This window comes from Silene latifolia, chromosome 6, assembly GCF_048544455.1.
Source record: "Silene latifolia isolate original U9 population chromosome 6, ASM4854445v1, whole genome shotgun sequence".
NCBI lineage: Eukaryota > Viridiplantae > Streptophyta > Magnoliopsida > Caryophyllales > Caryophyllaceae > Silene > Silene latifolia.
In genome coordinates, this window is record NC_133531.1 from 27,075,832 (window position 1) to 27,147,313 (window position 71,482).

The window sequence follows — 71,482 nt, forward strand, 5'->3', positions numbered from 1 at the left end:
CATTCCAGAGATTTGTCTTTTCAAACACCAGTTCATGAAACTAAAGCACAAAGTTCATTTGTAGGTAAAGGAGGGATATTAAGATCAAAGTGTGATGTATGTGGGAAGCCAACAAGGGGCTACTTATTCCACTGCAGTGCTTGCAGCTACCAGCTGCACCCAAGTTGTGCCATGCTGTCAAACAAGATGAAATTCCCAACACACCCTCACCCTCTACTCATCCTACCAGCATCTACTAATTCTCTCCTAAGTGGTGACCCAGGGGAGCTACCCTGCGCCGAGTGCAAGAGGAAGAGGTCAGGGCAGGTGTACCGGTGCACAGTATGTGACTACTATCTTCATGCTGCCTGTGCCAAGAACATGGTCAATGGGCTCCATGAGAATGGGATCAAGGGTCTTGACAAGCCGAGTGTGCTTGGGGTGGCTGCCAAGATAGCGTCTCATGTAGTCGTTGGGTTCATGGGAGGACTCATTGAAGGTCTAGGTGAAGGGTTGGGTGAAGCTCTTTCTCAGAACTTTGTCAAAGGAAAATGTAATAGTGCTAGAAAATCATTATATCCTGGTAATTAGCTTGGCAAAAGTTGACCGGTCAAGTGACTTAATTATTCTGTTTGAGTACCATTCAATCAAAACGGACCAGGCGAGTTGGGTCTATTTTGCAAGTTCTAGGCGAAAAGATGGAAATCAACTATTGACATGCCTAGATGATAATATACGCCTATGTCAGTTAAGATGACATTTTAGGTTTGCTCAAGCGGTGTCTTGATACATGCTTCTTCTACTAGTCTTATTTGCCTTAACTTGTATAAAAATGTGTATATTGCTGTCCCATGTCCAAATTAATGTAATGTACATTGGTTGTGATTTTGCTACGGATTACTCTCAACCTTTCTTCCTAGAGGAAAGAGTTCAGATTCATTTCAGAAGCAGAAGCAGAAGAGTCATAGTCTGGATTGTTTATCATTTATAAAAATATCCATTTCACGCATATAACACTCTTTAATGAGTTTTTATTTTTATTTTTTTACTTCATGTGTGTTCCAACTATGTTCAACTATCACATAAAGGCTAATGCAGGAAGCTTAACGGACTAGACATTTGGGGAGCTGGCATGTGCCGCGTGTCTTAAAGCTATATTCTGGTTAGCTTTTTAATCATATACTGCAGCATAGATCGAAAAATAGAAGTATAAGAATCTGAATGGGGCCATCAGCCATGGCCTAGTTGCCTTGTTGGGCCATAACTAAGCTACCCTCCATGGCCGTGTCTCAAAGACCCAATGAGAATTGTCGGCCTGATAACATTGACATCTCCTAGATTTTTTTATAGGCATGTGGTGTGGGGGTGTGCTATCAAACATCTTATACTATGAATAATCAATAAATCATGTATTCACCAAAATCATTAAAAAAACTTGAAATGATGCCCAAAATAAAGCTTAACTGTAGGCATCAAGTTCGATTTATTAGGAATGCAACAATTTGAAAACTCAAGAAAAGAACTTAAGAAAAGAGGGATCGAATCAGCTAGTACCTCAGGTCGTTGAGAGTTCAAGAGCAGACATTTTGAGCCGAGCACTTAAATGAAGCTACAAAGAACAGACCATCCATCAAAGTCTCCAGCGAACAATGCAACAAGCTCCAAGGCTGAAATGCCACCTTCCATTGCAACATGCCAAGACTGCCTCGTATGACATGCTCCAATTTTATGTTGTTGTTCTTTTACCGTGTACCCTGTATTGCTAATCCAATATTTGCAATCCACTAGATATACACTAAAATAAGAACATTACTACAATGCCTCGGAAGTATTCATTTGACGAGATAATGGACTTCGAACATAAGTGATTCATAAAACTGATCTGTCCCACATCCAATAAGGAGGAAAAAAAATAACTACTTCATAAGCACAAAGGATGTTTCATTCTTCAATAGTCAATACTTCAATTTGGCAACAAGATACATATCCTAAACTAAGACACAACATGCCCGCTTAAACACTTATTTTACCCAAATCATTAATTAAATTTTACACAAAAATAGTGTCTCACATTGCATCCTACACTTGCACAAGTAAGTCGAAGTAACATGTTTCATCCCAAAACTGATCGGCAAATGAAGGTGATAAAGCCTCTCATCATCTTGGAGTATGACACTCACCTGTGAGTACACATTATAGGAGGTATTTGAACAATATATGCAATATTCCCCAGTGTTTTACCGGATAGAAGCAGTCCACTAGACTTTACAACATCAACAATCAGCTGAAAGGGCAAGGACAGTTATGTGCCCTTTGCTTTCGGGATCAGACAACTCAGGCGAGAAATATACAAGAGTGGAGGGTTGAATGATCAAGGACTACCATGAGTAATAAAGATTAAAGAAAGGGAGGATATGATGGATATACAGCAATAATAACAGATAATCACATAGACTTGATGAGTGACAGCAGGTTGTTGTGCAATGGATCAGAGATGTGGTCGACAAGGTTTTGTATGGGTCCTTTACCGGTCAATGCCGCTTGAATATAAAAACCTAACCAAGCAACCATAGCTAATCGGCCATTCTTCATCTCCTTCACTTTCAGTTCTTCGAAAGCAACAGGATCATTAGCTAGATTCAAGGGGTCAAAAAGAATTCCTCCTGGATAATTAATATCACCAGGTAAGAAAATTCCCAGGGGTTCCAAAGCTTCAATTCCACAGTATCGTGCATACTCTGGTCCCACCTGCTCAAGTTTGGTTAGGTCATAAACTCAATAACTATAAAACAAATGCATAACAATGAAGAGTTGGGCTTGGAGGTTGGAGTTAGGACGGTTGCAGAGCTTACAATGAAAATAAACCTAAATGAAAAGCCTGCTAATCTAACCTAGTTGATGTGGCATAAGCATAACAGTGTTCTAGGAAGTTAATTAGTTCGACCAACAAAGATCAACCTAACTTCCCCAAGACGGCGAAATATATCATTTTTCACTCAAACATTATACTGAAAGAGGAAAAAGGAAGAAACACAACCAAACAAACGTCATGCAAAGAGGAGAAAGTGAGAAACTGGTCTCAAACAAGAATCCAAAAACTAAACAATTTTCATGAAGGGCATTTAACTTGCTCATCTTGAGCACAATGTACATTAATGAAAGCTAGAGCCTAGAGGTGGTAAAATAACAAATAGAAATTGGAGCCTTCAACAGTGTCACCATCCAACGAAATAAGAGTTTCAGCATTTGACGAAACAACATTTCTCAAACTAGATAATTATGAAAAAAAATTATGTTACCATGAGAAGAAATTGGCAAATAGCTATAACAATTATTCCTTGACTTCCTGCGAGGTGGAATCCTGAAATGCCAAGATAGTCAAGTGTATCTCCCTGAAAAGCATCAGAGCAACAAGAACAGATTAATCTAGCATACTCGAGATAAACACATAACAAAATTGATCCAAGCCGAATAACCTGACACAAGACCTGTTTAGGCCTGGAATAACAAAAAAATGACCCCAAGCCAAAATTGAATGCAGATTGTAGCAAGCCTGCTCTGATGGATAAAATATTTATACGATATTGACCAAATCTTTGCAAATTTCCCCCGAAACCACACGATCGGATAATGACCGATCTCAAATGAATCCAACTAACCCATAACAGACCGACTCGAAGTAACAACTGAGATTATCAGCATAACACAAGACAAAGACCTCATGACATTGAATAACTCGACTAACTTAAAACCGACCCTAAATAACTAACCATCCAACCGGAAATGACCTGACATAAATTGATTCATACAGTAAATTTTTCGATAGCAACTAAAACAAACCAATTCCGAAACAACTACATCCTATCTATCAGAGTCGAAGTGCATAAAATAACCGAAAGCTTATGATAGCTACTTAAGAGTGTAAAGGTTCGTGTAACAAGTGAACGTGCTAGATACATATTTCTAGCTTTATGGAGAAGATTGAAGTGGCTCTTTTGGCCATTTACAGTTACGCAAGCCTTAGAGGGGTTTGTCCTCCAATCCACCAATTCAGTCATCCACAATTTGTATTGTGAGGAAGTCCGTAAAAGAGAAAGAGAGAAATATTGTAAATTTTGTAATCCATCTATCTTGGGCGAGGTCATGTAATCCTACTATCATATTATACTGGATGGTTAGACACAACCAAAGTTATTGTGTCTGGTTTGTCCATTTTTATTTGCAAGTTTTAGTCTCTATCATAATTTCACACAAGGGAATACATGTTTTTCCCAACAATGTGAAATGGAAGTGTTTAAAATGCATGTTTCTTCAAATTAGATCACGAGAGAACAAGAGAGAGTACAAATATAAAAAATGATGCAATGTGATATTTGATACAACAGGGTGTACGCGATAGGAGAACACTTGCCTTAAGTTTTGAATAACCTACTCGCCACCAGATAGGTTCAGCAAAGTGAACTGTTCCACTGAGATCTAATATTTCTGGAATTAGAGCACCAAACGCACCAAGCATAGCCCAGCGAGCATGAAGTATCTCAAAGCTGCACATAATTACAATAGATGGTTTATCGATCGAAGAAAGAAACTCCTGTGACAACAAACTACTTTCAAGAATGCTCCAAGAAGAGAACTGCTAAATTCTAGTTAATGTCAAATGATAGGGTTTTCATAGATATAATATTTCAAATCAAATCTGTACCTGCCCACAGATTTCCAGTGACCAAGTTTTTGACAAAAGATATTCATGAGAAAAACAGGAGTGGCTGAGCTAGAATTGTAGAAACTAAGCTTTTTCAAGGTAATACCTTTTAAGTTTCTACAATGCCCACCCCTAAAGTGACAAAAAGATAACTTGAAAATGAGGGAGGAATGAGTGACCTAAGACGCACCATGAGCTGTCTGTAAGCAGGTGGAATGCGCACCCTCATGGCCATGTCAGGTGACTTTGGTTACAAATGTGAGAAAGAATTTTTTTGCCATAGCCTCTACCCTTAACATTCATATCCTTAAGATAAAGAGTAATCTCATTAACAGTATCATCACTACCATGCCCATCCAGTAGTGGGCCCTAAAGTTTTTGTTCCAGAGATATTTTAGAAAACTGTTCCATATTACACAAAAATATAGCCTTTAAATTTCAATGAAATAAACTTGGGTATATACACAAAAATATATTTTGTTCTCTGGTGGTCGAGTGCCCAATAGTACTATAACGTGGATCCGCCAATGTACCAAACCTAAGATTAATTATGGAACAGTTACACTACCTTGAATCCTTGATGTTGATTTAAAAGAAACATGAACAAAAGATGGTAGCCTATGTCCTATCACATTGCATCTTAGAGCAACGACTACAGACACTGTCATTCTTCAGATCCATTATACACCTTGCACTTTCGATACGTACACAAATGAGTTAATATTGACACCCAAATCTGAAGCCATTGTCAAAAAATGTTCTTTTGACAATTGAATGAGCAACATAAAATAGTAACTTGAGATTTAAGCTTTTGCATAGACAGCCTAGTAAGCACATCATAGGGCTTCATACTCGACATCACACTACAATACTACTCCCTCTCGCTCACTGGATTCATACCATTAGTTGAATATATGTGAGGAGTACTTAAATTCAAATGGTATGAAACCGGTGAATGGGAGGGAGTATATTATACAAACATTGCACAGGTGGGCCAGCTATGGAAAATGGATCACACCCCAATTCAACAACAGTATATGCAAAGAAACATACTTGTAATAATTTTGCAGAGAAGTAGGATCCTTTGCCAAACCTGCAACATCAAAGCCATAGTCCCCTGGCAGTTGGCCTCTTAGATGTGATGGATACTCAAAGGGTAGTGGGCCGAGCCATCGAGGACGATTTTCCCCATACCAACGACTACATAAAATGAGATACATCATAAGAAGCAAATAGAAAATACCACTATGAGTGCGGGTACCAAAATAGCAACCCCAGAGCATCATGCCACTATTTTAAGCAAGATTTGAAGGCATTGCTTAGCATCTCGAAAAAAGCTAGCTCTATGGGTAAGCAGGTAAAAAAGTCAAAAAAAAAAGTTGAGGATATCTGAAACGTGGAATGTCATGTATATTGTCATTCTGAGGTTCAAGGACCACAAACATTGCATAGTTACTAACTTATTCCTACATGCAATTTATATCCCAAACTAACTAAAGACAGTACATTTCAGAAACAGGCCATGGTAGAAGAACACAAAATACACAAGTACAGATTAGCACAAACGTCGCAAAGGACACTGTATCACCAAAGATCCAGTAATAAGAAATTTTGGAAGGTTGCGAATCAAGTTGACAAAGATGCATAACTATAAATAGACAGCTACAGATATATATATATCTTGGTAACCACAATCAGGAAGATCATGTTGTAAGAACTGCCCATCCCATTAGTGGCTAAATTGACCACCCTAGTCCCTATATAAAGAAAACAAATTTATTCACCAAAGGAACCAAAGAACAATAGAGGACGAGGAGTCCATCAAAATACAAAGTACACATGTTCCAAATATGTCACAGGCAACAAGAACCCCTTCATACACCTACAGGCTACAGCTTTTCCCTAGACAGAAGTATATGAACCACTCCTCCCCGAAAATAAGTGCAGAGTGAATGTGTCCCCAAAAAATAAATGGGATCTTCATCCTACTAAACGTTTAAACCCACATATAAAATCCATTTCACCATGCTTCATTGCTTACTTCAGTTCATATGTCTCATCTAGAAAAATATCTAAAGCATTAACATGCCTGGAGCTGGCTGGAGCCCTTCTCACTTCCAGTGAATTTCAACAGCAGACTGCAATGTGCCACGAAGAAGACACACACATTGTCGCCAAAACTTGACACCCAAGAGTAAGCTTCAAGCTGTACCAATTCTACACAGCTATACTATGGTAACTTGACACCCAAGGTTAAGCTTCAAGTTCTACCAATTCTACACCACTGACGAATACACATTCATTTCTCCAAGATAATATCTGACACTCAACAAGATCTGCTTAAAATGGATGCCATGCATCAATGACATTTTATGTCCCCATTAGGTAAAGTTGTTCCACATTAATACTTGATATCAGACTTCGGATGCAGGCTTCAAAACTGTATCATGCATGTATGTTACTCTGAATCTCCAATTTTTCTATTTCTCTCACGCATCCACGACACACTTTCAACATTCATATTTAGCCAACAACTTCAATTTCTCAATCAAATTATCGTGTTTAGACATGCACTTGAGCAAGATACTACAACTAGTAACATAACCATGAACTTATAGCCCGACTAACATGTAATGTAATCTTTTGCTTAGTTTTTTTCTATGGATGTTAGTTGGTTCAGTTTGTAAAATCAAACACGCACCACCCAGTCTCAAAACCAATCCACATATCAACAAAAATACCCCCCATCCCAAAATCGTTCACTAAAAACTCCTAAGCACTTAAATCAACTAGTAACAACCGTGTTCAATTCTCTAAAATGCAGCAATCTTCAAACCCAAAAATGCGAGCTTTGCCACCCTTGTGGTCCTCCCTGCTCGAATCCAGACTTAAACAAAGTTTGCCAACCAAATTTTTCAGTAAACTGCATTTCTACATTTGCTGGACATATCCTACCTCTAAATCCACAATAAACATCATCACCCACGAAAATGATCAAACAAATAAATGAAGACTTAACTGTAAGACAATTTAATGATTCCGAAATCAGTCCAGGAATTGATATCTAACTTCATTAATCGAGACCAATCCATCACCGTGTTGTCTTTTATATTAAAATTCCGCCATATAACATGAACTTAATAGAGGCCACACAGTGTTATATATACCTTCTAACATTAATCACTAAATACTATTCTTTCCGTCTCAGTCATTTGCTTACCATTATATTCATTGTGAGACGTATTTTAATCAAAGGTAAACAAATGATTGAGATGAAAGGAGTTCATTTCCATACGTTTGCTCAAAATTAGGAATACCTCTGATTACGCGCAATTTCCGATAACTTAGAACGCTCAACAGAAAGTTTAACAGCAGTAGATTTCTGCTCTTGCAATCGCTTTTGAAGTCTTTCACCAAGCGGACTATTTGCGATAAGTTTCACCGCAGTAAACGGAATTGCAGAGAATATCAACACTCCAGCAAGCTATAATTTACATAATAAATCTAATTTAATCATACTACTAATACTTTTAATTGCATCAAAAAAATGAAAAAAAGTTGATGAAATTATTATGAAATACCTCTTGCAAAGAAGCTTTAGGTAGACAAATGGAGTAATGTTTGTTGAAATTGTGGTGATGAAGCTTCTTTAATGGAAGTTTTGGCGAAAAATGATGATGATTTTGTGAAATTAGGGATGAAGATGAAGAAGATATAGTATGTTGGTGAATAACCAACGCCATGGAATTCTGATGATCGTCTTCCTTCTTAGCTCACTTGACAAACCACAACCATAAAACTAACTCATTTAACCCGGTTCCGTATTCTTAAGGGTCCGTTTGGATACAATTTTAGGAGGGAAGGGGAGGGGAGGGGGAGTGAGGGGAGGTGAAGGGAGGAGAGAGAAGGGGAGGGCAAATGGGATGTGCGTGTTTGGATAACAAAAATTATGAAGGGAAATGGAAAGGGAGGAAGGAGGGAGATGAAGAATGGATGGAGGATTGAAGGATGTTGGTGGTATAATTAGAGTCCAAATAATATTTCTTTCCAAATCTTGTCACACCTTTGGAAAGATTATAGTTTGTTCTATAGGAGGAAAAATAAGTCATCTCATTTCTCTCCCCTCCCATTTCCTTTCTCCCATATTTTTTATCCAAACAAAGGAAATTAAATCCCTCCCTTTCCCTCCCCTCCCCTTCTCTCCAATTCCTTCAATCCAAACGGACCCTAAGAGTTTTAAATATCGGTCCGTCTCACTTAAACTCGTTAATAGGCACGTAGATTATTACTCGTTAGGAGACTCTCATCTCTTAACCAATTGGTTAGCGGTTCGATTCCTAACTCTTGCAAATGAAAAAAATCAAACTTGGAAGGGGTCTACCCATTAAGTCGCCTTCAGGTAGTACCCGAAGAAGATTGCCTCAGCTGGCGGTAGGGAATACTCCTGGTCTAACACCAAGAGAAAAATAGTACTTCGTATTAATTAGCTTATTACGAAGTTCCTTATGGTCTAAAATTGCATCGCGACTAAAAATATACGTAATGAAAATATAATCACAATTTTAGAGAAGATTGATTTTATTTTTGGAATATATGAAAGGAATTACAAGATTAGTTTTGATGCTGATGAAATTTGTCACTTGTTATGTGAGACAGTATAAATGATTAGTCAGCTAAAAAGGCGTCAGAAATACTCTGTATAAATCTCACAAGAATTTGCTGAATGGAATGTTGTAAAACAAATCATACACACATATTTCATCACAACCAGCAAGTAAGTTGGTTGCGTTACAATCAGTAGAAACTACAGGTAGTAAATGAAATGAGCGCTGAGAAAACGCATGGAAATTGGATCGCCAGGTCTGATCAATTTCTGTAGTTTGTTTAATGTGTGGAAAAACAGAAAGAATTTAGCATTACAATGGCGTGTCTACTGTCTAATTTCATCGGGGAAAACTGCTGATGGGGAAGTTGCGGAGTGGATTTTCCTTGAGTAATTCAGATTCCCTGCACGATTGCATTTGTTTATTACATGAGCAGGAAATGTAATATGACCAAATGAGATCAATGTAGCATAACAACAATGGCGTGTACCTTTTGAGTTCATGTTCGTCCCTCTCTTTCAGTTGTAAATTTGTTGTGTTTTCAGCCTCATTGCTAGTCTGATGCAACCTGCAGGAGATGCAATAATCATGAAAATCAATGAAGCTTCCAAGTAATATTGTATGAATTGACTACAGTGGTCAACAACAAAGCCTTTAGTTCCATAGTGATTATTTTTTGAGGTCCAGCAACGATGACAGCCATGGTAGTAAAAATGCTCCCATTACATTAATTGCAAAACAGAATGAGTTTGCCATGTAACCCTAGGAAATGTGGATATTTCGGCCACCTCACCTTTTCTTTACGTTAATTTCGATGACTAGACTACCTGCTGTTTTTCAGGCAAAACAAATATAGGGAAACATTGTGTATTTTCCAAGTGGTTCGTGGTTTTAACACAGTTAATTAATGCTTTTGAAGTTACGGACACATTGGATGCGACGCAAGAGAATTGAAACAGATCAAGTTTTGATATCACAGCCTTAATGAAATCCTCGAGTGTTTGTGCTACTTACTCTGAACAAGGCTCATCAACAAACACCTCAATCGCTGGAGCAGTAGGTACTGCAATTCTAGAGCCTGGTCTCTGCGGAACCTGAAGTAGTAGACTGTGTTAGCATGCTATTAGTTTCCCAATCACTGTTTCCAGCAATTAAAGACACAATCAGCACTATTTAAGAACATGACCTTAAATGATGTCCACTTGGATGGGATTGCTGTGTTCTCTTTATTCCTATCTCTGTGAGTGGGAAGACTGTCCCAAGATCTTAATCCTAACTTTGATGAATCGCCCTGATTCCCGGAATTATTCTCGGTATTTGTGTCCTTATAGACAGAAAAAGGAGTGGGCTTTCCCCTGCACTTAGTTATGAGATCGAGTTAGTTCTTTATTCTGTACTACATAACGTCTGCTTACTTCTGATCAGCTCATAAGAATTATCTTAGCTTACCTATTTCCTTTGATGTTCTTCTTGGCAACATCTGAAGCTTCGATTAGGTTTCTTCCTGGACCACCAAAAGAAAGTTTTATTACATGAATGATTAATGTGATGGGTATGAAATATGAATATATGCATCCCTGAAGCAACATAGAAAACATACTATTTTCTCCTTTAGACAGCACAGTGCCAAAGCTTCGAACTGATTGGCCATTCTCTGTTCCATCTTCCTGAAGAATTGGAAACGACAAAGGATCAAGACAAAACATTCGGGAATATGATGAAAATGAACATTGACAGATGGTGTAAGACGCATACATCAGAGGTGCTTTTAGGCCTTGCCATCGAGCGAGCAATAAACTTCCTGTAAGCCGCTTCTAGCTTTTGGAGAGGTTGAGCATTTCTTCACATTGGAGAACACCAATCAGAAAATTTGGAGCATAAATCATATTCAGAGTCAAAGCAAATACAGAAGATCCTACTATTTTTGAAATTCAGTAGTGGAAGAGAAAATGAGCTTATGCAACAAAATTCTAGTTGGATTCAAGATGAATCCACCGGCTTTTGTACCCGGACATGAAAGTATCTATCGAATTGATGATTGCACCTACACCTTACTCAGCACCCAAATAGAGGCAAACCACAAACTAGAACAAGATTAATTCTAAACATAGGAGATTCAAGCTTGATATTCAGTCGTATTTAAGGAAAGCGCTTAAAAACTGTATTCATCTCCAGTCTCCTAGCTACCTAAGCTTCTTGGCTTTTTATCAGCCTAATTTCTTCTTTATACTTGAATGATTTTATTACCAAAGAAACAGACTATGTCAAGGTAAACGGAAAAAGGAAGCTCTGTATTCTCTGTCATTATGTACTCCGTGGGAGCTGATAAGGTGACTACCGCAGTACTGAGCACTCGAACCACAAGCCAACCATAATGGCAGGTATATACACCAATCGAGGCCCTAACGATAAATACACTGAATATACACAATTCAATGCCTTTGATAAGCATTTTAACAGATGAGCAAACCAGTTTAAGCACATTGTAACAGTTAAGTCGAATGCATTATTGTGGAAAAGGTATGACAGGGAACATAATGAAGGCATAGCCCTTACATGGATAGTCCGCGATTGAAAATCTCATTAGCTGTTTTAGTCTTGTGTTTAGTTTCCAAATGCAAAGCATATGATATATAATATGCGGAATGTGACTGCCCTATCTTGTTGGCATCCAGAAATCTGTATATTAGTTCAGCATCAGCACAGCTTTCTGCCTGAAATCAAGTTACCACAAGATCAGGTCCAACAAATTAGCACGGGCCACAACTCCAAATAGTATGAGCAACCAAGCATAAACAAACTTACGTATGCGAGCCAGACTTTAAGGTACCGAAGATCTTCCTTATAGCGATCTTCATGCCAAAATGTACGGACACATTGTTCATAAATAAGTACCAGTCCAGACGAATCTCCACCCGCTGGAAACGCTTCTTGAACCCATTTGATACACCTTCAAATGACCATTTATATAAATTCATACAAAAATTAGTATCGTCCCAACACCTTGAATGAGGGTCATATATACACAACACCATCCATGTGAAGAAAACACAAAGACATGGTTGTGGGATGACATATGTTAGAAATTGCATCAAGTGACTCATAATGTAAGGAACAGAAATAGTTTAGCGAGTCATTTAGTTCCATTTCATGTATCTCCAATGCATTAAAGCCCCGAGACTAGTATTCCTTTATCTCATTTATATTGTACTCCATCGGACTATAGTGATCGAAAGACGTCAGGATTCATGATTGGAAAAATAATGATATACCATAGCCACAACTTTTAAGTATGTGCTAGTTGAATTACTCCCTTTGTCTCAATCTTTTGTTTCGAAACTAGCCTTGTTTCGCATTAAGAACACAAATCAATCAACAAACAAATGTCGTCTATCTATAAGACGGTCTTACTAAAGTCTCATGAAATCGACACTCAGTATCCCGTCTTCAAATTTAAATTTAGTACAGTAAGAAAATACCAGCTTTGATCACTAAACCAAACCATATCAATACAAAAAAGAAGAATTAACGAAGCGAATAGCATACCGGAGCCAAGGTTGAAGCGGATCATCCCCTTGGTATTCATTGATCGCCTCAATCAACTTTCTGAAACAAACATAACCCTAATCAGTAATCAGTAATCAGTAATCAAATTTGAGAGAAAAATACTACTCCCTCCGTCCCAATCATTTATTTACCTTTGATTAAAATACGTCTTACAAAAAATACATCTTGCAAAGAATAAAGAAGGTAAACAAGTGATTAGGACAAAAAAAAAGTAATTATAGATGTAAGAAGTGTGAATAAACCTGCGAGTAAGGAGAAGAGAGTGTTTGAGAGGAGGATTAGAGAGAGAATTAAGGGCGTGATTCAAGATATTAACGTTGCGGCCGCGCTTCAAGGGTTTGACATTCTCCTTGTAAATATCCCACCCGAAATCACCGTCGCAATCGGAAGGAAGTCTTTTCTTGGAATCGAGTCGCATTTGGAGTAGGAATTGGGATTCGGGATCAAGGGTTTCGAGTGTTTCGGGTGCCGACATTGTTGGAGAAAGGAGAAGAGTGAGACTGAGGTAGTCGGAGGAGGAGGAGAGGTAGTGGAAGAGAGGGAGAGAGACGAGGTTAGAGAGGGGATTTGGGAGATTTGGAGCCGTTGGGGATGGAGACTTTGAGGCGTGAATTTGTTGGGAGGGAGGGAGGGAGATGCTGTAATTTCAAATTTCTGGAAATGAGCCGTTGGAGCCTGGAAGAAGCGGATTGTTTTATGCGGATCCTCTCCGGTTCCTCAAGAGGACCGGAGGTTCATTACATATTCAATGATTCGGATCTAATTCTGAATAGGTCCGATTGTTATAAAATATAAATCTACTTGAAAGAAAAAAAGTTAATGAGTGAAGAAGCGGATATTTTTATACGGGCCATATGTGATATGTCCATATTCATTTTTTTTTTTTTTTTTTGATTAGGTAAGAAAACTAGGTTGATCCTCTAGGATAAGACCAACCTATCTCATCCTTTCGAATGAGGGAGGTAAGTTGAAGCCACCGGCTATCAAACCACCTCGAAAGAGTTGGACATGAATGTCCAACAGAAGCCATGAAGTCGTGAACCTTGTTGGGGCGAAAGTAATGTTTAATTATCACATCATCGAAAAAATGAAGGTCTAATTTCACATCCTTGATAATACTAGAAATTTTCCACGGAATTTGCCAAGTACCTCGAATCGAGTTAATAACACATAAGTTATCACCCTCCACAATTAACTTTGAGATTCCTAAGTATTTAGCTGCTAAAATACCTTCTTTTAAAGCAAGTGCTTCCCCAACAAGGATACTATTGGATCCGCACTTTTTTGCTCCCAACAAAACGTTTTTACCATTGTGATCTCTTATAGGATATCCTAAAGCAGCTTTATTACCTTCTATTCTCGATCCGTCAAAATTTAGCTTTAGGAAACCGTTTGTAGGTTTTTCCTACCAAATCTCTTCCTTACTAGAATTGTTTCTAGTTGACTCTTCTACCTCGGGATTGTTGAGATCCTTAAATCTAGTCACATTCCATGTATTAGTGCTATTATTACATAAAGTAATAAGTTTGCTGATACTTAAATTAACATTATTAAAAATAATATCATTTCTGATGGGGCATATTCTGCACCCGCTGACCAGTCAACATATTGAGCAAGGTCAAAGATATCCACAAGAAGTCAAGCGGCTTAAACGACAAAGATAACAAAGATGTCGACTGTCGGCTGTCACTTAGGTCCCATTTGGGGCAATCGCCGGCCGAGGCACGCATCCGCGAACTCATATCCAAGACCCCTCGGCGGTGAGTCAACAGGGCCCGCCGGCCTGCCATGGGTCCCTCGGCCGAGGGGTAGATCAGTCTTTCCACCTGCTAGCCACTTGGCCACTTGGCCACTACGTGACAAAAGGTGAAAGTCTATAAATACTCCTCAACTCTCATTGAGGGGAGATCCACAATTTAACCTAAAATACACTATTCATCTGGTAATATCTTCTTTATCTCTCTACAACACGTACTTCGCCAAGTAACAACAACTTATCCCTTTAAGTTTACCGACTTGAGCGTCGGAGTGAGTTCGCTCGCCCAAAGCCGAGCCCTCGATTTGTTCATTGTTTCAGGAGACCGCAAGGAGGATTCAACCAAAGACGTCATTCTACAAGCACGGGTGGTAACAAATAACTGCTCTGGAATTACACCCGGAACAATTGGCGCCGTCTTTGGGAAACACTATATCTGTACATAGCAGTTACCTCGGCCCACGGTCGGTGTCGTGATCGTCGAGAGAAGAGGACAAGCAAAGACAAAGACACCAATCTACTTTGTCGACCATACATTGTTGCCCGCCGAGAGAAATTACCCGCCGATTGAAAAAGCAGCCTTTGCTATCGTCGTCGCAAGGAAAGCGAAACCCTACTTCGACGCACATCCGTGACGGTCCGACCGACCAGCCATTGGAGAAAGCATTGGAAAAATTTGAGCAATCCGGCGGAGCTCATCAAATGGGGGCGAGAGCTATCCGGCCGGCATTCGGTACAAGCCGAGGCCCTCGATAAAGGCGAGGAATGGCGATTTCTGGCGAATGCACATACCAAGAAGAGCAAAACCCGGAGTATGGGAGGTATACACCGACGGGTCCTCCACGACGAACGGCTCAGAGCGGCATACTTATCATCGGCCCAAACGGGGACGAGTTCGAGTACGCCTTGAAATTTACCTTCCCGGCCTCAAACAACGAATCCGAATACGAGGCGGTGATAACCGGAGTCGAGCTAGCTAGGGCCGCAGGGGCGGAGCACATCATTTTGAAAACAGATTCACTTTTAGTGGCTAATCAAATCAGAGGAGAGTACGAGACTCGAGACGACGGAATGGTAAGATACCCGGAAAGGGTAAAAGCGACACCTCAAAGTTGAAATCTTTTGGATACAATGCATTCCCAGTGTCCGAGAACAACCGAGCCGACACTCTCTCAAAGCTCGCGAGTTCAACCATCAAGAATGTCACCGAACCGTCTTTGGTGGACATCGGGAATGCCAAGAGCATTACTGAGGCCGTCGGCATGGTGGGTAACATAGAGACCGAGACAACGTGGATGACTCCGATAATAAAATACAAATTGACAAATGAACTACCGGAGGACCGCAGTCTCTCGTAGAAGATAAAGAGGATCGCGACAAGGTACTTGGTGTTTGAAGGGAATTATACGGGAGGTCCGTGACGAGGCCACTCTTGAAGTGCGTCGGTCCAGACGACGCGGAGCTATCGACGAGAAATTCACGAAGGCATCTGCGGCCATCACATGGGGGCAAGAACACTAGCCCACAAAGCTCTCCGAGCCGGCTACTTCGGGCCCACCATGCTTGCGGATTCGAGCCAAGACCAAAAAGTGCAACAAGCATCGGATGCATGCTCGGTGATACATGCGCCATCCGAGACCTACGGCGGTACTCAATCCCCTTCCTTTCGCACAGTGGGGGATGGATCTACTAGGGCCATTTCAACGGCATCCGGCGGAAGAAAGTTCTTGATTGTCGCCGTTGACTACTTCACCAAATGGGTTGAAGTTGTAGCGAGTACTGCAAAGACGACGCGGCCGTAAGAAAGGTAACTGGGAAAATGTCATAACTCGTTTTGGGTTACCCCAAGTCATGGTATTCGACCACGGCCGAGAGTTTTGGAGTGACGCAATAATGATAATGGTTAGCTGGGAGGAACTTGGTATCAAATTTGCATACTCCTCGTCTGTCACCCTGGAAGCAATGGACGGGCGGAGGCGGCCAATAAAACCATCCTCAGCGGTTTGAAGAAGACAGTTGAAGACCTAAAGGGAAGATGGGCCAATGAACTACCCGACGTCCTGTGGTCCCTGCGAACCACGGAGAAAGAAGCAACGGGGTACAATCCGTTCCACTTAGTCTACGGATCCGAAGCGATCCGCCAATTGAAGCAACGGTCCGACATTGAACGGCCACCTTTAACCGGTTGAAAATGAGGAAGGCTTAAGAACCTCCCTAGACCTGGTTGAAGAAAGCCGAGATACGGCACGCCTCAACTTGGCGGTATACCAAAACCGAATGAGAAGAGCTTACAACCGAAGAGTCCACAAAAGGGACTTGAAAGTAGGGGATCTAGTCCTAAGAAAGTCGGCCGCCACCAACAAAGGAAACATTCATGGTAAACTAACGGCCAAGCTGGGAGGGTCCTACAAAGTGGTTGAAGAAATGAGGCCGGGTACATACCGGTGACCGACATGGAGGGTGTGCCTACGATGAGCCATTGGAACACGACAATCTCGGGAAATACTTTGTGTAGCGGCGGAGGTGTCCAAAACAATTGTTGGCACCCCAACGCATGTTTACATCTAATGAAGAATCACCCAATTTTTCCATCAAAGTGTTTATCCCCTCCATGATCATATCGAGGTAGACGCCACGGCCCAAGCCGGCAATCACCCAAAACACGCTGTCGCGCCGTAACCCATAATCGCCCGGCCAACCGAAAGCTGGCGGGGGACACAACGGTCGATACGCCAAAGAACGCTGTCGCGCCGTAACCCCTAGTCGCCTCGGTCAACCGAAGGCTGGCGGGGGACACAACGGTCGATACGCCGAAGAAACATTTGTCGCGCCAGTAACCCCTAGTCGCCTCGGTCAACCGAAGGCCTGGCGGGGACACAACGGTCGATACGCCAATATCTGTTGTCGCGCCAGTAACCTCTAGTCGCCTCGGCCCACCGAAGGCCTGGTAGAGGACACAACGGTCGACACGCTAACATGTTCACAACGGCGGTTGGGAAGCGCAAATCCGACGCCTCGGCTAGACCGAGAGTGAAAGAGGAAGCGACCAACACGTTAACATGTTCAAGAAAAAGACGTTAAACGCAGTTGAGATACGCATTCTAGCTGCCTCGGCTAAGCCGAAGGTAAAAATGAAAAAGCGCTCGATTAATAACGCAAGAAGACAAGAAAAGACCTCGGCCAAGCCAGAGGCAAAACAAGCAAACTTTTATTAAAAATTATAACAGGTTACAAGTAAGGAGAATACAGACGACGGCCGTCCCCATAGGGATAAGCCAAAACGCAACCTACCAAAGTTTTACATAAATAAGGAAAAGAAAAGCAAAAGGTTACAGACATGATCATTTGAGGCGCCAAAAGATGGCAGGGAGGAAAGGCTCAATAGTTAGCCCCCGAACAGCTACAACTATCCGAGATCCGGGTGAGTCCGGTGACGACCGCCCGTCTCCCTATGCTAGTTCTTTGCCCTCCATCGGCGAGAAGCATCATCTTCGATGGCGGCCCGGAGGAGGGCTCGTCATTCTCACGTGCCTTTAGCCTCTCAGCCTCCTCTTCGGCCTCTTTCACCTTTGCATCGTAGGCCGCCATGGCCTCGGCTATCTGAGCCGCCTTCGCCGCCTCCGCCTTTTCCGCAGCCCTCTTTTTCCGCGGCTTCGGCCATCTCATCCAGGAGCTGTTCAAATTTTTCCCACGGGAAGGAGCCTTCAGGAATGAGCTTCTTGATTGCCTCCCTAGTCGCTTCCTCGGCCTGATCCCGGAATTGAGCGCACATGTTAGGGATGATCTCGGTTTGAAGCATCTCGATATCTTTCTCCCTTTGGGCAAGGATATCCCTTGTATCCCTATGTGCCTCCGACTGGGACAAATACAGATCTTTCCATTCGTCCCTCTTGGCAACAACGGCGTCGTAACCACCCTTATACCTGTCCCGCTCCTCCAAAGAATCGGGCGGAGGTGGCATCGGCGACCTCAACTTTGGCCCTCTCGGCCAGTAGCTGCTTCTCAGCTTCCTCCGCACGCTTCCGAGCAGCAAGGAGGTCAAGCTTAGCCTTCCCGGCTTCTCCCTTTGCAGCGGAAAGATCAAGTTTAAGCCATTCGATCAATGGCCCAGCTTGGGCCACGACCTTTTCTTGCTCCATAATGTGGGAGCCGGCTAGTTGAGTCCACTTTGCCAACCTCTTGTATATTCTTGTACCCTCTGCCACAAGCTCGACGGGGGGAACCTTCTGGAGTGAGGAGTCAACGGTGACATTTCTATCACCCGCCTTCTCAGGCTGCTTCTCTAATTGTCGTTCAGTAAGAACGGCGGCTGCCGACGGCGGATCTACAAAAAATTCACACAGCGCATCCATGTCAACATTCATTGACATATCAGAGAGTCTGTCATCGGGAATGCATAATGAACCAGCTAAGTCTGAACCACAGGTTAGGTCCGTACCAGTCTGGACCCTCTTAGATGGAGGACCGGGTGAATCTTTCTTTTCCCCGGCAACGGTAGAAGCCGGCAGTGGCTCTTTTCTCTTCTTCGGAGGAGGAGGGCCCTTCGCAACGGTCACCACCTCCTCGGAGACATCGATGACCTCCACATGCTCCTTCTGGGCCGTTGGGGTTGAAGAGGGAGTTGGGATTGACGCCGTCGCCAACCTGGACGCTGCCTTTGGTTTTCTCTTCGGCACGCCTCCGAGAACCCGTGCTTGAGCCGCCGCCGGATCCAGTGCCTTCAGCTGCTTGTCCATAAGTTCGTTGGGAGCCAGTCTACGATCACGCGCGTCAGCCTGAGGGTGCCGCTCAATGACGTTCCCGTCCTTATCAAGCCCTAACCTCTTCAAGGTCCTCTCAGACAGATCCTGGCCAAACCGGTCTGCAAGAAACCAGACAAGAGTTACATAAAAGAAGTAAAACAAAGCTCTAAAAACAGGAGCGTAATAGGCAAAGATGGGCCTCACACCGACCCTACTCACCCTGGTTGAGGGCCGGTATGAGGCCGACGCGACAAAGCAGCTCATCCTGAAGAATAATCTAAGTCGGGGGCACCCATCCCTTCTCAGCATCAAACAGCTGCATCGCCCGCTCCTCGTCCGCACCAAGAGGAACCCTACTGGCATCCATCTTGAGCTTACTCTGGGAGACCCATTTTTCACGCTCCCTCTTACTCTCGCACCGTAAGTTGACTTGGTGTTGGAAGGACCGGGGTAGCGGATAGTCATCCCGACTTCGACATACACCTACCGCCCCTTCCAGTCCTTGCGGGAAGAAAGCTTATCAACGAGAGAGGACGCCCGGCTCCATCTCGCATTTGTACCACCCCACCTTACCGGGGTCGATGCCGAAGATGATGAAGCCGGCGGAATAAGTTAAGCGTAGGTACCTCCCCTTAAAAAAGACGAGCCACACGAAGCCAACTATCGTCCTAATGGCCAACGGATGCAGTTGAGCCACGGCGACGTTCATAGCTTTGATGATGGCTGTGACGTATTTATTCAAAGGAAACCGGAGCCCATACTCCGGATGCCACGATATATACGCCGATATGACCGGAGGAGGGAAACAGACCGCTGACCCTCCCCGGGGATAACAATTTTGTACCCCTCACCGAAGTAGAAATGACCCTCGAAAGAGTTCCACGGAACAATGGCGAATTTATTGGTCCGGCACGGTCGGGACGATCATGCATGCGAGCCTCGCCGTGATCCAGGATATGCGGCCTCTCTTCACCGGAAGGAATCCTTTCCTCACCGTCATCATCAAAGTCATCATCATCCTCCCAACCCTCCAAAGCTTTTGGATCGACTTCGGGAGACGGAGACCTAGGGCCCCCGGACCTTATCGGGATGGCGTCTAGTATCTCCTCCTCATCAAGACGCGACGGGAACCCCCCCTTGGCGCAGGCTTACTAGGTCGGCTCCGGCGGAAGACATATTTACAACAAAACTTACAAGTTAAAGAGAGAGAAATTTGGTTGTTTACCTTGAAGAAAAGTGCTAGCCGAAGTAACGACTCTGAAGATTAGAAGAGAGAAGCCCTTGAAAGTTTAGAGAGAAGAAAATTTTGGAGAAAATGAAATTGGTGCCCAATTTCAGGGACTAACGCCTATTTATGGGGAAGGCCCATGAAGAAGGACCAATCAGGGGCACGGACCCATGAAACGCCGACCAATCGGCAAAACGGACACGTGTCAGACATGCAACCACGGAATGTCAATCGTTGCAACAGTTGAACGTCAATCAACGCAACAGTGACCAAGCGTCTTCAACACGCCCCTTCAAATCTCTCTGCCCATTCATCTTCCTCAACAAACTCCTAAGTATCTGTTCTCCGCCGGCTACACGATCAACCAAGTTTGTCGGACCACAAGTGGGGCAATCAAAAGCACACGGCGCTCACAACCTCGGTCTCGGCCAAAGCATCACTTTCTTTTCCACATCGATGTCCATTACACATCCATGTGGAGGGGGATATGGTACGGCCTAAGCGAGCCATCGGGAAGAAGAAGCGGGGAGAAATTTTTACTTGCGCGAATATACGCTCAACATACATCGGAGCCCATACCACGGCATAGACTACGGCTGGGGCAAATTGATGGGGCATATTCTGCACCCGACCGACGATCAACATATTGAGCAAGGTCAAAGATATCCACAACAAGTCAACGGCTTAGACGGCCCTAACGACGCAGCTCGTCGGCCTGTCACTTGGGTCCCGGTGGGCAAGGCGGCCGGCGAGGCACGCATCCGCGAACTCATATTCAAGACCCCTCGGCGGTGAGTCAACAGGGCCCGCCGGCCTGCCATGGGTCCCTCGGCCGAGGGGTAGATCATTCTTTCCACCTGCTAGCCACTTGGCCACTACGTGACAAAAGGTGAAAGTCTATAAATACTCCTCAACTCTCATTGAGGAGGAGATCCACAATTTAACCTAAAATACACTATTCATCTGGTAATATCTTCTTTATCTCTCTACAACACGTACTTCGCCAAGTAACAACAACTTATCCCTTTAAGTTTACTGACTTGAGCGTCGGAGTGAGTTCGCTCGGCCCAAAGCCGAGCCCTCAGTTTGTTCATTGTTTCAGGAGACCGCAAGGAGGATTCAACCAAAGACGTCATTCTACAAGCATGGGTGGTAACAAATAACTGCTCTGGAATTACACCCGGAACAATTTCTATGGAACCATGCATTCCACCAAATAAAAATAATATTTATAAAGTCATCTTTTGGAATTAAATCCTTGAGATAATTAAGTTTCGTTAGAAAACTTTGATTTGTAATAGTATCATAATTTGACAAAAACTCGTTGAAACTAATAATGTTCATGTCTTGGATGACAAACCCAATCAAGGGACATTCGTAAAAGAAATGATCTTTGTTTTCAATAGGATTGTTGCACAGAACACAATGAGGTGGGACATCAATATGACTCTTGAGAAGTCTATTTTTCGTTGGAAGGCCGTCAACACAGGCTTTCCAAAGAAAAAATTTCAATTTAGGAGGAATATTCAATTTCCAAATCCACTGAAATTCACATTTGACAAGAGCTTGATCGAACAAACCTTGCGCTAACCAAGTTTCTGTTTTGGTAGAAAAATTTCCATCTACGGACAACCCCCAAATGAGGGTATCTGGAATATTATTATGTGGGACTGGAATGTTAGTAATCTGATTAACAATATCGTTATTCACTAAATTGGATAATTTACAAACATCCCATTGCTTGTCTGAGGTTATGAAATCTTTAACCAAAAGATTAAGATCACGGTTACTATCATCATCAACCATACTGCTTGTAAGTGGGTGTGAAAAAACTCAATTATCAGACCAAAACTTAATGTTATTGCCATTACCTACCTGTCATCTCAGTCCTTTTCTAAATAGAGTCCGAAAACTCATTAGTTTACGCCATTGCCAAGAAGAGGCTGAATTAGGCTTATGATCAAATAGTGAACAACTAGTTTTGGAACCCGTGCACTGCACGGGTGGTAATGGAAAGTATTATTAAAAGTAGAAACTTACGAATATATTGGAATGAGTAAATTACTAAATTTTAGAAAATGTTACTTTGTCTACCAATATACTTTTGTCTACCCTATTAAACTTTTGAAATACTCGACTTTTTTCTCTCGAATTTTCTAACTTGTAGACGTGAAATCTGAAAAGCGGATATATAATTATTGTAGATTTTATAACTTGTTTATTTACGCAATATAGATTTGATTATAATCATTGTTGTAACCTTGCTTTTTATTTATCATATTACCCCTATTATTTCTTCTCACAATTCTCTAAATTATCTCTTATTTCCCCTCCCATCTACCATCGTCTGGAAGTAGTGTTTGCCAACTGACCGACTACCTCAAGACCCATCAGCAGACCCTCCACCGCAGTGTAACCGCACCTAACACCTCAGACCACGACATCCATCTCAAGTCTTAACCCCCTAACCCCCCCAACCCGGCCCCCACCTAACCAACACCCAACAATTCATATCTTACCCCCTCCATCCCTTACATCCCTCACCATGCCTCCAGCATAACCACCTTCCCGACCAAAACCCATCCATGATCCCTAACCCTTCTCGTAACCTTATGCGACTCCTCACCCCATCATTACCCACCCATCACGACCTCTCCCTTATCACTACCTCCCACCAGCAACCCCGCCCATTCATTCGCTTTTTAAGTTGTCATTGAGTCATGTTACCACTTACCTCTCAACATTGTAAATCATTATGTCATGCAACACAGTTAATTTGAGATGATTTAAAATGGGAAATTTGAGATAATTTTTTTTGCCGACACCGTAGCTTATTTACTCATTACCTTTCAATGTCATAATGTTTTGCATTAGTTGTTAGATAATTTTATAAAGTCACTCGAACTTATAAAAAATGAAAATAATACTAAGTATCTAAATTGAATAATTAATAATTTTATATTATCTATTACTCATGATCTGAGATATGTTATGTAATAACTACTTGTGAAATTTTAGCAAATTATATTTATTTCTATTTTTTTTTTGTAAAACCAAATATCAGAATAAAGTAAGATTATTTCAAGGTAATGAAATATTGTCTTTCGCATCTTTCGTTAAACGATGCACTTTGATTTAGTGAAAGAATTAAAATTTATGATTAGTAGCAAACTTACTCGTTATAGTTGTTTATGAGATACGATTTTGACAATAACTCATTGGCTTGAAAGATTGGTTTAAAAAAAAAAAAAAAAAAAAAAAATCTTGATTTAAAACTTAAGTTTGTTAATATTGCAATTTATAATATGAATTGACCCGATTAAATATAATATGATCCTATTGTTTATTGTTGCACACGGTCTATTATCACTAAATAACTTTAAAATAGCTTATCCAAAGATGACCCGGACTCGACTATAATTCTTGCAAACCCAAGATGACTTAACTCGAACTAATCCGATCAGAATCCGACCGGGTTGACCCATTTGCTAAGTCTAAACCCAGTGACCTATTTGTATGGCAGATCTAAAGACATTGTAAGTTGATAGTTGGGTTTCATTTCATCATTTCACATATTTTATAGTGGTGGGTGATATACTGAAGGTGATTTTGTATTTGTGAGAGATAACCCACGTGCAAATGGATCTCAGGTTTTCATCAAATACAATGACAAAATTAAGATGAACAACATCTCGCAGTAGTAAGTACATAATCATAATGCGGACCTCATTAAGTATATGATCAATGTTCCAATAGTTACCCTGAACAATTGGCATAGCCTATATGTGTGGCAGAGGCAGAAACATGATGGGGTGCGGCGAGATGATGGTGGTCGAAGGTGGGTGGCGTTTGAAAGTAACCATATGATGATCGTAGTGGACAATTTCGCACACATATTATAAGTGTTCAAAGTAACAGAAGATCAGAAAGAGTAACAATTACTTGATTCACTGCGGGGATACCAAGTGCTAATAGTATAATACTCTTGGTGATATTAATTATTAAAGGTAAAAAAAATGGTTATTAGTGGCTAAAAACGGCAGAAGATAACATGCAAATTTTTTTTTTCCGAAAACAATTGTTATTCACTTATACTTCGTATTTGCTAAGTTCCTTCTCAACCAAAATCATACATCATTAAATTTGAAAATGAGTATACGCTAGTATCTCTTCAGAATCAAGAATCAAGGCTTAAATTTCGATTTGTTCAATTTTATGCACTTTCTAATATGTTACTTTAGGATTTTTAACCTGTCATTTTTTAAAAATTTAAAAATTTAGTGGGGCCAAATAAGATGAAAAATTGACAATCATTAGTTATTAGTTACTAATTTGAATTATGATGATTAAAATAATTATGATTAAATTAAATGATTTTGAATTTATGAAAAGTTTAGGATGATATGATTTAAAGTAAGATTTTTTTTTTTGAACCTCACTGGAGGATTCTTAAAAGTATTCAAAAATATCAGCATGTGTATATTCTAACCTTAATTAATCATATTTAAAACCTAATTAGTCAAATTTAAGTAATTAATCAGCATGCTATATATTCTTTAAAAGATACTCAAAAATTATCCTAAAATCGTAACTGAACAAATATCCTAAAGATGTAGGCTGTAAAATGTAGGGAAATAAGTTGTAAGAGAAATTTTAAGATGGTATAAGGTGTAAACGAAATTTTAGGATGATTTTTAATTGAGTTAGGAAATATCATATATTATTGCCGTTATTTAAGTTTGAGATTTCGTATTATATGTCTAGTTGGCAACTTGATTAGTTAGTTTGTATAAATGCATAGCAGTTATATATTATACAGTATATTTGTATAAATAGAAAATTATATATTTGTATAAATGACAAGCAATATTAAATATATCATACCTAGTTGATTAAATATATCCCAAATATCTAGGCTTCAGTTTAGGAAACAGTATCATATTTGTTAGAAATCCAGCAAATGACACGTGGCGTATGAATAGGTATTGACACGTGGCGATTAAATAGGCTGTTGGTTGTTGCTTTAATATAATATATGATTTCTCAAGTATTTTTTAGATACCACTTTGACCCATATGCTTTCCTTATCCATAAGAATTTTCCATAAAAGTTTCATTTGAATAGCTTTATTAGCTGCTTCGGAAGATTTAATTCCTAAACCACCAACCGACTTTGGTAAACAAGCTTTATGCCAACCAACCAAATTAGGAGAACGCTGGGAAGGATTCTTATTCCAAAGAAAGTCTCTATTAATTTTATCTAATCTATTATGGATCGATGAAGGGAGGAGGAAGCTTTGCATTTGAAAAGTTCCTTTCGCGGCTAAATTAGCATTGACAAGAACTAGTCTACCTGCTTGAGATAGAGAATTCGCTTTCCATTTCGATAATTGAGAGCAAGAAGATTGAATAATGTTCTCGAAAGTATTTTTGGTCACTCTGCTATCAATTATAGGACATCCTAAATACTTACCCAAATGAGCTTCCTCGTTCATATGAAGAATGCCTCTAAAGGATTCACGAAGAGAACGCTCAATATTTCTAGTGCATTGAAAAGTGGATTTGTCAAATTTAACAAATTGTCCGGAAATCGTGCAAAATTTATCTAAAATAGATTTAATAGTTCTACAACTCTGGTTAGAGGCTTTAGCGAAAATGATAGTGTCATCCGCAAAAGTGAGAAACGGAATTTTCTCCACCCCGGATCCAATTCTAATACCAATATCACTAGAGCCAACATCACTATTTTTTTGCAGAGATCTTGCTAAAATCTCGGCGCACATAATAAATATATATGGCGAAAGTGAGTCTCCTTTTCGAATACCTCGAGTGGGTTTAAAAACGTCTCCCGGTGTTCCATTTACTAACACTGAGTAAGAAACAGTGTTTATACATCCCATAATCCATGAAATCCACTTAGCATTAAAACCTACTCCGTATTTGCTTAAAAGTTTCCTCGATAAAATTCCATTCTAATCTGTCGTATGCTTTCTCCATATCAAGTTTGATTGCAATCCAACCTCCTTTGCCTTTTTTTTACGTTTAAACGAGTTAAAAATCTCGTGTGCTAAAAGAATATTATCTTGAATGAAGCGATTAGGTGTAAAAGCACCTTGAAACGGGTGTATAATCTTATGCAAGACACTTCGAAGACGATTAGCCAAGATTTTTGCAATAATTTTATAAATTGTTGAACAAAGACTAATCGGGCGAAAATGGTTTGCTGTTTGAGGATTTTCAATTTTAGGAATCAATACTATGAAAGTATGATTCATTTCTTTTAGTAATTTCTCAGAATGGAAAAATGCTAAAACAACTTTAGTGACGGAATTTCCTACAATATCCCAGTATTTTTGAAAAAACTCTGCAGGAAACCCATCGGGACCTGGGCATTTATCTGCGGCGAGAATTCTCTCTCAAATAATGAGAAATCTAAAAAAAAAGAAAATCAGACGATTGGAAACCTCAAACCATATACAAGCTCCGTCACTTCCAATCGTCTCCAATCCATCTTTCTTCAGCACAAAATCATTCCGATTTTCTTCAGCACAAAATAGCCTTAATATTAGCACAAAATCAATCCAAGATTGTTTATTTTGCGAAAGATTCGTCTTTGCCCAAGTTCTCTTATTTGTTTAACATCATTGTTTCTCCGTTCAGATCTCATTTTCTTCTGTCGATTGAGGAAATTTATGGTGAGATCTGGACTGTCTCTTGTTCGAATGCCTCTTTTGGTTTTTCACCATGGTGTTGGTGCTCTACTTCTCCCTTAAAGGTATTTCCTTTTGTCGGGTCGTGGGCCTTTGGAGTATCCAACGATGGTAACGATGACCAGTTTTTCCACCAGCTACTTTCGCTGCTCTTGCTGGGGCTCTGGAGTACAAAGGTTTCAACATTTCGAATTGGCCTGCCACTGTTGATCCTTTAGACCCATTGTGTCGATGTCGTGCATCTCGGTGCTCCGTTTTTGCTAAAGAACCGGTTTGTCGGGGTTCCCAGATCACTTTCCTCTTTTCTTTCTTGGAACCGAGGTGAGTCTTGGGGTTGCTCTCCTCCTGTTTTTCCGTCAGGGGTAAATCGTTTTTCTCCCGTTTTACCCTCGTGTGTGATTAATTTTGTCATTTGCCCAGTCAATTGTCTTGATCTATATCTTTCCTTCTTAATGGACACTTGGTTGCTTTCCAGTCTAGCCATGGAAAGCTCTATCCAGAATTGTGTCTATTTCGAAGAAAGTGTCGATCAAGAGTCTTTTTCAGTCACAGGCTCTCTAGCTCCTCTTATGAGTTTTTATGCTAGATACTTTTCTAGTTTGGCTCTACATTTATTTTGTCACACTGATTTATTCTCGATGTGCCATATTTTTGTAACAGACTTATTGTTGATGATTAGTATGGTTTTATTGGTTAGCTTCTGTACGAGTTACATTTGCTCTTTTACCAGTAAAGTTTCTTTGTTCGCAATCCAACTGCATTCTTTGTTTAGCTTCTCCGAGAGCTATCAGCCTATTACCAGTTACGTTTCTAAGCTTTCCTTAGCCTCGTGTTGTACTAGTCTTTTAGCTATTTGGTGTCCTTTGATCATCTTCAATAGCAATTGCTTTATTAGCCCTTTCTTTCACCTTAGAACTGCTGTAACTTTGTTCTGTGTTGTTGCTGTGAATCGTCCAATTGACGGATCATATGGATTGTCCTCAGGTTTTAAGTTTTTCCTAGCTTTACCAATAGTTAACCCTTTGAACTCTTGTTTCCTATTTTGCACTGGTGTTTTTGGTGGGTGGTCTCCCCATGTCAAAAGTTCTTTTACCAGTATGTTTTCGAGTAAGAATGTCTGCTTTAATCTTGACATTAAGATGGCATTCTTGTATGCTATGGATCTGGTTTTGTCCCATGTTTATTGGCAGATTTTTTCGCACTTTTTTTGTGTTGAGAATGATTTTTTTTCTCTTTGAGAATTGTCTGTATCTGTGTGCGCAATCTATACTGATCTTTATCAGTTTGGATGAGTTATACTGCCGTCAAATTTACTTTGCTGGTTGGTTTAGTTTCTACCTTCATCATTTGATTAAGGTAGAATTTCAGTTCTATGGTTTTCTTAAGCTTCATTGGGCTCGTGTCGTCTCAAGTATAACCAAATTTAATGTTGGATCATGTACGTTTTTTCTTACAACCCTTTGCACATGTATCATAGTACATCGGTTATGTTTAGCTTTAATGAGTTTTGTATTATGCGAAGTTATTAAGTCAACTAGTGTAGATCCCGCGCGAAAGCGCGGTTTCTTAGATCGTTTTTTTCATAGAGAATTTAATATTTAAACTCACTATAAAAGTAAATTTTAATAATGTTTAGTAATAAGAGGTAACAGAGATAAAATTAGACATTTTAGCCTGAATGAAGTTTGTAGTAGAAGTATTTTTTTTAATTAAAAAGTTGTTTATTATAAATAAGATTGTCAGATTAACATACATAAATAACACGTGATTCTTTTTTATCCATATAAAATATTTATGTGAAATGTATAACTAATATTGTAATTTTTGTTAAAATATACACTAATTTAATAATGTGAGTAAGGAATTTATGTATAGTTTATAAGATGGTATAATGGAACACCATTTAGTAACCCATTATTTATTTATAGTTTAACATTTACAAAGGAGCCCAATTATGAGTAAATATTGTTTAGGGAAAAAAAATAATAGAATCTCTCATTCTTTTAATAGTAAGGGGATGTAATTGATCAATATATCACATTGTTTTATGAATTGTAGTGGGATCCAATTTATTATGGACCAATAAATTATTATAACCCAATTATTATCTAGTTTGCCATTCAAAGAGTTGGCCCATTTTTCTGAGTAGGTAGCATAGACGGGAAAACTATTAAGAGTTTTTATTCACTTAGCAGTAAGGGAGATTGCATAATATATTAGGGGTAAATGATGTGATGTTATTTTTTCGAATTTTATCTCTGATTAATTGATATGAGAAATTGTATATTGGGGTAATTTATTGTGGTTCGAGATATTGTGATTTGATATTTTCGAAATAATATTGTTAGCATTGCATAATTTGTGGGGCAAATTATAGTTCGTTTCCATATAGGATTGTATAATTAAAAAAGTTAAAGTATAATTTATTTCCATGTATAAGATTCCAAGAATTATCAACTTAAAATGTTAGTAATGATGCCAAATTATGTAAAATCAATTAGTTTAAGTCGAGGGCCCAACTTAGAACGTGGTTTGTGCTATTTACAATTCATAAGACAGACCCATCAAAGTGGGAAGACATTTGGGCGGGAAACTACTAAGAGAATTTTATTCTCTTAGTAGTAGGGGGATTAGGCTTCTTTTCGCCCGAATTTTTTGCTATGCCGCATGTAACTACATGCCACTGTTGATGTTGATAATGCTATTCTGCATCCAGATATTGCTATACTACATCCAGCAGATAATGCCAGATAATGCTCTACTGCATCCAATGATGTTCAAATTTTTTTTCATGAATATTGCCTTTTGGAATGTTAGGGGTACCAAACGAAAGAATTTTGCCGAAGAACTTAATTTCTTTAGCTCTTCAAATGGAATTAAAATTTTAGCTATATGTGACACTAAATCGTCTACTAAGCCTGACCCTTACCTTATAACTAGTTATGGGTTTAATAATTGCGACTTCATTCCCAGTGCTGGATTTTCTGGGGGGATTTGGTTATTTTGGAAAGCACTAAAACTTTGGAAAGAAACTGTCTCTATGACTTTTTCGTTAAATGTCACATTTAAGTCGAGTAGATTCATTGCTTGTGAAGTGTGTGATTTAACGAACAATGTCAAGTTTTACCTTATTTTTGTTTATGTTCCAGCTCAACCGGCTGAGAAGTCGGACTTTTGGAATGAATTTCAAAATTTTGTCCTCATTCTTGATTTGCCTTTCTTAGTACTAGGAGATCTTAACGAGATTAAGAATCTTAGTGAAAAAGAAGGGGGTGCAAAAGTTACCAATGCGCGTTGTTTAAGATTAAATAGTTTCTTAAGTAATACTAGCTGTGTAGATCTTCCTTTTTCCGGTAATTTTTTTATTTGGAGGAAAAAGAAAACGGGGTCTGAAAATGTTTTTGAAATCCTTGATAGAGCCTTAGCCTCTCCTAATTGGATGAGTATATATCCAAACATGCAGTTTGTCCACCATGTTTTCACTAGCTCAGACCATTGTCCGATCTCTGTGAAGTTTCATAACCAAATTCACAGAAAAGCCTCTCCTTTTCGTTTTGAACTCATGTGGACTCTCCGGGATGATTTTAGTAAAATGGTCAAAAGTTGTTGGCAATATCAGTTTCAAGGATCATATATGTTCTGTCTTTCTCAAAAATGCAAATTTTTAAAACAAAAGGCTAAGACATGGAATCAGTCCACATTTGGTAATATTTTTAGACAACTTTCAATTGCTGAAAAAAAAGTTACAAAATATTCAAAAACAGCTAGGCTCTTCTCATATTGCCCATTTAGAAAACGCACAATTGAGATGGCTGAAAAAGCGTGATGCTCTTCTTGACTATAAACGTGTCTATTGGCAACAAAAATCTCGTATAACCAAAGCAAATTTTGGAGATAATAATACCAAGTTTTTTCAAAATTATGCCACGATTAGACGTAGTAGAAATGGTATTAAGCAATTTATTAATAAGAATGGTGCTTGTATTACTGATCAAGAACTTATTAAACAAGAAATTTCTGACGAGTTTACACTTAGGTTTACAAAAAATCAACTTTGTAATTTCGACAAGAATGAGGATTTTAAGTCTATTAAGTGGCTTAATTACAGATGAAGATAACAGATTTCTTACCGGTAATATTAGTAGGGAAGAGGTTAAACAACCTGTGTTTATTGTCCATATTCATTGAAAAAGCCTAAATGCATAAATTGAAGTCATGCTCTTTTAAATTTAACTTAAGTTTTTAGTTGATTAATCATTTTTTTTAGTTTTCATCAACTTGACAAAATTGATTCGTTTTACGCCGCTTAGTTTAATGTTAATTTCACGTCGGTTAGTTACATTGTTAGGATTAGTAATTTGTTGTTTTAATTTGAGAGAAATTGATTTGTTTTACGTCAAGTTGTTTTACTTAGTAATTCGTCTTTTCTGTTTTAGTTAGTTTGGATTAATTCCGCTTCTCCTGACAAAAAAATAAATTAATAAACTTACTAATTCGTCATTTGATTTTTGGATAATTGAAATATTTTTGTTTCGGGTATAAATGTAGTTAATAATGATTACGAATACACACGATACTAATGATGACTTTGAATGCTAAATGATGTTAAGTTTGGTCCGACACTTGATCCCGTGTTTTTGAGGTCCATGGAATGATTTGCTCCTCTCAGTTTCCTCCCAGCCAGCCTGCACCTAAAACAAGAACAAACCTAAAACTTTGGGGGTTCTAAGGAAAGCATGTCTCATACTTAAATTCTCTTTAGACCACTTAGGGTGGCTATGTTAATCATGAGGAGTCACTTCGGGTCAACTACTATTGTGAGAGATAGTGCTTAAAGTGTGGGAGATTAGCTTTTTTCTTTTATTGAATAGATGATCCCGTGTCCTCACTTTTGTGTCTCATTCCATGGACATATTGACACATTAACATATTTGTCACTCCCTCCTATTTTAGAGAAACCTTCCTATTCATGGGGCCCACTAGAATTAAGGAGAAAGATTAAATTAAGGTAAAGTATTGTAGTAGAGTTTGGTAATTGGAGAGAAGGAAGGTATTGTGGAGTATTATTGTGGGTGAGGTGATTAAAATAAGTATTGTTTTGGTATAAGTTGATTAAAATAAGTATTGTTGTGGGGTGAAATGAGATATTGTTGTAAGGTAAGGTGATTAAAATAAGTATAAAACTTTACTAAATAAGGAAATAGAAAAGATATTGTGAATATATGAAAAAGGAAAGAGAGAAGTTTATGTAGAATAAGAGGGAGTATATATTTTTTATTTGCAACAACGCCAACAAGTGATGTGTCAAGATGTGTATGGAGTGAGACATAGAATGAGATACCAAATGGGTTAAAGAATCCTCATTGGTATTTTATATGGAGGAATAACATGGTTAATCCTACATAAAGTGTTTGTCTCAGCTTGGTTTGAACTCTGCCTCCGAAACAGGGCCGAGCATTTGGCCTTGAGCTCATGCTGTGATATACTGATATCCCATGGTGATGGACACTTATTTGGGATTCTGGGTCGGAGTGATCTAGAGTGAAGCTCGGCCCTCGTTATTGGTATAACAATTTTCTTTATGGACTTAAATGAGGATTAGGTCAGTTTTAAGTCTATTAATCAATTAGTTTAACGTTTTTCAATTTGTCGATTATTATTCAATATTGATTGTCACTCTCAATTAAATTTATCGATGATTTGAAGTAATTTATTAACGACGACCGCGATTGGACTTATTTTCTGTCCAATCAATCTATTTAACCCATTTAACAAGTCTTACAATACGAGCCCAGCAAGACCGAGCAAGAAGGCACAATGCCACATCATCTCAATAACCCTCTCTAATTGGCTAAGTGATGCCATAACCAACTCCCTTCACCTCCCACTTATTAATTACCGCGCACTTTCCTCTTCCCTTCCTCACGAAGGAAAATCCCTCTTTGATTTCTCCACCTATATATTCAACAGTTCTACTCATATAATTCCAATTACCCTAAATCCCTCTTTTAATTTTTATTCATCTCACATCATCGATAACCTAATTTCCTTTTCTCTTTTGTATATAATTTTTTTTATTTAATTTAGGGTTTCGATTTCTTGATTGACGACGACAATGATGATAAACGACGAAATTGACTGGAATCAATTGTTAAACTTCGACGACGGCGTAGAAAACTTCGATTTCTTCGCCGCCGCATCATTGCCGGAATTTCCAGCGGAGGAATCCTCACCGGAGGAGGTACATGCGGCGGGGACGACGGTGGCGGCGGGCGAGTCATGGATGGGGGAATTAGAGCAATTGCTAATGAAAGACGACGAGGAGGCGAATAATAATGGTTGTAGTGAAACGACGAGCAGTGATTTTATTAAGGAGTTTGATTTAGAGGTTTGTGATTTGTTGCTTGCGTCGTCGCCGTCGATCGGAAATGAAGGTGTTATTGTGAATGATGATAAAGGAATGGAAGTTAGTCCCAATTTTGAGTCGAATTGTGAGAATAATGATAAGTCGTCGGATGATGCGCCGGAGGTTAACGATAACGATAACGACAACGACGATGATAACGATAATGACGATGATCCTCTCTCTAAGAAACGTAAAAGGTAGTACACATGATTAATTTACTTTAGATTTTGTTGATCGTATATTAATTACCCTCCATTCCAATTTTATCGTCCCCTTTCCCCAATTTGTCCAACCAACATAATTGTCGCTTTTCTAATATACTCCCTCCGTCCCAATCGTTTGTTTAGCTTTGATTAAAATACTTGGCACAAACAATATAAAAGGTAAACAATTGACTTAGAGCAGTGGCAGATTTAGGGGGCTAGTGGGGGTGCTGGCCAAAGAAAAATTCAAAATTTTGAGTTCAAATTTCTGATTTTATTTTCAAATTTCTGCTCTGTCATTACTTGTTTGACCCTTTTGAAATTTTTGGCCCTCCTAACCGTAAATCCTGGCTCTGCCACTCACTAGGAGTCCGGAATATTGGGAGTAGTACAGAATTGTACAGAAACTAACTAAACTGTCTAAACATGGTGAGTTGGCGGGAAGAGATAGTTTCTAAATTCTAATGTGATATGATTCTTGATTTGTTGTTTAGACAATCGAGAAATCGAGAGGCCGCCATGAGATCAAGAGAAAGGAAAAAGAGTTTAGTAAAGGATTTAGAGATGAAAAGTCGATATTTTGAAGAGGAATGTCGGAGGCTGCAAAGGATGCTCCACTGTTGTTACGTTGAGAATCAGTGGTTGCGTTGTTCCTTGCAGACATATGGTGCTCCCATCACCAGGCCGGAGTCTGCCGTGCTCTTGCTGGGTATGCTTTATCACCCTTTTCTGCTTCCTTATTTCTCTAGTTTGAACTTACTGATCAGCACTGTGGTTTGATTTTTCATTTATACCGAGCACTAATCAGTTGTTATTGGAAAACTCGATTATTGTGAATTTTTGATTGCGTCTATTGTTCGATGTATTCCAAGTCGGAGATGTATACACTCCTTTCACCTTCTTGTTGAGATGATTGGAATGTATGAGTTCTCTTGGTGCTTGTTTGTGTTTGTTTCACATTCGATTTTATGAGAAATTCCTAGGTACACTTGATATATCATGTTATCGTTTCCCCACCAGTGATACAACTCCATGTTATTTTATATAGACTATGCCTCTTTGTTTATGGGATATCTTACCCCCAATTCTAGGTCTCCCATTTGGATACTTATTACGATATCATGGTAAACCGAGTGTATAAGTTATATTTTAATGTTTTTACTAAAGGAGCATGTTGTGTCATTTGTTGGGTATACTTGTCTATGTCAATGTCAAGTTGTAAATACTTCGTATATGCTAAATGTCAGTTCTCGTTTTTTGAAGTCTCACCAAGAGTTTTATCTTTGACAGAATCTCTGCTGTTGGGTTCCCTGGTTTGGTTGATGGTCAACATATGCCTGCTTCCTCGATCCAAGCTGCCCCTGTTAAATCAGGAAGAGGCAGCACTACTGGTAAGCGCGGTCAGAAAAGATCTGGAAACCGCAGAACCAAGAGGAAAGGGAACCAAGATAAGTGAAATGTGGATGTCCCTTTCTTTCACTATGACTAAGAAGTGCAAAGCTTCCAGGACAAAGATGAAGTCTCACTCTACAGTCTCGTGCTTTTAAAATCCCATCCTCAGCTTCAGCTGATGTCGATTCCCTGTTAACCCTTGAGCCTTGGTTCTATCTGGGATAGTGAGACAGTCTTGTATAAGACTGACTGTTTTTTTATATGTTGGTGTATTATGGTGCCCTTTTTTGTTTTGTGTACGCGGTAATGCTATGTTGTTTCGGAACGCTTTTATATTTAATAAACATATGAGGATCCTTGTCTGTTGTTCACAATAGCTACATTTCGACTGAACTCACATTTGAGCTAGATTCTGGACTGAACTCACTTAATCAACACATTTCGCCTTATAAATTTCACTCTTCAGCACATTGTCTGATTCTGTACATTTGATCTACAACAATACCTAGTTTTTATTTGACTAACTGCTTGTAATACTCGTATAATTTGCCAAATGGTTGGCATTGAGAATTTTCGACGTGAAGGGAATAAATATATTGTCCATACCAAATTCGGTTGATGTAGAATTCGGTTTCAAGCTGATTAACTAATTCAGGAATCATATTCTAAGCATATGAGAAGCATTTTCGAAATTCGTACATTCCAGATCTGCTCAACGCGTTAGGTTTTCCTTTGTCAACCCTACTTGAGAGTTCCAAGAAGAATTAGTACTTCTCTTCTTTTTAATAAAAATCAAGGGTATGTTCCGTTTTTTTGGACTTAATTTCAGAAGAGTTCAGTTTAGAAAGTTCTGATCCAAGTGAACGGGGTAGAACAACCGCAGAAGAAGAACAAAAGAGAGGTGAAAATGGATTCATATTACGGAAATGCAGAAGAAAATAGAAAGAAAGAAAGAAAAGAGAACAGAGAGCTGAAAATGGATTCATATTACGGAAATGCAAGAGAAGAAGCAACGCTCTCTTTACCGCCCTGACCTTCCTCCTTGCCTTCAGGTCTTCTCTCTTCATAACCTGCTGGAGAATTGTCATGATGTGCTCGCTGCATCGCTGGATTCCGGATTAAATAATCATCTTGCGTTTTCTGTACAGCGCATTCTGTGCTGAATAGTTGTGAGAAACTGAGATTGCAATTTTGGTATGAAAGAAAACTTTTCAGATAGTTATCTATGGACATAGCCAATGAACCTTAAGCTAACCTTATTAACGACTTCGTACTGAGGACTTGTGTAGGTTTTTGGCATATGCTTGACTAGTAGTACTCCGTAGAAACAATCTAAAGGTTTCAGACTTCCGGCGTGTCACCAGGTATAGATCAAATAGAAAGCTTATTTATAATACAGGTACTCTGTTGTCTGTCTACTCCATTACTACTGTATATTTGGTCTCTTATTTCCGATTTCTTGATGAGTGGAACTTGACGAACAAGGTATTGTTACTCAAACCTCTTTCGATCGCTAACCGTTTCCACAACGGTAAGGTCCAATCTAGCTACTCTATAATTTAGGTTATGGCAATCCTTATAAAAACCATTAGATCCTTAAATAATGGTACATCCGTCAAGTTAAGGATCTAATGGTCCAAATTGTTGGTGTATGGGGGAGTATAAGAAGTAGAGTGGAGATTAGTTGTTTGTTTAGTTGATTAGTTGAAGGTTGATTAGTTGGAGTTTAGTTTAAAGGAATTAGTTTGTGTATTGATTTGTTGTGAATTTGTTGGGATACACTTGGGTTCATTTTTAGGTTCATAGAAATGGGAGGGGAGGTCCTCTATTTATAGAGTTTCTCCTCCTTCTCATACATCCTAAGAACACTCTAGAATAGGACATTCTAGAGTAGCCTAAATACGGAACTCTCTAGAGTTCCTTACCACTTATACACACGTCTAGAAGGTTCTAGGTTGTTCTACATAAATCTAGAACATACATGACTCTTCTAGATCCTTCTAGACTCTTCTAGACTTTTCTAGTTGTTTCTACATTATTCCAGGACTCACCAACATCGTCTCCCCCAAATATTATGTAATATCACACATTCAACATATAAATTTAATCATCCATGTTGAAAATATCGGGTTCACAATACTTCCGCTGCCAAAATTCCAACATGGTATCAAGAGCTCTAAAGATCTTAGGGCAACAAAATAAAACTATGGCTTCCGCATCAAACACTCCATTGCCCGCTCCTCTAGATTTTCTAGATTTATTTAGAGAAGAAAATTACGACCATTGGTGCATTAAAATGAAGCTCTTCTTAAGAGCAAATGCACTATGGGAGATAGTGGAAAATGGTCCCCAAAAACAACAAGAAGGTATTCCAACCACCGAAGCCACCTTAAAGAAAATAAAAGAGGATGAAATAAATGACGCCAAAGCTCTGTGTTTCATCTTTAATACCGTTTCGGAGATCATTTTTCCAAAAATAATGCGGGCTTCTACCGCAAAAGAAGCATGGGATTCACTCCAAAAAGAATTCCATGGTGATGAAAGGATAAGAACAATACGTCTCAATACCCTAAGAAAAGATTTCGAAAATTTGAAGATGAGGGAGAATGAAGACCTACAAACTTACACTTCAAGAGTAACGGAGATAGTTAATCAAATGAAGATATATGGCGAAGATATTACCGACACGAGAATCGTGCAAAAAATTCTCGCGACTTTAACCAAAAAGTTCGACATGATTGTCTATGTTATTGAAGAATCAAGGGATCTCTCAAAGCTCACAATAACCGAGCTACTTGGATCCTTACTCGCCTATGATAAAAAAATCAAGACTGGAGAATCTTCTTCCGAGGATGCTTTCAAGTCATCGCATAAAGAAAAGCGGTCCGGAGGGTGGAAGAAGAAAAGTGACGATGGTGGCAATAAACAAATGTCACAATCAAAGTGCAAGTTTCCTCCTTGTGGCATTTGTGGAAAGAATAATCATGCAGAAAAGAATTGTTATTTCAAAAGCAAGCCCCAGTGTCACCATTGTAAGAAGTATGGGCACTTTAAAAAATATTGTAGACAAAAACAAATGGAGTCCAAGGACCAAGCTCATTATTCAAGTAGCGTTAATAATGAGCACCTCTTCTATGCCGGTCAAGCAAAGAGTTCAAACAAAGAAAGTAGGTGGCTAATTGACAGTGGTTGTACAAGTCACATGACGAATGATTCAAGCATCTTCAGCGAGTTGGATACTTCTGTCCAAACTCCGGTACGAATGGGGAATGGCGAAGTTCTGACATCTAAGGGCAAAGGTACGATCATTGTTCCAACTAAGCGGGGTACAAAATACATTAAAGATGTCTTTGCTTGTCCGGATCTTTTTGAAAATTTGCTAAGTGTGGCACAAATGATCAAGAATGGTTATTCACTAGTCTTTGCAAATAATCATTGCACCATATATGACCCCGGAAATAAGGAGATTGCTAAAGTTGCCATGGAAAATAAAAGCTTCTCCTTGAAATGGAAGTATGGCCTAGAGTCATCATATCGAGCTCACGCCGCGGAGACCTGGCTATGGCATAGAAGGTACGGACATTTCAACTTACGTGCACTAGCCGACTTATACAAGCAGAATGTTGTGCGGGATTTTCCAATGATTCAAGCAACTAAAGAACTATGCGAGCCTTGTCAACTTGGAAAGCAACACCGCCTGCCATTTCCAAAGAGCCAAGCATGGAGGGCAAGTAAAAAGCTAGAGCTTGTTCACACAGACGTATGCGGTCCTCAAAGAACCTTATCTCATCTTGGAAAAGTACTTTATCCTGTTTATTGATGATTTTACTCGAATGACTTGGGTATATTTTATGAAACAAAAATCAGAAGTATTCCAAGTCTTTCAAAATTCAAAGCTCTTTGAAAATCAAAGCGGGTGCAAATTGAAGATGATTAGATCCGATCGCGGGAAAGAATATACTTCTTCACAATTTGACCAATTTTGTGAAGATGAAGGTGTAGAACATCAGCTCACCGCAAGATATACTCCACAACAAAATGGGGTATCCGAAAGAAAGAATAGGACCGTGATGGAGATGGCGGATGCATGTTGGTTTGAAAAGAAAATGCCGAAGAAATTTTGAAATTTGATTTGTCTACACATCCGTATACCTGCTCAACAGACTTCCAACAAAGGCAGTTAAGGGAAAAACTCCAGTAGAAGCTTGGAGCGGTAAAAAGCCTACAGCTAAGCATTTAAAGGTGTTTGGCTCGATCTGCTATGCTCACATCCCAAGGCAAAAAAGGAGCAAGCTTGATGATAAGGCAGAGAAAGGTATATTTCTTGGCTACGACTCAAAATCAAAGGCTTACCGGATTTTCAATCTTAATACGGAGAAGATTATGATAAGCCGAGACGTGGAGTTTGATGAAGATGCAATATGGAATTGAGAAGAAAAGAAGGTTGAAAGAAATGTGATCCTAGTTCCTGATCACCAACATTCAGAAGGTGATGATGATATGATCAACAATAATGATCCTCCTACACCTCCATCAACTCCAATGCATGCACACTCTCCATCCTCAAACGACGATTCGGAGAATGCTACGGGACCTCGAGGTAAGAAAGATCTCTCCGAAATTTATGCAGAATGCCCCGTTATTAATCTGAATGAAGAGGAATTTGAGAGATGCTACTTCGCTTTTGAGGAGCCAAGAGACTATGATGAGGCTTCCAAATACAAAGAGTGGCAAGACGCAATGGAGACAGAAATAAACATGATAAAGAAGAATAACACCTGGGAATTAGTGGACAAACCCAAGGATCGAAAGGTGATTGGAGTGAAATGGGTCTACAAAACAAAGCTGAATCCAGATGGCTCAATCAATAAGTACAAAGCAAGATTGGTCGTGAAAGGGTACTCCCAACAAGCTGGAATAGACTACGGAGACACTTTTGCTCCAGTTGCTCGTCATGATACGATAAGGACTCTTATTGCTCTAGCTGCTCAAGAAAGATGGAAAATTTATCAACTTGATGTCAAATCTGCCTTCCTTAATGGAGAATTCGAGAAGGAGATATACATCGAGCAACCTCCAGGCTTTGTCACACAAGGAAATGAAGAAAAGGTGTGCAAGCTGAAAAAGGCTTTATATGGCCTCAAACAAGCTCCAAGGGCGTGGTATAGCAAGATTGATTCTTACTTCCTTGAGCAAGGATTCACGAGGAGTAAAAATGAGCATACACTATACGTAAAGAAAAAACAAGGTGATCTTCTCATCGTTTCTCTCTATGTTGATGATCTCCTTGTCACAGGAAACAATGCCCAAACGATCCTTACATTTAAGGAGGAGATGAAGAAAAGGTTTGAAATGACGGATTTGGGCTTAATGAATTTCTTCCTTGGCATGGAAGTCCATCAAGCAGAAGATGGAATCTTCATTTCTCAAACTAAGTATGCTCGGGAAATCCTCAAAAGGTTCAAGATGGAGAAGCGTAAGCGGTTTCTACTCCTTTGGTCTTGAATGAGAAGCTATCCAAAAATGATGGGTCAAAAGAAGTTGATCTCAAGCAATCAAGAAGCTTGGTTGGAAGCTTACTTTACCTCACGACTACAAGACCGATCTTATGTTCGCCACAAGCTTATTATCAAGATTTATGAGCAAACCAAGTGAGGTTCACATGGGTACAGCGAAGAGAATACTTCAATATCTAAAGGGTACTCTAGAGTTTGGAGTATTTTACCAGCCTTGCGACAATCCAAGATTAATAGCGTACTCAAGACGGTGGAGGCGGGATTGGTAGATGACATGAAAAGTACTTGAGGCTATGCCTTTACTTTCGGCTCGGGAACATTCTCATGAAATTCAAAGAAGCAAGATATCGTAGCTCGATCAGTCACCAGTAGTTTAGAGTACATTGCGGCTTGGTATGATCAATCAAGTAATATGGCCAAGGAAGATACTTCAGGACTTAGGCTACAAGCAAGAAAGAGCAACCAAGGTTATGGTGGATAACAAGTCAGCAATCGCCATCGCGAAAAATCCAGTGTGCTTCAGCAAGACAAAGCACATGAAAGTGAGGTTCTATGCACTTCGAGATGCCGAGCAAGAAAAGGAAGTAGAACTTATCCATTGCCCATCCGAGTTCCAACTAGCTGACATTTTAACCAAGGCTCTACCGACAGCAAGGTTCGAGTTTCTAAAATCAAAGTTGGGCGCCACTCCAAAAGTCTCAAGGAGGAGTGTTGAAGTGTGAGACTTTTTTTGGAGTGTTCTAGAAGTTTCAGGAAACTTCTAGAACACTCCAGAAAAGTCTCACTTCAACACAAATAAGGATCTAATGATCGAAAGAGGTTATGGGAATCCTTATTTAGACCATTAGATCCTTAAATAATGATACATCCGTCAAGTTAAGGATCTAATAGTCTAAATAAGGATCTAATGATCCTTATCCGTACATATAATTCCACTCAATAGAATAAAATTTTGGAGAAATTGATTTAATGTGGAATCAATGATCAATAGTTCCGCTTAACATTTAAATTCTCATCTACAACAACATTATCCGTCTTAAGCTTAACACAGGTTAAGTATCATATCACTTGATCCGTCTTAAACTTAAAAAAATAGTATAGTTTTAAATGAAACTTACTGGCTACTACTAAACATTTGGCCGGAATTTTAGTAATTGAGTTAGGCTTGATTTTTTTTTTCTGTGTACATGAAATGTGAGGGATAAAGTAGAAAAAAAGTTGAGAATTACCGTGTATGAGGAAATACTAACAATTACGAATATACTAATGCTTAGAACATCTTTAATGGTGAGTTACAATATATAGTAGCTTGACATGCTATATACTCGGTAATATTGCTCTCAAGTTGTTCTCCTAATGGTAGGCTACTATATCTTGTAGCTTGAATATGCCCACTTTACATTAAACGACTAAAAAAAACCAAGCAACAAAAATAAAGCATGTAGCTTAGTAGAGTAGATATAGCTTTCAAGCGAGTCATGTAATTTTCTGTCTCTAATAGTGAACAATTTGATCCTTTTTTATAACAATTGGTCTCCCTTGTGACGGGTTATCATTTGTGACGGATATTTTGTGAGATAAAATGGTAATAAAATGGGTTAGTGGAGAAAGGGGACCACATGAATAGTGTTACAGAGAGAGAAAAAGTGGGTACATTGTGAGGTAAAATGGTATCCGTCTTCAGCTTGTGACGGATATGTCATGTCTTCAATGAGAATTTGTGTTTTTATAATCATCGGTGATGCTCTTAATATGTTCCTCAAGAAACACGCCGAAAAACCATAATTATTCCAGGTCCACAATTCAGTGATTCACATCGTTGTTCAAAGTTGCCAACTTAGTACAACAAATCCGTGACATAATCTAATCGAAGTTTTTTGTCTTGCATTTCCCTCGTGGTACTCGCTTAATGAGCAATTCTATAGTTAGCACGGACACTTTTCTTAATTAGTCGTCTCGTATTTAATACTGTGTCGGACACGTGCTTAAACGTGTCGGATGCCTTTTAAGCCGTGTCTAACTTTCTTTATTTATTTGGACGCGTGTCGTTGGTATTTGGACATCATTTAGGGTGAATGATGTTCTTTATACGAGAAATGAGCTGTCGGAAGAGATTGATTAGAAGATTGGTTTGGGTGGAAAACACTGGCGGAGCTAGGATTTTAAGTCAGCGGGGGCGAAAATTTTCAACGGGGGCAAAAGGGTAATATTATAAGAGGACCTCGAAAAAATTCAAAAATTTTAACTAAAAATTTCGAAGTTTTTAAATGCCAGCGGGAACGACCACCCCTACTACCCCTAGCTCCACCACTGGTGGAAAATGATAATGAGTTATAGTCAATACTAAGTTTTACCGTCACTTATTTAAATTTCATATCATATTTTTTTAAAAATAAATAAAATAAAATCGGACGTTTATAACTATAAAATATACTCCCTCCTATTCCAGATAATCGTCCCATTGTCCATTTCCGTCTAGTCGGGTAACTGTCCCATTGTCTATTTTTGGTAAGTGTTGTGTGGTCCAAATTCAATTCCATTTCCGTCTATTCACATAACTGTCCCATTGTCCGTTTTGTGTGGTCTAAACTCACTTTCTTAATTCTTGTGTCATTTTCACAATGGGACGGTTATGTAGAATAGGAGGGAGTATATTTTATTAGAATTAATACCGTGTCTTGTGTCATAAATTTCATGAGATGTCATATTTCCATGTCCGTTTTGATGCTACCTACACCCCATGAGGCCATGACCCATGCAAACCTCGTGTTACCGCTCCTCATATTCCACAATCCTAAAATCACTACTTAACAATTCATCTCCTTTATCAAAAAAAAAAAAAAAAAAAAAAAACAATTAATTTTCACAAGCAAAAACACCATTGAAATGGCTGAAAAAAACAAGGAAATTCACATTATAGTATTTCCATATCATGGTCAAGGACACATGAACACCATGCTACAATTCGCGAAACGACTTGCATGGAAAAAAGTGAAAGTAACAATAGCGACGACATTATCTACTACTAATAAGATGAAGTCCAAGGTTGATAACTCCTGGGGGAGTTCCATTACCTTGGACTCTATTTACGATGATACTGACGAGGATCAAATCCGGTTCATGGACCGGATGGCCAGGTTCGAGGCTGCTGCAGCCTCGAACCTGGCCAATCTTCTTATTGGGAAGAAGTTAGCATCGGACAACAAGTGTTTGCTTGTGTACGACGGTAACTTGCCCTGGGCATTGGATATTGCCCATGAGAATGGTGTACGTGGGGCCGCGTTTTTTCCGCAGTCGTGTGCGACTGTTGCGACGTATTATAGTTTGTATATGGAGACTCAAGGGAAGGAGGTGTTTCCTTTGCCAGAGTGTTTTCCGTCGTTGGAGTTGATACAGAGAAATGTTCCGAATGTGGGTGGGATGAAGTTTCCGGATGCCGTGGTTGCGAAAAATGGAAAGGAATATAGCCCTTTTGTGTTGTTTGTGTTGAGGCAATGTACTAATCTTGATAAGGCTGATATGTTGCTTTTCAATCAGTTTGATAAGTTGGTTGAGCCTGGGGAGGTAACTTTCTTTCTTGTTCTTCCAATTTTGTGAAATTTGAATGTCCCGTTTATTTGTTGTCCTTTTTCATTTTGGATATTTCAGTCAATTGTTGTTCTTTCTATTTTAAAAATGAACTTGATGAGCAATTTGATCATTAACCATCAATTTGTTCCACTTGTCATTTAATAATTGGCCCACTCCTCTTTCCTTGGTCTTTGTACCAAAATCAAAGGACAACAATTGACTGGGACGGTGGGAGTATGAGTCAATTTTGCTAAATTCGAGCAATCACCCTACTTGGTGGTATCGAGTCCTGGTACCATCTTTTTTAGAGGGTCGATCAGTTTAGTAGACCCAACATAGAATATGTGGGAGAGTGGTGCATCTGTGAAGATGTTATATGTAAAGGTCTCCCACATTGAAGAAAGAGGAGATAATTATCGATATTACAAACCAACAAGCTACGTCACCAATTGTAAATTGGTTTTAGGATGGAACCTGTCGAATTTGATTAATCTTATTTATAGATTATAGATGTTACTCTGATCAATTTTTTTTGGTAATCTTAGGTTCTTGAATGGATGTCTAAAACCTTCAATGTGAAGACGATTGGACCAACTCTACCGTCATCCTACCTCGACAAAAGAATCAAAGACGACGTGGACTACGGTTTCCACGCGTTTAACCTCGACAACAACACTTGCATGGACTGGCTTAACACCAAACCACCTCGTTCTGTCGTGTTCATAGCATTCGGAAGCAGTGTCCATTACAGCAACGAACAGATGACCGAAATAGCCCTTGCCTTAAAGCAACAACCCAACAATTTCTTATGGGCAGTAAGGAACACTGAGCAAAAGAAGCTTCCATCCAACTTCATTGAAGAAACCTCCGACAAAGGCCTACTAATCTCGTGGGTCCCACAGCTCGATGTCCTCACCCATGACTCTATTGCGTGTTTTGTGACACATTGTGGTTATAACTCGATAACTGAGGCACTGAGCTTTGGGGTGCCAATGCTGTCAGTGCCCCAGTTTTTGGACCAGCCTGTTGATGCACACTTTGTGGAGCAGGTTTGGGGGGCGGGGATCACGGTCAAGAGGAATGAGAACGGGTTGGTTGTTCAGGACGAGATTGTTCGGTGCTTGCAGGAGCTCATGAACGGGCCGAGAGCCGAGGAGATTAGGGAGAATGTTGGAAGGTGGAGGGTATTGGCTAAGGATGCTTTGGATGAGGGTGGTTCTTCTGATAAACATTTTGATGAAATTATTGAGTGGGTTGCTTCCACTTAATTTAGGAAAATGAGATGCCGCCGGGCGGTACCAGATCTCCGTATCACCCTCTCACATGTAACGTATAGGACTAATAAAATGATGGGCCTACTACAGCCTACAGAAGTACATGTGAAAGGGTGATACTGAGATTGGATACCACCCGGTGCCACCCTATTATTGTAATAAAATTGTCCGAAATTATTACTCCCTCTGCCCCGGTCATTTGTTGTTCTTTTTCATTTTGGGATGTCTCAGTCAATTATTGTCTTTTCTATTTTAAGAATGAACTTGATGAGTAATTTGATCATTTATGTCATTTAGTAATTGACTCCCTTCCCTTCTCTTAATCTTTGTGCCAAAACCAAATGACAACAATTAATCGGGACGGAGGGAGTATTTTTTTTTTCTAATGTATTACAAAAAATCTACAAATAAAAGCGTCTTTATTTTTGGATATCCGGTTTTTTAAATCTCCTTTTTTAGTATCCTTATCCGATACGGTTTTTCCGTATATACGGAAACCATATATCCGGATTTTCCATATATCCGGAAACCGTATATCCGGTATCCGGTTTTCAGCCTCACTTATGTAATTTAATATATTTTTTTTCTTTTCTATGTGTGATTGTTGGTTTTTTTTAGTAAATAAAAGTGTTTTAAAAAGCTATAAGAGTAAATAACTTATAAAGTTTAATACTAATAAGGTTTAATCACCAACATATTGGATATTTTGTGATTTATGTATATATTTTAATATTTTGTGATTTATGTATATATATTTTGTGATTTATGTGTATATTTTACTTTACTTTACAGTTGGTTTTGTTATGTAATCATTTCAACTTATCTATTAAAGTACGTTCTTTTATGGTCTATTTGATATTCATTGCCTCGAGTAACTGAGATGGTAGCATTCTCATGCGTTAGGTGGTCCTGGTAAGGCACTTGGTTTATGGGGGTGTTACACAACCGTATCTGATACCGCATATCCGGTTTCATATTTTGATGATCCTTATCTGATACTGTTTTTAAAAAAACCGTATCGGATATCCGGAAATTCGTATCGGAACCGGATATCCGAAAATCCGTATAATTAAATTCATATAGCGTATCGGATACGTATAATAAAACCATATCGTATAATTTTGCTCAGTCCTAAGGGTATGAATTAATAATGTGAATTACCAAAAATCTACAAATTAAAAGTACCAAGAGGGCAAGAGTACCAATTGAAAGCAAATGTTACAAATTACAATGTATCAACATGTCTCCTAAATTGATCTGCAAAAACAACACATTTGGGAACATACATAAGAACAAAGACACCTCTAAGAACAATTAAAGGGTTAATTAGCAAATTAAACAATGTAAACAAATCAAACAAAGAAAACCATATGAAACATCTGAAAATCTTAAAAACTATGAACAAATTAAACAAACAATCTAAAATGGTGGGCATGAAACATTCCCACTCCAACCCAAATGACTATGATCACCAGCTTCAGCACCGCTACCAGGAAACGGATAATCATAACCCGAACCACCACCACCACCGCCACCAGAAGAATGCACTTGGTGATCTTCCTGCTCCTCCTGCTCCAAAGGCAGCCTCTCAAAAATCGCATTTGAAAAAGAGGCTGCCATTAACAAAACAGGCCCTGAAGTCATTAACGGACCCACAACAGCCCCACCAACAACTTGACCAGACCCGCCGGATAAAAAGACCGACAACCCGCCCGCCTGTGGCGGCGCAGGGGGCGGTAGGATAGTTCCTGTCAGTGAGAGTATCTCGAATCGACCTCTAAGGGTGACAACAGTGTTAGTATCAGCAGGGTTTTTAATAGTAACATCTTGAACACTGCCAGTTCCACTAACAATACTAATTCCTCTACCTCTTTGATGAGCATACTTAGCTAATGATTCCATTATATCAGTATTCGAGGCGATTTCGAGCATATGTGATCTTAGTACATTTGGGGTGTCTCTTGTGACGACTATGGGCGGCCTCGGCTTGTTCTTTGAACCAGCTGGCCGCCCACGTGGTCGTCTAGTTGGACCAGAACCGGAGCTGGTTTGTGCAGGATTTTGTGTTTCCAGTTCCTGAGAAGACGACGTTGTCTGCGACTCTGCAGCAGCAGTTGCAGCTGCAGACTGCTGCTGCAGGTGCATCAGATGTGTTCTTTCGTACCCTGACATCTGTCCTAATATCATCAGGAGCGGATCTAGGATTTTATATTTGGCGTAGCAAATATAGCAGAATTTTGGAATTTGATTGTTTGCAAGTTTTTTTGGGTGATTTGAGGACTCTTTCTTATAGAAATTTGGAAATATGGGAAGAAGCCTATATTTGGTGACTTTATTGTAATCAACTTCTATCTAACAACTTGTTCTTGTCATGTTATGAATGAGTTGACCAAGAAATAGTACAGGATTTGTGCAGGTTGTTTAGCAGTTTAATGTATGGGATGTTCAAGGCTTTGACCAAAGAATGAGCCCTTCTTTTGGACTTTTTAAGAAAAAAAAAAGGTTGAGTATAATGTTTAAAAATGTAAAAAAGTACGAGAAAGATGGTCAATATGAATGTTGTACTTGGAAGAATGATTTATGCATTTTTCAGGTGAGGAGGAGATTTGAGATTTTGGGGCATAGGTGCTAGATGCAATGGAGAGATATATAGGATTAATTGTGTCTCTCGTAGGGATTGGCGGATTTAGAGAATTTTCTTTCCAAGTATCCCGAGAAAAGATTAAAGCTATTTTTACATAAAAAGTATACATTTTGTATTTATTTTCCATAAGAAATGGAGAAAAAATAAGGAAGAATTTTGTTTTTCAGCCTCCCGGACACCTCGAAACTAGATCCGCCAATGCTCATAGGAGAATTGGTGTGAAGAAATTATACAAAAGTTTTAAGGGCAATCAATATGACGATGTTTCACTAATGACAAGGCGAGTTTTAAGTGTGTTATTTTATCAATGCAAAACAAAATTACTCAAAAATAATATTGGTAACTAAAAGTTTATTGAGAAAGTACAAATTAATAAGAGAATTATATAAAGTGGATAACTTAATTTGATTAACACAAATTCTCATTTGTGACGGGCATATCCGTCGCAAGCTCAAATACTACCCAAATGGGGAGATAAGACAAAAGCAAATTACCTACGAAGTAACATTATGTTTTGTCTTATCTACCCATGTGAGTAGTATTTAACCCGTCCTAAGCTTGTGACGAATATACTCGTCACAAGGAAGACTTATTGATTAATTAAATACACCCACTAGGCACTAGGCAGTAGGAGATGTGAAATTGTGAAGATGATGATGGTGATATGATACGGAATTACGGAATTACGGAGTAAATGATATTTAAACATCATAGAAAGACAAGTTGTTTGCCGAAAGAAAAAGAGAGCCACGCCACTTGACTCTTAATGGGGTTTGAATGTTTGATGAGATGACTAGTATAAATCCCCGTGGAATGTATATAGAGTTTTACTTTTCAATGTATTATTTATAGAATTTAAATTGGCATTTTATTTATTTTTTATGTTTCTCTTCTTAGTATTTTGATTAGAGAAAAAAAGTTAAATCTTAAGAACTAATTAAATGAGTATTTTTTTGAATTTTTTTTTACCGAGAAATTAATTATGTTAATTTACGAATATTTACTAATAACATATTTTTTAGCCGCAACTTTTTATCATAAAAACTCAATGAAATTTTAATAAATATTTACTAACATATTTTTCAGCCACAACTTGTTATCATAAAAAATCTTTAAATTTTTATCATAAAGTTCTTTAAAAAAAGAACTTCTTTATCATAAAAAAATCAGAGATAAATTTGTGCAGAATGTGAAATATTGAATGTTATAAATATTTAAATACAAAAAATTATGTCCATTTATAATCTATCATGTCCATACTTATAGACTATAGTATATGCTTAAAAATATCAAGGCACTATTATAGGAAATATGTTTTAGGCGGGAAAAATTGGAGTTTCGTCTATTCATTTAGTAAATAGGGGATAATCTTGCAATCAGAAAGATTTGTAATGTTTTTTTCCCTACTAAAGCGTGTATTTACTCGCATTATAATAAAAGTAGTGAGAATTTCAATCTGAGACATATTATTCAGAATACCTCCATTTTAATCTCTAGACTGAGACTTTTTCGGTAAGCTAAATATTGTTTTACTTGGACGTTTTCTACCAAAATACAATTAGTTATTGACAATAATAAGAGACTTTCATGAATATGGAAATGTTAATGGAAATGTTTTTACTTATATCAATGTAGTTAAGAAACTTGTTTTTATTAATGTTATGATGTTAACTAACTTAATGATAAAGTAACTAAAACACTAGTATAGTCTTCTTTTTTATTTTCTCTAAAATGAGTTTTTTTTTTTTTTTCAAATACTTAAAATTATACCAATTGTCAAGATATGGTTGGAGTTAAAGCTAGGCAAAATACTCAAGTCACTCAAAACCTCGTCCGAGTGGTCGACCTACCCCAGCCCGACTCGACCTTGTTCCACATTTGGGCCGATTTTGGGCCCAGTTTTCCATGTCGGACTTGCCCAAGCCTCGAAACACCCTCCCCCTCCCTAAAATAAAAAACAAAAAAAAACACATATATACGCAATATCAACACCTAGCATATGACCGGTCCAAAACTACTCTTATGCCAGTTCATGATCATCCTTTCTTGGGACTCGGTCCACCTCATCAAGCTCGCCCCCACCTTGCGGCAGCTCATGGTCTATCCCTCGAATCTTGCTCGACCCGTAGCCTGATAGGAATCAAAGCATATTTTAAAAAGGAGTTACATAATCTTTTTGTTTTAATATTGGGGATAATTTTGTGTAGTCTAATTTAGTATACATGTATTAAGGAGTGTAAAAGTACAACATATTTACTATTGTATGATATAACACATAGTACAATCGAAATTCGATTAAGTGTACACTTTCGTACCAATCTAAATTTGACTATAAATGCATGGAAAGTAATACAGTCAGAATTTAAACTTATTACGGGTTAGGACAATGAAAATTCCAACGACAAAGGATAATGGTATAAGCTTAACTCAATATTTTTTTTTTTACAAATTAAGCTAATTATTTCAACATTGATATCTTCCACCAAAATTAATCGCCCATACTAAGGCCCGTTTTTTCTTTCGGCTTATTTTCGATTCACTTGACTCAACTCACTCTATTGATTCGATTCACTCAGTAGTCGATTCGATTCACTCACTCTATCGATTCAATTTAGTTCGATTCGATTCGGCTCTATCGATTCAATTCACTCGCTCGGCTCGGCTCCATTGATTGTGTGACTCACCTCGATTGATTCTACTAAATTCAGCCAATTTCAATTTTGCAAATCTTAAACTTAATAGTTTGTATTAATATTATATATTATATTATTATTATTATTGTTGTTGTTGTTGTTGTTGTTGTTATTACTACTATTTACTATTACTATTACTATAATAATTTATTATTAATTAATGATCCTCATTATTGTTATCATTATGAATATTATGGTTATTAAAATCAATAATATTCATATTAATATAATTAATACTATTACTAATATTATTAATTAATATGAATATGAATATTAATTAATAATAATATTGTTAATAACATTGTTAATTTTAATATTACTATTATTAATACCTAATTATTTGGTCATATACGAACTTTACTCTTCACATACACTTTTTCATTACGTTCTATTTTGTACCTTTTTCACCTAAACTGAACCAAGTGAACTCTTAAATCAATATTTTTCTCTAAAACTTAATTTAATTGCTCAAATGACTTAAAACTTACAAGATGGATTCTAATTTATCAAATAATAAATTAATTTACTTGTTATCAATTATTAATATTATTTGTTGAGTTTTAATTAGTCAACCAAATTTTATTTATTTGTTAAAGATGAAATTAGGGCCTGTCAATTTTTATTTATATATCTAATGAATTAAATTAGGATTGTTGGTGCTTCGTGACGGCTACCTAATCAGTCAAATTAGGATGATAAATGGCTAGACTTTGAACATAAATCTAGCAAATCGGTACTCCATTATTTCACCAAATTAGATTGATGGTGTACCATGGTTCATGATGGCTATCTTAGTTAATCACTCAAATTAGTATAATTACTAGTATTAATATTAATATTATTACTATTATTAATGTCGTTTTTCTTCTTCTTCTTCTTCAAATAATAATAATAATAATAATAATAATAATAATAATAATAATAGTAATAATAAAAAATTATTATTATTACTATTATTATTATTATATTTAGTATTATTTAGTATTAATATTAATACTAATATTAATATTAATACTATTTCAATTCAATTCAGTTCCAATCAGCTTAGTTAAGTTCAGCTCAGTTCAGTTCAGTTCAGCTCAGCTCCATTCAGTTCAGTTCAGTTCAGCTCCATTCAGTTCAGTTCAGCTCTAAAAAGCCAGAAAGAACAAGGCTTAACTCCCTTACCTACTCCAATAAATAGAGGAAAATAGATCCTCTCCATTACATATCCCTCTCTATTATTTATCAATGGATGCGATTTAATTTTGAGAATAAATTGACGGCCTAGATTTACCTGTGATGGTGAAAAAAATTGAGGTGAAGATGAAATGTCTGGAATGCATCCAATCTCTCCATTTTGACCCCAAACAAAATCCTAACTGTTAATAAGTAACTAGTATAGATCCCGCGCGAATGCGCGATTTTTAAATAAGAATATTAAAGAAAATAACAATTATACAACTGATATTTAACTCAATTTAAAATTTAACTGTAAAATTTATTATTATTAATGTTTTGTATTAATCAGTGGAAAAGGGGAAGTCCTTTATAATCTAATTGTAGATATAAAATAATGAAAGCCCAATCACATATATATTATAATAAAAGCCCAATTAAATATAATATAATGAAAACACAATTATAACCAAATTCATTTAGGCGGAAAAGTTTTAGAGGTTTCTTATTCTTTTAGTACAAGGGGAATGAATAGATAATGAAGAAAAAGATAATGGAGAGAATTCAGACCACAAATAAAGGGTAACCTATAAAACTCAATTTCTAACGAACTAGCTAATTGACTAAATAGTCATCTCTCTCTAAAAAAAATCTCTCTCTAAAAAAAGTCTCTCTCTAAAAACCTCTAAAAACCCTAACCCTAATCTTCAAGTTCATCAATTAGGGGCTATCGTCTACCAATTTTGGTGGAGGTAAGCCCCAATTTTTCCGTTTTTCTTACTAAATATCTATTAATTATTAATTATATGCAAATAACTATTGCCTCTCCTTTATTGGAGATTTGCCCTCGCCTTTGTGTGAGTTTGGTCCTCATCTTGTGTGAGATTCATCCCTCTATTTGAGAGGTTCAAGAATTATGTGGAAGTTCAATGGTCTTATCTGTAGTCATATGGTGCTGCAATGGATATTGGATTATTGCTTACGATTTGTGAGATCGGACAAGATTCATCTCTTTCAAAACTTTATTATCAGATCTATGGATCCCCTCGCGAGTTAGTATTGTATGAAGAAAGCAGCGGTATTTTAGAGGGTGGTGTGCAGAAGCGCTTTTATCTAATAACGATCTTTGTTTTAGGAAGAGTTTGTCTTGCTTGTGTTTTACAAATTTGTATTCAATTAATTTTAATTTTTGTTGCAATTCTTGTATGACATATTATTATTATTATTATTATTAATGAAATTGATCTTTTACTTAAAAAAAAACTAATTGACTAAATTGAGGAATGTAGCAAGTACAATATTGTACTATATGATGTGACACGGAGCCAATTACCAAAATGACTTCAATGTACAAAATCAATTTGATCTCCGTACGTACGTAATAATGGATCGGTCTATTTTATCTATTTATTTATCTATTTTATTTATTTATTTATTTTTTATATATATTTTTTTATGGGTAATTTGATTATAAATTCATTATGTAGGCTTGTTATTCACTCGTGATTTAGCGGATCACTATCACAAACCACAAGCTAAGACAATAAACTAGATTGTTCTCAAGAATACCAAATATGGACTACATGTTGAGTAATAATTTATAACTCGCGATTATTCACAATTAGACCATCCCCAAGCAGAAGGTCGCCCTAATCGGGTCACCAAAATTTTTCCTCTTAATCGCACCTTATTAATCTTGACCCACTTTCACCCTCCCAAGCAGAAGGTCACGACCTAGGTCACCAACTCAAACATTTTTCCACTTTCCAACATTTCCAATCATTTACCACATTCACTACCCACCAAACTTTTCTCCTACTTTTTCAATTAATATTTATTCACAAATTATAAATAACTTATTTTTGCAATTTTGTAAATATCTCAACAAAATAAGAACTACTCTAGTCTTACATGATCGAATATATAACAATATCATATTGTTAATTTTTTTTATCCGAGTATTAAGAAAAAAAATTGAAAAAGCAAAAAAAAAAAAAAAAAATCAATTATCATCTCCTTTTTAATTAAAATCATCTTTTTAAGGAGTCATTAGCGTGACCCGACAAAATTGATTAAAATCAATTATCAATTATAAAAGAGGAGATGATAATTGATAACTAAAATTGAAGATCAGGGTCATGGCTTGCCCCTCAGTTGTTCAAGGTCACCAAAATCATCTTGTTAATCCTAGTTTAAGGAGTCATTAGCGTGACCCGAAAAGGTCACGACCCAGTCGGTGACCTTGCTTGGGGGTGGTCTTACAAAATCCACGATTTGTTATATCATAAATTCTTGTTTAAGATAGAAGTATCCGTCTTAAATCGTAAGATATGTTAAATGAATATCAAATGATATGATAAGTTACCTAAAAATTGTCAAAAGTTTTACCTTTATTAAAAACTATATCTAGTATTTAACTCCATTTTATATATTTTTTTTGGCAACAGAAAAGAAAGTTTCCGTATACAGCACCTACCCGACTCTCCATGTCGGACATTATTTCTACATTATCTGCAAAGGAAATTAAACTAAGAATGGGGTTAGCAAAAAGAAAAGGCTTCGTGAGGGGACAATCTGAGTTTGCCAAATGAACGAAAACTTCTTCTCTTCTTCGCTAATTGAGCTTCGGGGGAGTGCCTCCAACAAGACACACTTACGCCTTGAGGACGTAGAAATTTACGGGAGAGAGACCTACTTGTAAAGCAAGTAGATACATTGGGTCTCGGAGATTCATCCCCTTGGCTATAATTTTTCTTGGAGTTAGTAATTCTCTTTTTCTCATTCACTCGACAATTAGAAGGGTACCTGCAAAACTTGCGTATAGTCGAGGTAGGTGACAATTTACCAAACGTAGAAATCTTACTGTTCCGGGTGTAATTCCGGAGCAGGATTTGTTACCACGTAAGCTTGTAGAATGATGACTTTGCTTGACTCTTCCTTTCGGCCTCTCCTGAAACAATGAATAAACTGAGGGCTCGGCTTGGTACCGAGCGAACTCACTCCGACGCTCAAGTCAGTAAACTTAAAGAGATTAAGTTGTGTGTTACTTGGCAAAGTATATTGTAGAGAGATAAGGGAGTTTATACCAGATTTATAGTGAGTATTAGGGTGAATTGTGGATTATTTGGATCGTTTTCTCAATGAGGGTTGAGGAGTATTCATAGACTTTCACCTTTTGTCACGTAGTGGCCAAGTGCCAGAGCAGGTGGAAAGACTGATCTACCCTCGGCCGAGGGACCCATGGCAGGCCGGCGGACCTGGTTGACTCCATGCCGAGGGGTCTTGGGTATGAGTACGCTGATATGCCTCCCGGCTGGCTAGTTGCCAGTAGAGACCCAGTGACAGCCGACAGGTGCGTCGATTATCTTTGTCTAATACGTTGACTTCCTGTCTTTTGGCTTTGACCTTGCTCAATATGTTGGCTCGGTCAGCGGGTACAGAATATGCCCCATCAATTTGCCCCCAGCGTAGTCTATGCCGTGGTATGGACCTTCGATGAGTGTTGAACGTATTCTGCGCAAGTTGAATTTCTTCCCCGGCTTCTTCTTCCTCGGCTTGGTTCTGCTCAGGCCGTATCATATCCCCCCTCCACATGGATGTGTAATGGACATCAAATGTGGAAAAGAAAATGGCGCTGGCTGAGACCGAGGTTGAGAGTGCCGTGTGCTTTTGATTGACCTCGGCCGGTGCTGCCAAGCTTGGTTGAACAGCGGGCCGGGACCGAGGTTGAGAGTGCCGTGTGCTTTTGATTGCCCCCAGCCTGTCTTGTCTTTGCTTTGTTGATCATCTGGCCGTTAGCGAGTGGATACCAAGGAGCGTGTTAGAGAAGATACGTCGATTGACATTCTGCCAAGGAGCGTGTCAAAGAAGATTTGTAACTGTATGTCGATTGACATTTCGTGGCTGCATGTCTGACACGTGGCTTGGCATTGATTGGTTGACGCTTCATGGGCTTTGCCCTGATTGGTCCGTTTCATGGGCTTTGCTCTATAAATAGAGCAGTTAGCCCCCGATTTTGGCCACCAAAATTCATCTTCTCAAAAATTTTCTTCTCTCTAGCCTTCTTGAAGAAACTTCTCTCTAGTCTTCAAAGCGTTACTCGGCGTAACACTTTTCCAAGGTAAACAAACAAATTTTTCAACTTTTATTTGTTAAGTATTTGTTGTCATGTCTTTCGCGATCTTTGGACCCAGATTATACGCCTAGGGGGGCGAACTGTCGCATCGATGAGCAGGAGCCATTTGTCGTCACCCCGATAAGGTTCGGGGGCCCCAGGTCTCCTTCTCCTGAAATTGATGAGAGATATTTGGAGGGTATTGATGATGATGATGATGATGATGAGGCGACCCCTTCTGCCGTAGGGAGGCCGCTTGTTTCGGGTCACGGTGATGCCTGCTCGATCAGTCCTGATCGTGCCTGGACGAATAAGTTTGCTATTTACTCCGGCTCGAACTTTTTGAACATCATTTCTCTTTCGGCGGGGGTATAGAATTGTTATCCCGAGGAGGGTCGGTCGTCTGTTGCCCTCCCGAGGGTTGTATCGGCGTATATATCAGACACTTGGAGTATGGGCTCCGGTTTCCTCTGAATGAATACGTTCCGCCATTATTAAAGCCATGAATGTCGCCGTGGCCCAACCGCATCCGTTGGCCATCGGACAATTGTTGGTTTTGTATGGTTGTGTCTTTTCAAAGGGGAGGCCCCAACGGTGAACCTCTTTCGCCGGCTTCACCACCTTCGACAGAATGTCCTAGGTGGCACGAGGTGGTATAGCATACAGACTGAGCCGGGTTATATCACCGTCTCTAAGCTTACTTCTTGCAAGGACTGGAAGGGGCGGTGGGTATACGTTGAGGTTCCGGAGGACTATCCGCTGTCCCGGTCCTTTCAGAGCCGCGTCAATTTGCGGTGTGAGAACCAAGGGGAGCATGACAAATATGTCTCCGGGAGTAAGCTTAAGATGGACGCGACAGGTCTATCTTAATGAGGACGAAAAACGGGCAATGAAGCTGTTTGAGGCTGAGAAGGATGGGACGCCGAAGGGATGGATGCCCCCGACGCAAATCGTTCTTCAGGTTGAGCTGCTCTGCCACGTCGGCCTCATACCGGCCCTCGAACAGGGTGAGTGGGGTCGGTGTGAGGCCCATCTTTGCTTTTTATGTTTCTGTTTTTGAACTTGTCTTATTTCTTTTGCTTAACTCCTGCTTCGTTTCTTTTGCATACCGATTTGGCCCGGGACTGTCTGTCTCCATCCTCGAGAGGTTGGGACTTGACGAGAACGGGAGAGTTGTTGAGTTGCATCCTAAGGCCGCGGCACGTGATCGTGACCGGCCCCAAACGAACTTATGGAGCAAGCGATTGAAGGCACTTGGATGTGACGGCGGCTCAGCGCAGATTGCGTGAACGTGCCGCGCCGGAGATCAAAGACAACGTCTGCGGCGGCAACGGTGTCAACCCCAGCTCAATCTTCAGTCCCTGAGGTCCAAAAGGAGCAGGTGGTGGTGGTCGTCGATGTTGAAGATGAGGTCACCGTTGCTGAGGGTCCTCCTCTTTCAAATAAGAGAAAAGAGACAGCGTCTGCTGCTGCCGCTGTTACCGAGGCCGGTAAAGAAAAGGGTCCTCCAACCAAGAAGGCCAAGGCTGGTACGGATCTAACCTATGGCTCAGATTTAGCTGGTTCATTAGGCATTCCTGATGACAGGCTTTCTGACATGTCAATGAATGTTGACATGGATGCTTTGTCCGAATTTTTTGTAGATCAACCGCTGCCGGCTGTCCCTCTCACTGAACGACAATTGGAGAAGCGGCCAGTGCAGGCGGGCAATCAAAATGTCACCGTCGACTCCTCAGCCCTGAAGCCTTCCCCCGCCCAGATTAGGGCGGAAGGCATAAGGTTGTCCAAGATGCTGGCGAAGTGGACTGAACTAGCCGGCGCTCACATTATGGAGCAAGAAAAGACCATGGCTGAAGCTGCCCCTGTGCTTGAACAGCTTAGGCTCGAGCTTGATGCCTCTAAGCAAGAGGCCGAGAAGGCGAAGAAGGACTTCCAGGCCGCCGAAAATGATTTCCTCGCTGAGCGAAAGCTTAGGGAGGACGCTGAGAAGGCGGTCCTAGCCGAGAGGGCCAAGGTTGAGGCAGTACTGGCTGATGCCGCTAAGCTGCGGGAGGAGCGGGACAAGCTTCAGGGCGGTTACGACGCTGCGGTTGATAAGAGGGAAGAATGGAAGTCTTTGTATTCGGCTCAGGCGAAGGGGCACAGGAATACAAGGGCCATCCTTGTTCAGAGGAAGAAGGACATTGAGACGCTCCAAACTGCCATTATACCTGAGATGTGTGCCCGGTACCGGGACCAAGCTTAAGAGGCTGCCAGGGAGGCAATCAAAGAGCTCGTTCCTGAAGGCTCCTTCCCGTGGCAAGAATTTGACCGGCTTCTGGATGAGAAGGCCGATGCTGCGGAGAAGGCGGCTGCGGAGAAGGCGGAGGCGGCGAAGGCTGCTCAGGAAGCTGAGGCCAAGGCGGCCCATGTTGCAAAGGTGAAGGAGGCCAGAGAGGAGGCTGAAAGGGCAAGGGCACGTGAAGCTGCCAAGCCTTCTTCTGGGCCGGCCACCAAAGATGATCTCTTCTTCTTTGGTGGTGGCGAGCAAGAACAAGCATAGGGAGACGGGCGGTCGTCACCGGACTCACCTGGCCCTTCGGATAGCCACTGTTCGGGGGGCCAACTTTTGAGCCTTCTCTCCCTGCCATCCTTTTGGCGCTTCATTGTCTCAATGTGATACTTTTTGTTGTTCCTTCTTCTTTTTTTGTAAAACTTTGGTAGGTTGAGTTTAGGCTATCCTTATTGGGATGGTCGACTTCGTTTTTGTATCACTGTAAACATGTTTAATAAAGTTTGTTTATTTGCCCTCGGCTTGGCCGGGGCTTTGTTCACAATCCTTCATTCAGTTGTCTTCTTTCGTTATTAATTGAGCGCTTTTTTTCCGTTTTTACCTTCGGCTTGGCCGAGGCAGTTAGAATGCGTATCTCAACTGTACTTAACGTTTTTAAACATGTTGGCATGTCGGTCGCTTCCTCCTTCACTCTCGGTCTGGCCGAGGCGTCAGATTTGCGTTTCCCGACCGCCGTTGTGAACATGTTAGCGTATCGGTCGTTGTGTCCCCGTCACTCCCGGCTTTGGCCGAGGCAATCGAGGTTCTGGCTCGGCGGCGTCGTATCTGTAGACATGTTGATCGCTTCCTCTTTCACTCTCGGTCTGGCCGAGGCGTCCGATTTGCGTTTCTCAACCGTACTTATACGTTCCTAAGCATGTTGGTCGCTTTCGCGAGTATCAACTGCTGTTGGCAGATCGCGTTTCCCTCGTCGTTCCCGGCTTTAGCCGAGGCAACTGAGTTTACGTTTTGACTGCTTTCCGTATCTATAGACATATTGATCGCTTCCTCTGCCACTCCCGGATTGGTCGGGGTAGTCAGATTTGCGTCTCAACAGTGCTTATACGCTTTTATACTTCGGTAGTGACTGCCCGGCTTTGGCCGCGGCGTCTATTTTGGCATGACTATGGAGGGGACTAGTATTTGGATGAAAAACTTGGATTATTCTTCATAAGGTGTAATCATGCGTTGGGGTGTCCACAACGGTCTCGGACACCTCCGCCGTTATACAAAATATTTCCTTAAGTTGTCCGTGTTCCAGTGGCTCATCAAAGGAACACCCTCCATGTCCGTCAGCCGGTATGTACCCGGTCTCATTTATTCAACAACTTTGTAGGGTCCTTCCCAGTTGGCCGTCATTTTTCCATGGACGTTCCCTTTGTTTGTGGCGGCCGACTTTCTTAGGACTAGATCTCCTACTCTTAAGTCCCTTTTGTGGACCCTACGGTTGTATGCTCTTCTCATTCGGTTTTGATATCTTTTCGCCAAGTTAAGCCGTGCCGTGTCTCTCGGCTTTCTTCGACCAGTGTCTAGGGAGGCTTTCAGGCCTTCCTCATTTTCGCCCAGGTTAAAGGTTTGCGTTCGAATGTTGGCACCATCTGCTTCAATTGGCGGGACGGCCTCGCGGACCCATAGACAAGGTGGAATGGATCGTATCCCGTTGCTTCTTTCTCCGTGGTTCTAAGGGACCACAGGACGCCGGGTAGTTCATCAGCCCACCTTCCCTTTAGATCTTCAACCTTCTTTTTCAGCCCGTTTAGGATTGTTTTATTAGCTGCTTCCGCCTGCCCGTTGCTCTGAGGGTGGCAGACGGAGGAGTATGCAAACTTGATACCGAGTTCTTCTAGCCAGTTCATCACCATGTCACTCCAAAACTCTCGGCCGTGGTCAAATACCATGACTTGGGGTAACCCAAAACGAGTTATGATGTTCTCCCAAATCACCTTTCTTACGGCCGCCGTGGTCTTGGCAGGTACCGCGACAACCTCGACCCATTTGGTGAAGTAATCAACGGCGACGATCAGGTACTTTCTTCCTCCGGAGGCCGTCGGAAATGGCCCTAATAAATCCATCCCCCACTGTGCAAATGGTAGGGGGCTAAGTACTGGTTGTAAGTCTCGGGAGGGTGCGTGTATCACCGGAGCATGCATCTGACAATTTTTGCACTTCTTGGTCTTAGCTCTGGAATCCTCAAGCATGGTAGACCAGAAGTAGCCGGCTCGTAGAGCTTTATGGGTTAGCGTTCTTGCCCCCATGTGATGTCCACAGATGCCTTTGTGAATCTCTGCCAGTATGAGCTCCGCGTCGGCTGGGCCGACACATTTCAAAAGTGGTCTTATCACGGACCTTCTGTATAGTTCTCCTTCGAACACCAAGTACCTTGCAGCGATCCTCTTTATCTTCTGAGAGAGACTGCGGTCCTCCGGTAACTCTTTTGTTAGTTTGTATTTCATTATCGGAGTCATCCACGTCGTCTCGGCTTCTATGTCGCCCACCATGCCGACGGTCTCAGTGATGCTTTTAGCATTCACGATATCCACCAAAGACGGTTGGTGACATTCTTGATGGTCGAACGGCAAGTTTTGAGAGAGCGTCGACTCGGTTGTTCTCGGACACTGGGATGCATTGGATTTGGAAAGATTTCAATTTTGCAGTGTCAGCTTTTACTCTTTCCAGGTATCTTACCATCCCATCGTCTCGAGCCTCATACTCTCCTCTGATTTGGTTAGTCACCAATAGTGAGTCTGTCTTCAACACAATGTGTTCCGCCCTGGCAGCTCTAGCTAGCTCGACTCCAGTTATCACCGCCTCGTATTCGGATTCGTTGTTTGAGGCCGAGAAGGTAAACTTCAAGGCATACTCAAACTCGTCCCCGTTTGGGCTGATGATAAGGATGCCGGCTCCTGAGCTGTTCGCCGTAGAGGACCCATCGGTATATACTTTCCATACGCCGGGTTGTGATTCTTCTTGGTATGTGCACTCGGCCAGGAAGTCTGCAAGTGCCTGCCCCTTTATCGAGGGCCTCGGCCTGTATTGAATGCCGAAGCCGGATAGCTCTACTGCCCATTTGATGAGCCTGCCGGATTGTTCAAATTTTTCCAATGCTTTCTCCAATGGTTGGTCGGTTAAGACCGTCACGGGATGCGCGTCGAAGTAAGGTTTCGGTTTCCTTGCGAAACGACGACAAAGAAAGGCGCTTTTTCAATCGGTGGGTAATTTCTTTCGGCGGGCGGCGGTGTATGGCCGACAAAGTAGATTGGGTGTTCTTTGCTTGTCTTCTTTCTCGACGATTACAAAGATCGACCGTGGCCGAGGTAATCGCTAAGTATAGATATAGCGTTTCCCAGCGTCGGCACTGGACGGGGTCGGGAGAGTTTGAAGATGAGCTTTCGAGTTCTGAAAGCCGTGCTCATTCCTCCCCAGTGAAGTCTTTATTCCCCTTCAACACTTTGAAGAATGGGGTGCTCTTGTCGGCTGACCGAGAGATGAAACGGGCGAGAGCCGCCATCCTCCCGGTCAACATCATCACCTCTTTTCGATTTCTCGGCTCCGGCAGGTCTAGTATTGCTTTGATTTTCTCTGGATTGGCATCAATTCCCCCTGGTCGACAAGCACGCCGAGGAACTTACCTGCCCGGACACCGGAAGTTGCATTTCATCGGGTTAAGTTTCATCTTATATTTTCTTAGTGAACAAAATGTTTCGCTCAAGTCGGCCAAGTGCTCATTGTCGGACTTGCTTTTTACAATAGCATCGTCGACGTAAGCCTCGATATTTCGCCCTTTTTGATCTTGAAACACTTTGTCCACCAGCCTAGTGTAAGTTGCGCCAGCGTTTTTCAAACCGAACGGCATCATTTTATACATGTATTTGCCGTGTATGGTGATGAATGCGCACTTAGGCATGTCTTCTTCGACCATGAATACCTGATGGTATCCTGAGAAGGCGTCTAGCAGGCTCAGCATAGTGTAGCCTGCCGTTGCGTCAATTAAACTATCTATTCGAGGCAAGGGATAACAATCTTTAGGGCATGCTTTATTAAGATTTGTAAAATCAACACACATCCTCCACCCCCCTGATGACTTCTTCAATTCACCATTACAACATTGGCTAGCCACTCAAGGTAAGTACAAGGCATGATAAAGCCCGCCTCTAATAGTTTGTCTACCTCGGCCTTGATGGCCTCGTCTTTCTCGGCCGAGGAGTTCCTCATCTTATGCTTGACAGGGCGAACGGTGGAGAGCACGTTCAGCTTGTGAACGATCACCTCTCGGCTCACGCCTGGCATCTCGGCGGCTGAGTACGCGAAGACGTCTTTGTTCTTCCTCAGCAGGTCTAGGAGATCGGCTCTGAATTTTGGCTCCAGGCCGACACCGACAAGCGATTACGGTGCCCCGGGTCAATTTCCACTTGCTCGGTCTCGGCTCCTTCGACCATGCCGACGGTGTTCATCGGATCACCCTCCTGTTGTAAGGATGGGCTCTTCCCTTTCTCTGATTTCTTCGCCACTTTGAGGGATTGCATGTTACACTCTCTGGCAGATATTTGGACATTGACAATTTCGTCTCTCTCGTCCTTTGAGACGAGCTTTTGTGCCTCCCCCCGGTCCGAGTCATACATCAATGTCAGGGCCCGGATGGACATTACAGCATCAGCCTCGCTCAAAGTAACCCGGCCTATCAGAACATTGTAGGCGGACGAACCATCAATGACCACGAACTCAGATAAAACATTCTTGGCCACATCCGCCTGGCCGAACATCACCGGCAACCTGATTGACCCTAGGGGTACCAGGCCGGCCCCCCAGAGAAGTGTATAGTGGGTTGGTGCGGGGGCTCGGGTCCTCAATCTTGACCGAGATTGAGGAAGCATTTCGAACATGATGTTCGTGTAGGCGCTGTATCAATTAGGCACCTCTTAACCAAGTGGTTGGCTATGTCCAGGTGGACTACCGGCGGGTTGTCTGTGCGGGCTACGACTCCTTCGTAGTCTTTCCTTCCGATGGTTATATCGGGGACGGTGGAAGCGGGGATCGTTGTGGTGGGCACAAAGTTGATGGCTTGGTAAAGCTCATTTAGGTGCCGTTTGTGCCCATTAGATGACCCTCCGTTCTCGTTTCCTCCGATAACCACCTGGATCACTCCCATCCTCTCGGAATCGATTTCCTATTAGCCCCCGTCGGAGCTTGTTTCGGGGCCCCGACTACGTACTTGCCGAGGGCCCCCTTTCGGATCGACTCCTCGATGACATTCTTGGATGCCGACGGTTGTCGGTCTTATGGCCGGCCTGGCCGTGGTAATCGCAAAATTGGTTTGCGTCGCCTTCCGCCCTCGTCTTGGGGGTTTTGCCACTTACGCCCTTCATTCTTGCTCGGGCGAAGACCTCGGCCGGAGATTTGACCAGGGGGTGAGACCATTTGCATCGCTCCACGGGTGTATGGTCCCGAACTCCCCGGCGCCGCCGAGTTCTCGCTTCTGTTAAATCTCTCGGCCGTGACCAATTCATGTCACGGCGACCTTCATCGCATTCTCCGGCGGCTCTTCCTTTCGGGTGCCCAACTTCACTGTGGCCTACCAGGTCTTGTGGTAATCCTCCACCTTTACGGCTCGGTCGGCCATCTTTACGGCGGAGTCGAGGTTGAGGTCCTCGCACTTGATCAACTCATTTTTGATCTCGCCTTTCGGAGGCCTTTCATCGGTGCGAAGGGCCGCCAGTTCGGTGTTGACTCACGGATCTGCTGACCGCCGAGCTTTTGCGTCGAACCTCTTCACATAGCTTCGTAGAGACTCGTCCTCCCCCTGTCGGATAGTGAGGAGATCCGATGTCTCCACGGCCCTTCTCTTGTTGCAGGCGTACTGGGATATGAAGTTATCCCTTAGGTCGGCGTAGCAGTATACCGAACCATTAGGTAGCCCCTAGTACCAACTCTGGGCCATCCCATGCAGGGTTGTTGGGAAGACTCGGCACCATACCTCATCAGGCTGCTCCCATACCGACATGTAAGACTCGAAAGCCTCGGCGTGGTCGGTTGGGTCACTGTCCCCTTTGTATGATAGGGACGGCAACTTCAGTTTAGTCGGCACCGAGACTTCGAGGACATAGGCACTGCGGGGCTGTCTGACCACGTGTCGAATGACACGCGGCGATCGGCTCCTCGCGACATTAGTCCGGCTTCTCTCCCCGTGGCGGGAAGGGCTTCTTGTCATTGTCCGACTTTGGTGAGTCGGGCTTCTTTCTTCATTTCTTCCGGGGTGGCCTCGTTGTTGCCGCGGCGACGTTGTCCTCCCGCGAGTGGGGGAAGGACTTTGGTCTGCCACTGGCAGCACGGGCTCCGCCGGCGTCCTTGCATGCATGGCTCCTTGTATCGCCCCGGACAAGTTGTTCGAAGTCACTTTATGGGCCCTGGTCACCTGCGGGTGTGCTGCCGTCACCGTCGTTGCGGCGGGGGTGATCGGCGTACTACCCATCAGGTCCGGGGAATAGCTTGATTTGGTGCATCGACCACATGTCCCATGTGTGACGTGTCCGGTAGGCGGTGGTGTTTCGGTAGTATCGGCATCCCGTACGCGGGTTGAATTACTCGTACGGTGGGGGATCGCCCGATCTCGAATTAGGGATGTGTCATCCTGGTAGAATGCAGTTTCGTCGCTCACAATTATTTCTTGTTGTTTTTACATCTTCCTAGCTTGCTGGGTGGGTTTTGTTTTGTTTTTTTTTTTTTTTTTATAAGGGAGGTGACTAGCTTTTAGTAAGTCTTCCCCACAGACGGTGCCAATTGTTCCGGGTGTAATTCCGGAGCAGGATTTGTTACCACGTAAGCTTGTAGAATGATGACTTTGCTTGACTCTTCCTTTCGGCCTCTCCTGAAACAATGAACAAACTGAGGGCTCAGCTTGGTACCGAGCGAACTCACTCCGACGCTCAAGTCAATAAACTTAAAGAGATTAAGTTGTGTGTTACTTGGCAAAGTATATTGTAGAGAGATAAGGGAGTTTATACCAGATTTATAGTGAGTATTAGGGTGAATTGTGGATTATTTGGATCGTTTTCTCAATGAGGGTTGAAGAGTATTTATAGACTTTCACCTTTTGTTACGTAGTGGCCAAGTGGCCAAGTGGCAGAGCAGGTGGAAAGACTGATCTACCCTCGGCCGAGGGACCCATGGCAGGCCGACGAACTTGGTTGACTCCATGCCGAGGGGTCTTGGGTATGAGTACGCGGATATGCCGCCCGGCTGGCTAGTTGCCCAGCCGAGACCTAAGTGACAGGCCGACAGGTTGCGTCGGTTATGCTGTCTAATACGTTGACTTCCTGTCTTTTGGCTTTGACCTTGCTCAATATGTTGACTCGGTCAGCGGGTGCAGAATATGCCCCATCACTTACGTTTCATAGGACAAGCTGAAAAAAGGAACAACTGATATTCATTTGAATCCTTATAGGCTTGAAAGCAAATAGAGGCGTTGGCCTTATCATACGCCAAACGAAAGTTCCGTTTTAAACTTTTAAGCAAGGTGTATTGTTCGTATATTGATACAGAGTACGTAATAAGGGCATTAGCAATAGACAAACCCCAATTGAGGTTTGTCTAGCTAATGCTACATCACTCAACACACAAACCTTTCTAACAACAAACCTCAATACAATAATAGACAAACCTCTTAAATATAGACAAACCTCATAAAAGTATATTATATGGGGTCCACTATCTCTTACAACAAAAAACACAAACCTGTATACAAAATTGTAACCATTCTCATCTATAAACCTCAACCCCCATTCCCAATAACATAGAGATTTGTCACCAAACCTCCAAATTGTTAACAAACCTAATGTCCTAAATAAGTTCAAAGACAATAATCCACGTTATGAAAGGTGGGGTAAGGGATCACGTGTGGTCAAAGGTTAGAGTAGCAGGAATAGATGTTGAATTGAAAGACCACGTGGAAGCTGCCGGTGGCATTTGGACTTGGTCCCATTAATCAATCAATCCATCGGATGTGTCGTAATCGTATACATCCAAAACAATCTGTCTTATTATATACGGACAATATTCGTTTAAAGCCGTATACAAATAGTGGCCTCTTATAAAATGCAAGTGAGAGGACAATTACGGTTATTTATTTCCCATTTATTTGCACTATCCACTTTTATTTTATAAGAGAAATATTATTTATCTATAAATTTAGACGAATAATGTCGGTTTAAAAGGATACTTTGTGCATACAAATTGGATAGGACTACTATGACTTACATGTACTAACTCACCGACTAAGGTATTGTCCTCCTTTAAGTTCAATGTATCTAAAATGCCCATTTCTCATGTTGCTACCGTTTGCCTTTCTCGTCCTATGCTTCATGTTCACCGCATCTACTACAAATCTACAATACTACAACTCAATTTAGGACTCCCAAGAGCTTTTCTTTCGTAGTTGCGTAACCTGAATTTTAACTTATGGACGATAAATGGGTAATAATGTAAGGAGCGCTCGGAAAAAATTCGTAAAATTTAATTAAAAATTGCAAAAAAATTATTCGCCATAGAGGCGAGCGTCTCTACTAGCTTCACTACCGTTTTTTCCCATCATGGGTCTCTGATGCGTGTCAATACTATATCGTCTTCTTGTTCTCCAAGTAAATAATATTGTGTAAAAAATCTTGTGTATTGTATTTAGGAAATTGTAATCTCCTTTCCTTATTCTTCGTCTTGTAATTAAGTCATCGCTTTCCATATCTCGTGTCTTGTATTAGTATATAAACCCTTGTATTCTTTGCAATAATATACACATTAGATCATCTTTCACAAATCTTACATGGTATCAATAGAATCAATATAAATCGTCCCATCCGTCTTCTTGTTTCGCCACCATGTCGTCCAATAACATCCAAATACCTAACCCCGATGAACCTTCCAAACCCATCTCCGTCATCAATTCCAAAACTGTATTCAATTCATTGACACCCTCACCTACAAACAATGGAGCTTCCAAATACGAGCCACCATGAACGGCCACTGCCTTTTCCCTTATCTCGATGGCACTCTTCCCGCCCCTCCTCAAACCATTACCACGGCACCTATCAAAGATGGTGACAACCCCGAAACCAAACCGAATCCTGCATATAAGACTTGGTACCGTCAAGACCAATTCATCGTCGGTGCTCTCACCGGCACTCTTTCTTCCACCGTAGCCCCACTTATCATCCATGCCATAACTGCCCACGAGGCATGGACTACTCTATCCCGCACCTTCGCTAACAAATCTCGTGGACGCAAACTTCAACTAAAAGCCCGTCTTCAAACCCTTAAACTTGGTGACGGTACTATCACTGAGTTCATGCAAGCCGTCAAATCTTGCACTGACGACATCGCTCAACTTGATCGACCTATAGACATCGAAGATATCTTAACTGTTATCTTCGATGGCCTCAACTATGACCTTTATGGCCCTGTCATCGAGTCCGTCAAGGCTCGTGACAACCCGATTTCCTTCGAAGACCTACATGAAAAGCTTATTCAACACGAACTCACTGTTCGAAACAAAGCTACTGTCCCACCCAATTTCTCGCCCGCTGCCCAAGTTGCTCAAAACCGTTCCAACTATAATCGTCCCAACTACTCCCCTCGCCCTAACACTTACCCACCCAAAACATCCTACCCGTCCTCCACACCTCCAACCAACGACTAACCCCCCCTTCTATACAAAGACCGTTGTCACTACTGTGACATCAAAGGCCATGTTGCATCCGACTGTCGCAAATTGAAGGTTGACTTTCCCATGGTTGTCTTTCCAACCGGCCAATACCGTGCTTCTCCACCCCATGCTAACACGGCTAGTCACGCCTCTCCATCCGACCCTCACACTTGGACCATTGACACTGGCGCGTCTCACCATATTACCCATGACCTGAATACCTTAGCCCTTCACAACCCGTATGAAGGTCCCGATGATTTGGTAATAGGTGATGGCTCGTCTCTTCCGATCAGACATATAGGTTCTTTCATTCTTCAACTCCTTTACTTTTTATATAATGTACTTTGTGTTCCACGAATTTCCAAAAATCTGTTTTCCGTCAATCAATTTTGTCGTGACAACGACGCTATCGCTGTTTTCTCACCCACTTCTTTTCTTATAAAGGCACGCACAACGGGACTAACTCTCCTTCAAGGCCCGCTTAACAACGGAGCATATGAGTGGACACCGTCAACCCCATGTGCTAACACTGCATCCGTCTCCTCCAACACTTGGCACCATCGATTAGGACATCTGTCATCCGCCACACTCAAGCTTTTAAATTCTCGTTTTAAGTTTCATATTTCCAATTATCCGTATTATACTCCTTGCTTAATTAATAAAAGTCATAAGGTTCCGTTTCACTCGTCTACTCTTGTCTCACATGCCCCACTCGATTTAATTTTTTCGGATGTCTGGACTGCCCCAATTCACTCGACCGAACTTCACAATTATGTGTTATTTGTCGATCACTTTACACATTATATTTGGCTTTAACCAATCAAAAATAAATCCGACACCGAAACAATTTTCAAACGTTTTCGTGCCATTGTTGAAAACTACTTTAATCGTCCTATTAAACAATTTTACTCCGATAATGGCGGAGAATTTCTGAAACTCACGCCCTCACTACTTGACACGGGTATTACTCACCTTACATCCCCTCCGCACACTCCCGAACACAATGGCTTTGCGGAACGTCGTCACTTACATATCGTGGAAACGGGTCTTGCTCTCCTCCCACACGCCCAATTACCCACGACATACTGGCCATATGCCCTCACCACTGCCGCTTATCTAATCAATCGTCTTCCCACGCCTACCCTACAAAACGAGTCTCCATACTTCAAATTATTCCATCAACAACCAAATTACCAAAAACTACATAGTTTTGGTTGCCTTTGTTTTCCTTGGTTGCGACCGTATACCAAGCACAAACTTGAACCTCGTTCTATTGCTTGCGTATTCTTAGGATACTCCAATACCCAATCCGCCTACTTCTGTCTCGCTCCCCTAACTTCACGTGCATACACTTCCCGTCATGTCCGCTTTGTGGATACTGACATCCCCTACAATCTCTCCTAAAAATGACTTCTTCCTCCCCTGTTTCGACCACCCAGTGGACTTCTTTTCAACTGCCCATTATCACTGATCCTGTTCCCACCCCGATATCCACCTCCCCTTCCTCATCTGCTCCTCCCTCGCCCTCGTCATCTCCTCCTTCCTCTCCTCTTACCCGCACCCCTCCTCCCCCGTTAACCCGTCTCCCTCCCCACCCCCACCACCACCGCCACCACCCCCTTCATCTCATCAAGGTACCCGTCTCTCACACAATATTGTTAAACCCAATCCTCGTTATGCGTCCTCTTCAATCACGACACCTTCCCCTGCCACTACCCTACCACCCCAGCCACCACCTCTCCCCACTCCCTCTCGTCATGGTACTTGCTTATCCAACAACATTGTTAAACCTAACCCTCGCTATGCGCTCTCTGCTCAAACACATAGCCCATATATCACCCCCACCACTGTCAAACAAGCGCTCATTGATCCTCAATGGCGTTAAGCCATGCTTGATGAATACGCTGCTCTTACCCGCAACAAGACATGCTCTCTTGTTCCTCATACCACGGCCCAAAATGTTATTGGATGTAAATGGATATTTCGAATCAAGTATAATTCGGATCGTACGATTAAGCAATATAAAGCTCGCTTGGTTGCGAAAGGGTTCAATCAACATCCTGGGATTGATTATTCAGAAACCTTCAGTATGGTTATCAAACCTGCCATTGTTTGTCACATTATTAGCCTTGCCGTCACCAAACGGTGGTCACTCCGTCAAATTGATATTAATAATGCGTTCTTGCAGGGCAATTTGACAGACACGGTGTATATGGTTCAGCCTCCCGGTTTTCTCGATGCTAAACATCCGACCCATGTTTGTCAGTTGTCCAAAGCGATTTATGGTCTTAAGCAAGCTCCGAGAGCTTGGTTCACGGAACTTCGTTATTATTTATTGTCTTATAATTTTACTAATTCTATTTCTGATTCGTCATTGTTTATTCGCAATTCCGCCTCCGACTGTCTATTTGTGCTCGTTTACGTTGATGATATTATAGTTACAGGTTCATCTAACTCCGCTATTTCGAAGTTTATTTCTGATATTCCCGCTCGTTTTTCGCTCAAGGATCTTGGTTTGTTATCCTATTTCCTTGGTATTAAAGTTACTCCTACTCGCGATGGTCTTCATTTGAAGCAATCCAAGTATGTCTCTGATCTCTTGGTTCGTTACAACATGGCTGACTGTAAGCCGGCTTCCACTCCGATGTCCGCTGACTCTGTTCTCATTAAGCATCCTGATTTACCTATTTTTGATGAAGCTACTTATCGTACTATTGTTGGTAGCCTTCAATACTTATCGCTCACTCGCCCCGACATATCGTATTCTATCAATAAACTGGCGCAATTTCTCTCGCATCCGACTACCCCTCATTGGACTGCTCTCAAGCGTTTACTTAGATACTTAAACGGTACTCTAAATCTTGGTATTCATCTCGTTCGTTCTTCCCCGTTGGTTTTGCATGCGTTTTTTGATGCTGATAGGGGGAGGGAGGGGGGGGGGGGGTGATACTCAAGATTACGTCTCAAATAGTGGCTATATTTTGTTTCTTGGATCCAACCCCGTATCTTGGTCCTCTAAAAAGCAACGTGCCATTTCGCTTTCCTCGACCGAGTATGAGTTTAAGGCCGTCTCTGCTGCCACGGCTGAGATTCTTTATCTTCGTGGCTTATTATCCGAAATTGGTGTTCCTCTATTTGTCACTCCCACCATCTATTGTGACAATTTGGGCGTCACTCATTACTCGGCTAATCCGATATTTCATTCTCGTATGAAGCATCTAGCGCT

At 40.6% G+C, this 71,482-nt stretch overlaps 6 protein-coding genes across 7 annotated transcripts in view; 3 read left to right on the forward strand and 3 right to left on the reverse strand.

The window, feature by feature from the left end:
* LOC141586589 (uncharacterized) overlaps positions 1-1,000 on the forward strand; it is a 2,690-nt gene extending 1,690 nt beyond the window's left edge. Inside the window, exon 2 of the mRNA XM_074407880.1 lies at positions 65-1,000. Within this exon, the coding sequence (XP_074263981.1) occupies positions 65-570 (506 nt within the window). The 3' untranslated portion in view covers positions 571-1,000. The remainder of the gene's footprint in view (positions 1-64) is intronic.
* A 902-nt stretch (positions 1,001-1,902) lies between these two features.
* On the reverse strand, positions 1,903-8,519 carry LOC141586590 (chlorophyll a-b binding protein 7, chloroplastic). 2 transcript variants are annotated; one of them, XM_074407881.1, is made up of 6 exons: positions 8,263-8,519; positions 7,999-8,165; positions 5,735-5,881; positions 4,391-4,523; positions 3,279-3,371; positions 1,903-2,727 (listed from the first exon to the last, which is right to left on the reverse strand). In XM_074407881.1, the coding sequence occupies exons 1-6, from the start codon at positions 8,422-8,424 to the stop codon at positions 2,425-2,427; spliced, it is 1,005 nt and encodes a 334-aa protein (XP_074263982.1). In that variant the 5' UTR covers positions 8,425-8,519; the 3' UTR covers positions 1,903-2,424. The 2 variants fall into 2 exon arrangements, with proteins under 2 accessions (XP_074263982.1, XP_074263983.1); XM_074407882.1 differs by having other exon boundaries at positions 3,279-3,367; positions 4,387-4,523.
* An 827-nt stretch (positions 8,520-9,346) lies between these two features.
* LOC141586591 (mitotic spindle checkpoint protein BUBR1) lies at positions 9,347-13,560 on the reverse strand. Its single transcript, XM_074407883.1, has 11 exons — positions 13,095-13,560; positions 12,832-12,891; positions 12,091-12,235; positions 11,842-11,999; positions 11,041-11,125; positions 10,886-10,952; positions 10,735-10,789; positions 10,472-10,640; positions 10,300-10,379; positions 9,776-9,853; positions 9,347-9,688 (listed from the first exon to the last, which is right to left on the reverse strand). Exons 1-11 carry the CDS (start codon positions 13,325-13,327, stop codon positions 9,625-9,627), a joined length of 1,194 nt encoding a protein of 397 aa, XP_074263984.1. The 5' UTR covers positions 13,328-13,560; the 3' UTR covers positions 9,347-9,624.
* A 19,624-nt stretch (positions 13,561-33,184) lies between these two features.
* LOC141586592 (bZIP transcription factor 60) lies at positions 33,185-35,662 on the forward strand. Its single transcript, XM_074407884.1, has 3 exons — positions 33,185-33,890; positions 34,391-34,605; positions 35,187-35,662. Exons 1-3 carry the CDS (start codon positions 33,403-33,405, stop codon positions 35,441-35,443), a joined length of 960 nt encoding a protein of 319 aa, XP_074263985.1. The 5' UTR covers positions 33,185-33,402; the 3' UTR covers positions 35,444-35,662.
* Positions 35,663-43,592: 7,930 nt separating this feature from the next.
* Positions 43,593-45,938, forward strand: LOC141586593 (UDP-glycosyltransferase 74E1-like). The gene is made up of 2 exons (XM_074407885.1): positions 43,593-44,368; positions 44,920-45,938. The coding sequence occupies exons 1-2, from the start codon at positions 43,691-43,693 to the stop codon at positions 45,640-45,642; spliced, it is 1,401 nt and encodes a 466-aa protein (XP_074263986.1). The 5' UTR covers positions 43,593-43,690; the 3' UTR covers positions 45,643-45,938.
* Positions 45,939-46,823: 885 nt separating this feature from the next.
* Positions 46,824-48,247, reverse strand: LOC141586594 (AT-hook motif nuclear-localized protein 29-like). Its single transcript, XM_074407886.1, has one exon. It carries the CDS (start codon positions 47,833-47,835, stop codon positions 47,068-47,070), a length of 768 nt encoding a protein of 255 aa, XP_074263987.1. The 5' UTR covers positions 47,836-48,247; the 3' UTR covers positions 46,824-47,067.
* Positions 48,248-71,482: the final 23,235 nt, after the last annotated feature.

Bases quoted from the DNA above. Each gene is read 5' to 3' on its own strand.
- LOC141586591 (XM_074407883.1), bottom strand. From the start codon at position 13,327: ATGTCGGCACCCGAAACACTCGAAACCCTTGATCCCGAATCCCAATTC. The intron at 12,892-13,094 runs GTTTATTCACAC...TGTTTGTTTCAG, and splicing joins TCTCTTCTCCTTACTCGCAG to AAAGTTGATTGAGGCGATCA. The intron at 12,236-12,831 runs GTATGCTATTCG...GGTCATTTGAAG, and splicing joins CCGCTTCAACCTTGGCTCCG to GTGTATCAAATGGGTTCAAG.
- LOC141586592 (XM_074407884.1), top strand. From the start codon at position 33,403: ATGATGATAAACGACGAAATTGACTGGAATCAATTGTTAAACTTCGAC. The intron at 33,891-34,390 runs GTAGTACACATG...TTTGTTGTTTAG, and splicing joins CTCTCTAAGAAACGTAAAAG to ACAATCGAGAAATCGAGAGG. The intron at 34,606-35,186 runs GTATGCTTTATC...TATCTTTGACAG, and splicing joins GTCTGCCGTGCTCTTGCTGG to AATCTCTGCTGTTGGGTTCC.
- LOC141586594 (XM_074407886.1), bottom strand. From the start codon at position 47,835: ATGATATTAGGACAGATGTCAGGGTACGAAAGAACACATCTGATGCAC.
- LOC141586590 (XM_074407881.1), bottom strand. From the start codon at position 8,424: ATGGCGTTGGTTATTCACCAACATACTATATCTTCTTCATCTTCATCC. The intron at 8,166-8,262 runs GTATTTCATAAT...TGTAAATTATAG, and splicing joins CTAAAGCTTCTTTGCAAGAG to CTTGCTGGAGTGTTGATATT. The intron at 5,882-7,998 runs GTATTCCTAATT...CATTTTATGTAG, and splicing joins GAAATTGCGCGTAATCAGAG to TCGTTGGTATGGGGAAAATC.
- LOC141586593 (XM_074407885.1), top strand. From the start codon at position 43,691: ATGGCTGAAAAAAACAAGGAAATTCACATTATAGTATTTCCATATCAT. The intron at 44,369-44,919 runs GTAACTTTCTTT...TGGTAATCTTAG, and splicing joins AGTTGGTTGAGCCTGGGGAG to GTTCTTGAATGGATGTCTAA.